A 57,785-nucleotide genomic window follows, 5' to 3' on the forward strand; every position below is an offset into this window, starting at 1 on the left:
GCATCACCTTCAAGACCTGACACCAACTGTTATCCTTGCTTCTGGCCCAAATTACCCTCTAGTCCTAACCCTAATCTGATTAGAAGGCTCTCCTCCCTTTATGAATTAATCAAAGGTTCTTGTCTTGCAGTCATTTTAAAATTTTTTAAATGTTTTTTGAAATACTTTTTCTAAGAAAATTGAGGCAAAAATAGAATAAGCGATCTGTATGGAGGCACCTTAGTGTATACTGTATACATGAAAACCCCAAACCAATTACCACTGTATTGTATTTTGTAGTTGAATATGACTATTTGGAAGAATATGAGGGTCAAATAATCTCTATCTTCAGGATGAATGTCTCCTTATGCAGTTTCTTCCCAAGCCTCTCTCCGGCTCATTTTACCTTTACCAGTTTCTTCCCTGATGTTCACTTAAGAGTCTTTCTGTTTTCTCTTTCTGATTTCACCACATGACTAAACTATGATAGTGTTTTGAGGTATCCACTTTGCCCTTTCCGGTATCTATTCAATCTCCCTTCCCTTATTCCATCTTCATTCATTGAATCTTTTTCTCATTGTTTTCTGGGCACAGCCTCCAAGAAATTGGCTAGGATTCATAAATATCGTTCTACCTTTAGAAAGAATCCTACTTTACATAGCTTTAATGTACTCTGTTTAATCTTAGAATGTTTATTTTAACAGCATCTAACTGCATAAACACCCATGTTTCCTGGAGTATAATAAAAGGTATAAAGTTAATTCTATGAGTACAGGTTTCAATTCTGTTCTTTGCTGAGTTTTATAGCTTAAAAGTACAATTCCTATAAATCCTTCTCTGTGTTCCTAACAGTCTCAAAGAAAGTATTTATCAGATTAGTTGAGATAGATTTTTATTCATCTAGTACTCTCCAAAGAGGAAAATTCAAAGGCAACTAGAATTGATCTCAAATTTCTCTACCAATTATCTACCACAGTTGCATGTTGGAAAAACTCCCAGGGAGTCTAAAACTTAGTGCCACCTGGGTTCCAACCCAGACTAGCTCACTCTGGGGAGTAGCCTGGGATCTGTTTTGAAGCTCTTTGGAAAAAGCTAGCACCCAGCCAGAATAAAGAAGTGCTGTATCTATAGACATAAGTACAAAGAAAGAATGGTGATAAGCAAAATATGTTAAGGGTCAGCACTTTGGTTGGTCTCCAACCCTACATCCTCAGAGGCGGGTGAGAGTCCTTTCTTTGGCCCAGTTCTGGATTTCTGCTTGTCCAAATATGAGATAAAAGATCAGACCAAACATGTTGACAGCAGCAGACAGGAAAAACACATTCCTCCATCCTGATTCAGAATCCTGAACACAAAAACATACGATGAATTATTAATATTATAAATTTCTTTCCTACCAATGATACAAGTCCTCTACTTTGCATATTGCATTGCTAATCACACACATACACAAATTAGGGGGCAAATACAGAACACACTTAGTATCCTGTTAGCCAAGGGAGGTCATGAAACTTTTGGGAACCAAATGACTCAAAAAGCGCATTGGGTCTTATGGTAGCTACTTTCCCTTAACAAATTAAGCAATACTGATGCTTCTCCAGAAATTTGGATTTCAACAGTTATAAATATGAAGCTTCACAATTATGCCAACAATGCATAGTTAAGGTGCATGCTTCTTGCTTTGCTTAGTTTTTTTTTAGCTATTGACTTCATTCAGTTCAGCTCCTTACGCGGACCTCTCAATGCATTGTGAGCTACACTTGACCTGTTTGATAAACTCTCCTGTCAGGCCAATTCATTGTTCCATTATCACCATAGTGAATTCTTACAAATTTACTCACAGATTAGCCCAGAATTTAGGTCATTTAGCTGTTCTAAAAGCAAAACAAAATTTTGCTTCTCAGGCTGACACTCTAGTTTCCGTCCTAGCCAGAGTCTTCCATTCCTGCCTTCCCTTTTGCCCACTTGACCACACCTAGAGGCTTGGAGCAAATCTCTCAGCCTGTGCTCTCTAAAGTCCTATAGCCACTCTCCTCTCTCCTCTGTCTACAGATTGACGTCTTTATTAACTAGGACCCTCAGATACTAGTTTTCCCTTTAGTGATGTAAAAACTGTCTACAACTAATTGAACATTTCATGACCCCCCCTCCTTCTCCCATCTTTGTCACTTACTAATTCTTGATATGACTCATTCTCTCCTGTCACAATGAAGGCCTCTCTCTTGCCTCTTTGGTTGTGAGCCTAGTCTTTAATTGCTGAGCTATCTCTCCACCCCCTCTCACTCTTTTACCTCCTGGAAGTCATAGGGGAAAAAAACTATTATTTGCACCCAAACAGCTCATGTTAACAAAATGAATACTGATTCCCTTTGACAAACTCAGCTTTTCACTGTTCTTTCCCTGGGAAGTACGGCACACCACAGTCTCATTTTCATGGACTGAGTGTTCAAACCCATGCCTCCTTCCCCTGGCCACGGGTACAATCTTTGAGAGCACAGTGTATATTTTCAATGCCTAAAACAATACCTGCTACTTGCAGATGTTCAATAACATGCCCAACCTGACTGATGAGGAATCCGGTGGTAGTGGATGAGATGATTCCTGCAGTAAGACCGAATCCCCTTGAGATGCCCATGAGGAAACTTACATATCTGTGGAGAAGATGATTTTATGTAGAATACCATCCATAGCAGAAGTTCAGCTTTTATGAAACACATTTTTAATGGCAAGGTCATTTGGCCTAGTAGTTTTTGTTGCCTAAAGACATCTAAAGAGATGTTTATTTACCAACTTTGAAATCATCCATCCACTGAATCAATAGCTAGAATAACCAGAGAAGTAGCTTCTGTGGGAATCTTTTTCACAACACTGTTCAGTACAGAGGGCAGTTTACATAACAGACAAGTATCAGTTTCCAGCTCCAAAGCCAAACTGTATGCCTTTAGATCCTGGCTCTGCCCTTATGTGACCACAGGCAGGCCTCATATACCTATGTGCTTGGGCTCCTCTCACAGAATTAGGGGGGTCACAATAGGTTCTACCTAATGTATTTGTGATGATGACACATATTGATTTCTGAGACTGTGTTAGCATAGGTCTGGCTTGAGGCAAATAGTCTATGTGTGGCGACTGATATAATAAACACCCTGGAAATTTCCAAAACAGAAGTCTGTGGCCTTTTCCCAAAATACACGGTTTAATCTCTTACCAGGGAACTTGAAAAACTTTCTCTATCCAGAAATGAGACACATGGCCATGGCTGTGAACCAACATTTTTAGTTATCTGTCACTTCACCTTGATTCAGTACACATCAGCAACAGACAGGCTTCCACATTGGCACTGACACTGAGATCTACCATTACTTGAGTGGTCTGATAAAGGCAACAGACAGGTAAAAACCTTACCTGGGGGCAATGTCTAGGGTATTGATGATGAACCCTGAGTCACACAAATTGCTGGTCCCAGGAATGAGTATCAGCAAAGCAATGGTTGCTATGTAGCTGGAAGTCACAAAAGGCAGGGCCACAGCACAGATGGATGGGAGGAGGAGCCCTGGAGAATGAGGACATGTCAAGAGGCCTCTCAAAGCACATACAGAAAGGGGGTGATTACCTGAATCCACACACCTATCCTTACCCAGGGATGAAAAGAGTTTTCGAACTGCGATTAAGCTGAGAAGATTCCTGGATAGAAGGAAATCTGCCATCTGACCTCCTAAAATTGTACAGCTTGAGGCAGCAATGAAAGGCAGGGAGGACAGAACCCCACTCTGAAAGAAGGAAATGCACAGAGAACATCACAGAGCAGTGTAGGGCAGAACGACCCTAGCCTAACCTCTGACATTCCGAGTTGTTTGAGGGAAACTAGCACCCTTGCCACCTGGAAGGTTATTGCCTTAGGTCAGAGAATCGATGCCTGGGAAAAGGGATGTCAGTTTCTGGGGAAAACTTCTGGACCAGTAGGTATGGCAGAAGAACATGGCGATTAAGAACCCAGATGCACTGCAGCTCTGCCATGCAGTCGTCGCAGTAGTCACGTAACCCAAGGTAAATTATCTCACCTCTGAATGTCCCCGTTCCACTGTTGTGAAATGGGAATCATGGCAGTGCCTCTGTCACCACCATTGTGAAGGTGAAATGATTCTATACACTGGAATATAATGGGGCAGTGCAGAAGTACAGTCATTATTGTCAGAGTCACAGGAGAAGAGTGTACTCACATCTCTGATGTTAACGTGCAGCACTGTGCTGATGTACGTCGGTAGGTATGTTATGATTATGGTGCAAAGCCAGAAATGACTGAAAAAGCCCATGAAAATGGCCCACAGTGGCAGGCATCTGACCATCGCCTTGATGGGGATGGATCTTCTGGGAGAACTAGACTGAAAGAAAACATCAAACCAGCATCGACTTAGGATAGGTTACCCTAGAAACAGTGCTCTGCAGATGTCTGCATGGTCCTTGGGTGGAAGGAGAGGGTGCACTGTACCTGCTGAGCCACTGAGGATGTGATGTGTTCCTTTTCCCTCGCACTTATGCATGGGTGATGCATGGGGTCATCATAAATCACCGTGAACCACAGGACACAGCAGACACAGCCAATGCTACCTGGGAAGTAGGGATACAGTTATACTTCAGGTCGATTCATATATTGGAAGATTCTACCACACATACCAACTTTGGATCATTCTACCATATAGACCTAAATTTCCCGTTTCTCTTTTCCACCCTATAAAACTCCTTCCACTGAACCTTTTTAGATGCCAGTTCTCAAATATAAACTCGCTTTTTACCAATGTCAGAATCTTGGAGATAATGTGAGAATGAAAATGAAAACACAGCATAAGCTTAAGGATTCAGTGTTTATGTATAGCCATATATGGCCTTAACAGTAACTTTTTGGGTGCACAAGCCATTGTCATGTTTTGGTTTGTGTGGTTGAAACAGAATAAAAAGTAGTTATGTACACACAAAATCACTTGCCACAATGTCAGTCATTGTGGCACAGAAATGTTTCTGTTTGCAAGAGGTTGTTATTTGTATTCAAACTATAGATCTCTTGTGGCCTCCAAGCAGGAACAGTTTGTGCATCCCTGGTTACCATGTGTGAAACAAAATGTCACAAAATGACAGTTTCTCACACAGTTAGTGAGAAAGCTCTGCCTCCCTCTGCCTCTGGAGTGCTGGGGTTAAAGGCGTGCACTACTGGCATCATTTCAAAAATATACTATGTGAAAAGATTTTGAGAACTAGTTGTTCTTTAAAATCCCTTCCATATTATCTGGTTAATCTGTTGTTTTATTGGGAGCTAAATTTCAGATACTGTGATCGCCAAAGCAATCTGGAAAACATTATATAATGGATCCTTTGATGCAAGCATTTCACAGTTTAGTGAAACAAGAAACATAACATGTCCTGAACAGGAAGTGCCAATAAAAGATCCGAGAGGGGAGAATGGCTGGACCCCTGCAGGAAGGCTGCAGGAAGGGACATTGAAGTAAGCTTTGCATGATTAACTTGATAGAGAGCAGGCTAAAGGCACATTGGATAAATGTAACAATTATTACAAAATGTGTAGATATATTGAAGGTGCCCTCAATCAGCTTTGATGTCTTAACTGCACAACGGCAGGAGACCAGGCACTAGAGATGCGATGGTGGAGGTGCTGGGAGGTGTGTGTGGCAGACAGAAAAGACTTTGTAACTGATTTCTCAAAAGCTTCTCAGAAAGCTGTGGAGCGTGATCTCGTTTACCTCTCGCATGTGGATTGTTCAAACTTCTGGGAAGGTGTGAGACCAAGATTCACGAACTATACTAAGAAAGCTACCCCTCGGTCCTCAACATTCTCTATCGTTTTCCATTTAACAAAGAATATGGGGAAAGGCTGGATGTTTTCTATCATAAAACAAATGCCCGAGAAGTGGAAGTGATACAGTTTACCAGACAGTGACTCACCAAAGATGTAGAAGATAAAAGGCCAGCCCAGTGCCTGTGAGATTAGTCCTCCCACACAGAGGATGATGAAGGACCCAAATGCGGCCCCTACAGGGAAGACAGGGGGAGAATCTTATGGAGATAGCAGTGGCTAAAATGTGAACAGTGTCTCTATGCTGATTTGGAATTATTCGGTGATGAGAGGATTTATTCCTGTTCACAGGACTTTCCCAACATCATGAGAAATAATTAGCACTGTACTAAACAACAGTCTACTTCAGTAGCCCTGTAACAGCAATGTGGCCAACTCTAACTTCTCAGTTTATCATAGCAATCCCTACAAGTATAGCTCACCATGGTGGAATGTGAAACTGGGCGCAGAAATATAAAGACTTCCCCAAATTTCAGAGGGACTGTCCCTATGTACAAGGAAATTTAGCTCTAATTAGTAAAAGAATAATGAGCAAAATGTACTATCACAAATGTATTCCCACTGGACTACACTTGGTTCTTGGGATCTACAATGACAAAAGCAACAGTTGGGTACGATGGCCTGTCTCTGCAGTCCCAGCACTCAGGAGTCTCAGGAAAGAGGATGGACATGAATTTGAGGCCTCTATGGATTACATCAATAGAACCAGACCAGCTATGACTATCTAGTAAAACTGTGTCTCAGATGAGGAACTAATAAACAAAGCTGAACAAAAATTACAGCTATGCATTTTATAGATTCACAGTAGGAAATGCTTTTTACATAACAATATTACACATACTTGGTGTGCACAAACACTTGCACATACAACCACATACACAAACCTCAGAAAGGTTTCATGAGTTCACAGTCATTTGTACAATGTGAAAGGAGTCTATTCTCTTCTCTTCCCTTCTATTTCTATTCTATTCTATATATTCTATTTTATTCCCTTCCCTTCCCTTCCCTTCCCTTTCCCTCCCTTCCCTTCCCTTCCCTTCTCTTCCCTTCCCTTTTCTCCTACCCTGTCCTATTTTCTCTGTTCATCTTCATGTTTTAAATCCTAGATTTTTTGCTTCCACTGAATTGGTATCACAACATAGTTCTATTCTTCTATTTGAGAAGTGATATTATAATTGTAAAGGCAATGATAAAATTATAAACAGTTAAAATTAAATTAACTTTAATAGGAAGACTAGAAAATTGTATGAAGAAGCCAGTAAATGTCTGTGGTTTTAACAAAACCAGGGGTATGGAATCTTTTAAAGATATGAACCTGTGATATGGCTGAGAGCCATGGGGAAGTGACAACAGCTGTGGACAACTCAGGCTACCAGATCCTCACCGGCAGAGGAAGCTGAGTAGTCAGCACATTGTAACAAAGTGCCTGACCGTCTGGTAGTATAATAAGGAGGTGAGTATTCCGTAGTTGTAAGGGGGCAGGCACATGGAAGATACTCAAGCTGATAAGCAAAACGGCCTCAGCAGTACAAAAAAAATTATCATTGATGGAAAGAGGAAATCCAGCCAGAGAACAAAGACCAGCTGGGAGCATTTGGAGACAGAGGAAGCCATGACAGTGGCGGTAGAGAAGCAAGCAGGAAGGTTTCTATGACGCAACAGACTGCAGGGCGTGGCTTGTGCTGGACCCATGAGCAAGCACCCAGATGTGTCCATTACATATGTGTTCTCAGGTCTACAAGCTGCTGTGCAGTCACCCCCTGAGGGGGTCTTGGTGAGACCACACATTATGAGGGTCCTTCTTATATTATGACCAAGAATGTGTACTCTGACAACAAAGAGCCTGGGGTTAAATCTTGGTTCTACTACTTACTGTTTATCTGTAGTTGGGTCATTTACTTAATCTCTACATACACTAACTACCTTCTCTGGGAGATAAAAGCACAAAAATAGCATGCACATAGAGAGTTCTGTGAGTTACCTAACTCAGAGTAGTAGAATGATGTGGCTATTTTACCTTCCAGTCGGTTTTACTCTTGGCCTCCCTGAGTCCTTATTTTGCCCTCCAATATTTTCTTGAAATGTGAGCGTAACACGTTTTTCACTTATGCATTTCTCTTTTTTTCTTTCTTGAAACAGAGTCTCAGGAAAATGTAATTTTCTATAATATAAGCTGAGTTTAAACTCACAATCCTCCTGCCTCTGCCTCCTCAATATTAGGATGACAGGCAATAGCTACGATGACAAATTCCATTTCTACCTTTCATAAAGCTCAGCATTTTTTTCCCCTTCAGACCTTAGCCTTTGACGGATGTAGGTCACAATGCTTGGCCCTACTCCTGAGCCCGAGGCTTTATAGCACAGGTGTGTGTTTCTCCTTTGTTACGCAATTGTCTCATATTGCTCTATTTTTTTTTCTTGGTTGTTGAAATCATCTGAGTCACAGGACAGAGCAAATCACAACCCACTGACACACTTCTGCGTCCTCACCTGAACCCGCAATGCTGGTGAGCTTGCTCCGTTCAAGTGGCGGAGCCCACTTTGCCCAAATTGTGAACTGACCGGTCCATGCCATTCCCTGCAATAAAAGTCATTGAGATCTTTGTTGGTTTGCAGATGTTGGGAATCCGTATCCCACTCTGTCTGAGAAAATATCTGGATACCTGCGCCATCCCCTGGACTGTGCGAATGACGATGACCAAAATCACCCCACAGTCAGCAGCCAGCGGAGTAAACAGCGTGAGCATGGATGAGATGAGCAACCCAGCGCCAAGGATCTGCTTTGCTCCCAATATCCCCGCTAAGTATCCACTTGGAATTAACGTCAGTATGATTCCATAGCTGATGGAGCTGAAGATGATGCCCTGGGTCTCTGTGCTCCACTGATAAACAGCTGCCTGGAAAAGGAGGAAAGAGTGAGGGTTAGTAGTAGATAACAGGGCATCCTCTTCGCTAAGAAGTCCTGATTTGAAAATCTACTTTATACCCAAAGTTGTTCCATATTCAAGAGATTCTATTATAATTCTACTACAAATACTTAGTTTCATTTAGGGTTTTGTTTTCCTCAAATTTTTACCTAACTTACTTTTATTTGTTTTACAAATAACCAACTCTATCCTTAATTTATTTCCCTTAATAGGAGGGAAAATTTTAAATGTAAGAAATTAAGAAAAAAGATTAAGATACTTGATTATGGAGTTAGAGAGATATGCCTTGGCTCTTAAGGGTACCTGCTACTCTTGCAGAGGACTCAGGTTTGGTTCCCAGAACCCACGTGGTGGCTCACAACTGTCTGTAACTTTAGCTTCAGTGCATCTGTTGTCCTTTTGGCTTCTGAGAACATATGTGGAGGACACATATATGGAAGATATTAATACATAGAAAAATTAATAAATCTTCTTTGGAAAGATAAATGATCCCATAGATGAGAGTCTGAGAACAGCTGCAAGCCTCAGCAGGATGGTTCCCATGCTAAAGAGCTTCTCTGAACACTTGAGTGCCACCAACTCTCATTGAATAAAGTGACCACAGCTTTTCTGATTTCTTATCAAAATTAACCCCTGATTGAAAAATAAAAAGCACATTTAGTTGTTATGTGTGGTCTACCTGGAAGAATCAAGTTACTAAGACAGACATTATGAATGAATAACTCAGGACTTTAATAGACTCTAGAGATCTTAGATCACCAAAGGATGTAAAACAAGAAATACTTTATTGGCTGAAGATGACTTTTATTAGTCAGGCATTGGTAGAACATGCCATTAGACCCAGCACTAGGGAGTCAGAGGCAGGCAAATTTCCATGAGCCAGTCTGGTCTACATAACAAATACAGAACAGCCAGGGCTATGCATAGGGTCCCTATCTCAAAATATAAATAACAAAAAGATTATTATAACGCATAGTATATGATTCATGTTAGAATTAACATTTGAGGGTAGATATAAATAGAACAGAAAACTTGAGGAAGGAAAAACAGTTTAGGAAGATCCAAGAGAGGAGGGATTTTGAGGCATCTTTTGGGGAAAAAAAAAAAAACAAAAAACGCCTGGGATTTGTATAAAGAAAGCAAGTAAGACACTAGATAGACTTGCAGCATCTGGTGTATGAACTGCTCCTACACTAGCAGTGACAGTGTTTGGCTCTGAGCAGAGAAGTTTCTCAGCCACTGGTGGATACTGGTGGATAGGAGTGTGTGGAGGCTCTGGTGGGACGCAGCATGTCCAGACACAAGTCAGTTAACTTGAAGGTGCCTTGAGTTCCCAAGCAGGGGAGGGTGAATGAGTAGGAGAGTTATAACACCGTCCTAACTCATGGATTATAGGGATGACGTTAGACTGTGTGGTAAATGACAGGTTAAAGGATGCCTACAAAATAGGGTATCTTTATGGTTCTCATACAAATATGCAATGAACCTGTGATAAAGGTACTATTTAAACTCACTGATTACTGCGGGAACTGGTAAACAGGGTAGCTTCTGAAAAAAAGAGAGTGAGAAAAAGCACAAATATCTAAGCTGGACAGAAATGCTGGTGTGGACTTTAAACAGATGGCGAACCGCCTTCACTCAGCCACAATCAGGGAGCTGGAGAAGAGCGGGAATGGACAGATTCTCCACAGGACTACAATCATAAGCATTTCTAGTCATCCTGTATAATTTGATGAGCTATAAATAGCTTAAAAAATTATGATAGCTGTAGGGATTCAAATAGAACCAGAAAGGTTCCCTAGACAGTAACTAGTTTTCCTCTGGAGAAACTCAAGTAGTTTATTATTTTTAATTATTTTTTTTAACTTTTAAATATTTGTACATTGTTCTTTCCTTTTCCTACAACTTCTCTATAATGTTACTTCAGTGAAAGATTATTATTATCACAGACTTCAGCAATGGCTTGAAAAAAATCACTTCAGTCCTTTTCAGTTTATGGTTGAATTCTATAATCTGCAGAGTCAAGACTGAAGCCTGTCTGTCCTGTTCTCGTCTGTCATTTGGTCAGCGCAGAGCCCTCTCTCCGCCGCACTCACCCGGGTACTGAAGTCCTTGATGCCTCTGCTGAGGTTACTGAGGAGGTCAATGGATGCATTCGCTGGGTCCTGATGCTGCGTGCTGTTCACCATGGCAATGATGGCAATGCTCAGGCTCACACGTTGTGTTATCATGGTGAAGTTGGAGAAGTGCATGACGAGAGCCAGTGTGTAGCGTAACGAGCAGAAGCCTGACCCTGGGCGGGACACAGAGTTACACAATGAGCCCGAAAGGAAACTGCTGCTTTCCATTTCTGCCATGGTTAGAGATGAAAGAACTGCGGATGACACCAATCAATACTACTATCTTGTGTTTTGCTTCCTTTTGTCCTGTTTTTCATACTGGAGACTGAATCCAGGCTTAGCATGTGGTAGCAGCCTACCACTGCGCATGGTCTCCAGCCCCTCTTAGAATGCTTTTGAGACCAGTCTTGTTAAGTTGCCCAGATTGCCTTTGAGTTTACTTTGTAGTCCAGGATCTCTTCTGCCTCAGGCTTCCATGACAATGAAGCTATAAACCAGTTGTCATCAGGCCGAGCTAATCCTGATACCCCCCCTTTTAACCAACATGTTTCCTCCGAACACTGTTGCCGTATCATTTTTCTGGGTGATGAGTTTGAAATCTTGCAAATATTCCATAAAAGTGTGATGGCAGATGGTAAGGAAAGAAAAAATCTTAATGCAAGGATTTCATACTATGTTGCTCTAAAATAAGACACTGGGAAGATAACGGCAGGGCCAACCGTGTCTGCATCGCAAGGAAACAGTTCATCTCATCCAGCACACTCATTCCTCACAGAGCTTGTGAGATCTGACAAGACAGTTGCCTTTTAGAGGCAACAGTTACATGGCTGAGGATTCTCCTTTGAACTGTCAGAGAAATAACGTTCTTCTCCTTTCTCCATTCTGAACTCTCTCCCCAATTATGCCAGTTTTCTTCCCTTTCTCATTGAGACAGGGTCCTTATTTTGTGGCTCAATCTATGCTGGAACTCCTAGGCTCAACTGACCCCCACCTCCCCCCACCCCCACTCCGTCTCTTGAACGTCTGGGACTGCAGGTGTTCACCACCATGCCCAGCTGAGAGCTGATACTTCACAGTACTATGAGCGCTCCACTGACTCTCCCGCCCATCCCCGTATATTACCTGCCTCCGTGATTTTTCAGCTTTTCAAACAAATACAGAGAAATAATTTTGCTAAACTTACAGGTAAAATGATACAAAATAGTATTCAATGGAGTTGCAATACATATGTTTGTATTTATGCATTCATCATATTTTCAATATGTATATGTTTGTAAAATGGGTGTACTGATAGTCTATATCTATTCCCAATGAAATAAAGCAATGGGTTGGCATTAGAAGGATTTCCATGTGACTGATGGGTTGGGCTTTTTTTTTTCTCCTGCATATTTGGAAAATTGTGACTTGTGGGACATAAATGGAATCTGTGAAGAAAACATAAAAGTAAATGGAAGAAATCTCCAAGTAGCCTCATGGGTAGAACTAGTTACCTGCAAATGAATTATTTTGATATCAATTTAAGTTGGCAAGCTCAGAGGGAGTGTAGAGACATTTGGCAAATGTGTTCCACAGGGATCTATAAAACAGCTAAGTTGACTCTTGGCTTTTAACTCACTTGTTCAAAACCCATTGCATTCCTTGGATACAGGATTTATTGATCATTTGGTTCGATTTCTGCAAGATGAGTCCATGGTGTCTCCTAACAATGAAAAGCAAGTGACATCTTGGGATTGAGGTTGGGTTCAATGTTACACTAAGAGCATCCAGGGGAACAATATAAAGAAAAGGCAGGGAGAGGACAGCCGTCATGGATGACATACCTGGGGTCAAGCACTGAGTTGTCTATAACTACCTGCAAACAAGCACAGTGCCTTACCTTTCTTGGTGGTAGGCTTCTCATCCATTTTGATTCTCTGATGAGTGATGTGCACTTTGTGGCGGAGTTTCCCTCTGCCCCAAATCACTTTCACCACGACAGGCTTTGACCTATGAGAAGAACATCACACAAGAATGACACAGCTGCCTCCTGCCCATTCTGCCTCTAGGGATCAGGAAGAGGTGGGCATTTGCTATTGGTTTGTTTGTTCTTCATGACTTCCACACTGGCTATTATACAGTCTGACTATGCATTAAGTGGACTGTGTTTTTAGGAGGAACTCTAACTGTAAATCCTTAGAGCAAATTCTCTAACCATCCAGTGGTGCTACGAAACTGAAAGAAGGAAGCTGCAAAGGCTTTATCAAACCCCAGAGAACCATTCAATGCTAGGAAGTACCATTACTTAGAGCAATCTGAAAAATAGAACAATCATGCCCAAGAGCTGAAGAAGAGAGTTCCAGAGCAGCCCTTACTCTCACCCTGACCATTTTCTCTGTTCCCTTTGGACAAGCACAATGTTCTGTGGCATCTTCTTTGAAGATGCTACATGACCTTCATGTGCTGTGATACTCAGTGCTAATGGTCAACGTGGTAGAATCTGGAATCACCTGGGAGGTAGGCCTAGGGGTTCCCTCCTGTGAGAGTAACTTGATTATGTTAATTGAGGTGAGAAAGTTCAGTCAATGTGGGTAGCACCATTCCCTAGCAGGGGACCCCGAGCTTCATAAGAGTGGAAAAAGTGTTCAGCATGCATTAGTCACTTCTTCTGACCAAGATGAGCAGCTGATTCAAACTCCTGAAGCCTTGACTTCCTTCTTGTGATTACAATATTTTTTACTACTTATAAAATGAGCATTTTATTGAGCTGACAATATCTTTAGAACATTTATAAAATTATACTGAATGGAGGTTTTCTGCTGTAATAGTAAATCGTAATTTATTTGCTTTAAAAAGCAAATAAAATTTATGGCTCCAAATATGGACATGCGTAATTCAATATTTGCATCTCCTTAGGAGGGATATATACATTTGCTTCTATTAGGGAAAAATACACCTTCTAAGACTCTTACAAATTATATCCATTTGAAACTATATCTTCAACAACTGTTAAAATCATCTGTGTCATATTTATATTTCATAATTTGCAATCTTATACTTTGTGAATCCAAATTTAAAGAGATCTTCTCACCCTCTTAAATTATCTTAGGACAGAAGGCCATCATGGAAGATATAAAGAATTTTATCCAAAACTATCTATTGTAATGTGTGCATATGTGAAGGTGCATGTGGAGAGCAGAGGTCAGACTCCCATGTCATTTTTTCAAGAGCTGTTCATCTTGTTTATTGAATTAGTATGTGTCGCCAGGCCCTGGGTTTGCAGATTGGACTGGGCTGGCTGGTCTGGAAGCCTCAGGATTCCCTGTCCCTACCTCCCTACCACTAGGAGAACAATCAAACACCACCAAACTTTTGTTTTGTTTGTAGGTGCTGAGGTTTGAACCTAGGTCTCTTGCTTGTGTAGCAAACACTTCGCCAATAGAGCTCTCTCCCCAGCCCAGCCATGGCCTTAAAGAAAGGTTAATAGATAGCTAATACATAGGAGACAAATTAGTTTATAAATAAGTGTTAGACATCTAAGTTTGGAGATATTCTTGGTTGTTTTTGTTTATGTTTGTTTGCTGTTGTTGGGGTTTTTTGTTTTTTGTTTTTTTTGAGACAGAGTCAGAGGACCAGGCTGACCTTGAACTTCTGATCCTCCTATTTTAGCCTCCTGAAAGCTGGGGCTAATTGAAACTGCATTGTATCATAGTGGACCCACACATAGGCTCAACTGCTATCAAGAACAGATGAGCACCAGAGCAGATGTTGGCTGGTTGCTCTGACCTGAAAGATTTCCAAGTGTAGCTCATGTCTGGATGAGGCAAAGGCCCTGGTCTTCTCCTCCAGGTGCATGCTTCACTGGTGAGAAAAATGTGTGCAGAAGACTAGACAGCCACCTCATCCTTACGGTTCACAGAGTCAGCACCCAGTCTCCCAATGGCCAGACTGATTGCTTTTCTATTTATTAGAACAGCCTCCTTTTTTTTTCTCTTAACATTTTAAACTTAAGTTAACAAAACAATAAGTATCTTCATTTTGAAATAGTCTAAGTTTTTAATCATTTATTTACAAAGGAAATTTGATGTTAGACATGTAAGTTGAATTTTGATTTGAGTATTAAAGAAAAGCCCTTCAACTATCTTTTGCTTTTTTCTGTTAGTGGAACTGTATTGTAAATATATTCTGCTGATTCTGTTTGTTTTAGTCTCATGCAAAGGAATGAATGGTCTTAACAGCCTTTTGTTTCTCCCAAGGATTGGCCTTAGTACGTCATGTGTCCCAATCAAACACTTTGCCTTTGAGTTACATTTTACCACCACTGGACAGAGAGGGGTGTAGGGATGTGAAAATGTGTGTTGGGGGGCAGTAGAAGTACACAGCTTCTACTGCATTCAAGTACTTGAATTCTGTCTCAATAGCTTTCCATTGTTTTTGTTGTTGATGGCTTCTCCTTTTCATAAGACAAGCATAAAAATTGGCCATTCCAAACTTTAGTCTTTCCATAACATGATAATGAAAAAAACATGCTTCAAAACAATCACCAGGGCTCATGAAATCACAAGCCATTAGTGTCATTGATGAAGACAGTACAGTCATTCTGAGTCTAATTGTAAACCATTGAGACCATGGAAAGTTTCAAAGACCTTCCCATTCAGGAAATGATGATGAATCCTAGTGTCAAAGTTGCAAGTAGGCCTAGAAACACAGCTCAGGTGTAGCCTCACAAAGTTCAAATTAAGTCAAACAGAATTTATATTTAAAAAGTGTTAGGACAATATAAGTTTTATTGGAAGAAAAGGGAATAGACATGATGGTTATGCATGAGGCACGCATAGGTTTTATTTGAAGGGAACGGTGATATAGACATAGTTGCATAAGGGGATCATCCTATGCTTAGTCTAGAACTCATTACTTGGTTGCAATAGTGTTTCTAATACTCTTCCATTTCCCCTAACAACCTGCTTATCTTCCATAATTTTGTTAGCCCAGTCTCCTGACTTATTCAAAGCAAAGGTTGCATATTGCTCAAATATCAGGAGCCAGAAGTTCAGAGCCTGAATTCCCACTCTGTGCAAACCATAGCAAGTTTCATAAACTCTTAGAGGCTTAACTGTTTCAGAGGGAAAGAGAGGACAACATTACTTCATGGGACTGTTTGCATGAAAAGAAGTATAAGGTGTGCCTCTCGAAGGAGTTCTACATTGTCAAATGTCACTGACATCAACAGCAGCAGTGACAACCACTATGTCCCCACTCACTCAGGGTTAGAACTTCTCAGATCCATGAGCAAATACAGGCATCTAGCAAATAAAAATATTTTAATAAAATGTTTTGCTTTAAGCTTTTTTTTAAAAGTGCATTCTTCTGCCTTAGATGAGAAAGTGTTCATCTTGCCACAGACTGCAAAGACCGAGAGAAAAAGATAATCCCTGGATTGTTAGGCAACTTATTAGTTTTTTTTCTAAGGGACTGATAGGTCCTTCAGCCAGTGTATTTTTAAGTTAAATCGTGGTTAAAAAAATGTTCGAAGACCCCAAGTGGAAAATTCTAGACAGAGTTATGCTAAAAAGGCAATCGCACAGGTGTAGTCTCCCCCAGTTCCTCTTCCTAGTCGGGATTCCCTCTGGGTAGGACGAGAGAGATATCCATCCTCACTAAATTCTGTCCACTATGGCTACCAGTCATAACAGGCACCTTCCACCGTCTCCCTGGGAGACCTCTTAACTGTACAAAGGCAGCAAGCCTTCCAGAAACATTCAGATGTCTTGATTTTCATCTTACTCAGACTTCTGCCAGTCTCCTTGTCTTGAGAGGAAAGATCGAGATTGAAACCGGAAAAGACTTGTTAGGCCCATTCCCAAAGATCAACCTTCTCAGTTCTGGTTCAGTGTTTCATGCTGGAGCGAAAGCCAATTGTACACATCTACATGCCACACTCAGTACTCACAGGTTCCTTCGGCTAGGGACCACGATCCACAGTGGCCCTTGACACCAGCGGCCTCTCAGTCCTTAGAGTCTTGATTGGATAGTTATTTTGTAAGAAAGCCTCTTCTCCAGAACCAGACACCATTCCCAAATGGAGGTCCTCACACAGCAGTTGGTGTGCTTTTGAGTTCTCTTAATATTACTTCCTCCCTTGAATGCATCTCTGATAGCTTCGTAATTAACATCCTATTTAAAAGGAGAAAAACACTTACCTTCACCATTAAACTAGTATTTGAAGCTCTAAACTAGAAAGCTAGCTTGAAAAAAGAAGGCGTTCCTCTGTCTTCCTTCACAGGGAAATGTAGAGTCACGTGGGAACAGACGCCTCCAGGTTTGACCCTGCGCTCTCCGGACAGAGAGTCTGCATTTGGCGTGGCTGCTTAATTTTTAACTTCACTTTCAAGTTCTCACCGACCTAGTGAGTATGTATCTATCTCAACAATGTCACTGTGTTTTTCTGCTTTGAACTGTGCACACGGCCATTCTGTCAACAGGCCACTTCACTGAAAGTGGAAAGAGGCGTGGAATGGAAGCGGGAGCGGGACTCTTTAGCCTGAATCTCTGAGGTCATCCCTAACTTTGCTCCTAGCGCCTTCTTCAAAGCACCCCGCCTGTTAGAACTGGCTTCTACATTAAGAAACAAGAGTTGAAACGGGCACAATGCCCAGTGATTGATGGGACAAATGAGATGACATCTATCTGCTAACAGGTAGATGGCCTTAACGAGATGGTCTTGCGGAGAGATCCAGTCAATCAGCTAGACTGCCCTGCACCCTCTGGTGTCCACAGTGAACAGGTGTGAACTGTGACTCTGAGAATTCCCCTGTTCCCACCATTCATTTTCTCTGCATCTTCCTGATGTGCTTTTCCTTGGCTCCTGACTCCTGAGTTTGTTTTGTGACTTTTAAGTTTTGGAATGTGGATGGTAGTAGATCTTTCTAGTTGGTCTCTTGACTCTCCTAAAGCAAGGTGAAGACCTGCCTTCTGTGCGTTTCAGCGCCAGCTGAGCCTCTGACCCAGTCCTATCATCATGGTCCCCCCGAAAGCCTGTACTGCACAGCTCCTTAGCCAGTCTGACTGGTCTCTATTCATTTTCTTTTTTAAAAAAATTCCAAACTATATTAGCTTTCTTATTTTTATTTATGTGTCTGTGTTTGCGTGACTGTGTGGCATGTGTGTGGGTACCTAAAGAACCCTTAAAACCCCTGGAGCTGGAGTTACAGGTACCTGTGACTTACCCCTTCTGTCGGTTCAGGAAACTAACCTCAGTACTCCAGAATTGTATGTGCTTTTAAGCATTGAGCCATCTATTGTGTAACACTTTCTGGGTGAGACATGGACAAAATAATCTGCCCACTCAGATTGGGAACAAATGACAGACCAAAGTAAGGATACCCATCAAAGTCCAACATGGCAAACTCCTGAGTTTTAATTCAGTTACTTACAGGAGTAGAGGTAAGGGGTTATAAGAGGTGCGACTCTGAAAGCCAAGCCCAGTATGGGTGACAGCTCACAGAATTCAGAAACCTGGAGTGCACTGCACAGGCACCTCAGCTTCTCTGATCCTCTTTTAGGCCGCTTAGCTTGTCTCTATATATTTATAATTGGACTGGATGGGACCTAATGCCTGGTAATGTCCAGTAAATTTCAGGGATTTCCTGAAGCCTTTGAATTGTTTAAGGAGGCTCCATGCAGCATGCAATGTTTTACCTCTCTTTGAATATCTTCTGTCTTAAGGAACTTCCCTCAAGACGGATGTTCATCTGGCAGAACACTGCCATGCAACACCATCTCTCCAGCCTCCACAATTTTCTATTAGTACTATATTAAATCAGTGACAAACTCAACGTGTTTAAAGTAAATATGTGCTTATTCTCACCGTTCTAGAATACAGCAGACCAAAATGAGTTTCACTGGACCAAAGCACAAGTGCCTGATGGATTGAATTCCCTCCACAGGCATGCTGTGGTAGTTTACAGAAGCCTGAATAGAGCAAGAGTACGTTCTCAATAAACAGTAGCTTCCAGGATGGATACATTTTTGAGTTATACACACAATGAAACAAAGGCAAGGTTTTGGAGCTGGCTCAAACTCCTCACCACAGGGTGACGTTTTACACAACACGTCACTCACTGATAAGTAAAGTCAGTACAGTGCACATTTAGACCATTTAGATTTTGGGATGTTAAGGCAGGACAATTATGAGTTCATTAAGCTACGTAGTAAAACTTAGGATATATTTCAGTAGTAGAGTGTTTTGCTAGCTTGCAGAATACCTCCAGTTTAGGCCCCAGTACCAGAAAAAAAAAAGTTGAATATCTTATATCTGTACCATTCATAAACACCAAGAGTAATAGAATGGAATTTTTTTTGGTGAAGTCTTAAAAGTGTAGGTTTCTCTAGATTGCTAATTGTTTGAAATTAAGGCAGTTTAACAGCAATAATTTTAATTCTTTTTAAATTTGGTATTTTCCACACATGATGCTTCTTTTCTGAGAATGTCAATTTGTTTGATTGAATGCCTGGCCCCATCTACAGATCTCAAAGTCCACTGAGTGAGGTTGGGACACAGACAGACACCTAGGATGAAGGGTAATGAACGCAAGCTACCCAGTCTTGCACAAGGTCGTAGGAAAGAACAAACAAGGACGCCTGCCAGATCTGAAGTGTCAGAGGAAGGTTCTCGGAGGAGGCGGAGCTGTGGCTGCATGAATAAATACCACAGGCGAAAGACCATCCAAGTTTCCTCATGATTGAAGATTACAGCAAAACCACCAAGGGAATTTGGTAAGATGACTCAAAACATGATAATTCCTTTCAAGAAATTGATTGGTTTTATTCCAGTAATAGAAATAGAATCTCTGGAATAAAAATAGAAAGATGTTGTAATGTTTCCTACAACAAAAACAATAACATTTTCAAGACTTGCTTGAACAAGAACAGTATGACTCAAAAGGAAAATACAATAACGAACTATTAAAGGACACAAGGCACGCTCCGTCTACACAGAACTGTGGTGGTTGGAATGATTGATGTTCACTGTATGATCAGAGATTTGAACGTTTGGTCTCCCATTTGGTGGTGCTATTTGAGGAGGCTTAGAATGCGTGGTCTTATCGGAAGAAGTGTGCCACTGAGGGCCAGTTTGACTGTCAAAGCCTTGAGTCATTCCCAGTGAGCTCTCTGTTGGGTGCTTGAGTTTGAAATGTGGGCTCTCAGTTGTTAGCATGCAACTCCTGCTAGGCGTATCTGCAGTCCGCTGCCTTGCTGTTTCCATCATTATAGACTCTAATCCTCAGGGATGGTAAGAACAAATGAACTATTTCTTCTATATTTGCCTTGGTTGTGTGTTTCATCACAGCATAAAAATGTAGCTAAAAGAGGAATCGAATACTGTATTCTTAGATGGAAAAACTTAATATAACAAAATATTAACCCTGTCTGGATAAACAAAGCACCGAATAGAAAATTCAGTGGCTACAGAAGTAAAAGAAAGAAAATCAGAAGGACATGATAGAGACAGGATAGCCTATCGCCCCCAGAGCTGACAGAATGATTGGCACATGTCAGAGAGATGCGGTGAGGGACTCACCACAACAAAGGAGGGGCGAGCCACATCTGTCACATGGATGAGATGCTTTTCTGTACCAAAAGATAATGTGGCGGGGTTTGCTTTGTTTTATTTTGTTTTAAGTCTTGTTTGCTATGTAGCCCTTGCTTTCAAAGTTGTGATCCTCTTGCCTCAATATCTGGAGTGCTCTTATTATAAGCATGTTTCACTGTCCCAGCTGATACAATGTAGTTCTAAATAAGTAAAGCAAACAGAATGGGCATGCAAAGGGTCTAATTTTTTTTTCTAAATTCCCCCAAAGACACACACTCTCTCTCTCTCTCTGTGTGTGTGTGTATGTGTGTGTGTGTTTGTGTGTGTATATATGTGTGTGTGTTTGTGTGTATATATATGTGTGTATATGTGTGTGTGTGTGTGTGTGTGGTTACATGAGGCAGATTAACTGGTCACTTTTTTAACTAGTAATTTTTTGCCTTCAGTTAGAAGACTAAGTAATAAAGGTGAGAACAGGGGCTGGTGAGACAGCTCAGTAGGCAGCGTGCTGCCTTGGGGCAGTGCGGGGGAGGTGCAACTGGAAGCACAGACTCAGAAGCAGAGACAAAAGGGAAAATGAATCCAGGGACAGAAGGCTCTGTGCGTCAGTGATGGGTGTGTCCACAAGCACAGGAGAGAAATACTTGGAAAGTAACAGCCAACTATCATGTGGAGCCAAGCACACTTAAATCACAAGTGAATCGAGTGTCCTGGGCAGGAGACACAGGTGACTCTGGCTTCTCTTCTGTTCTATTTCACTTTGTTGTGCTGTCCTTTCATTGGTCTTTCCTTTGTCTGGACAAAAAAGCTTTTTCCTCGTGTTATTTCTCTACGACAGCTTTTAGCTGACTCTCATTACCACGGCATTCAAGTCAGAGAGCTGCTTTTTCCTTAGTAGACCTCACCTTGGCTTGTCTTTCTCTGGCTCTGGACATTTGGAAACTAAGATGTTAAGAGCAGTGCTCCAGACATGAGTCCAGGGAAAGCTGACGGAGGTTGTGCCTGGCGGATAGGATACAGTCACTTGTGGCTTCTCTGGTGCAGCGCAGGCCAGATCACAGGGATGGAAGCTCCACCCAAAGTCCTTGTGGCCTAAACTTTTGGAAACAGTGCTTTCCTGCTAAAAGAATCCCCCTGGAATATCTTTGTGCATTTGAGGTGGTTGTTGTGGTGATTTCTTAAAGCCTCAGAGATTGTAGACTATAGTTGTTATATCAATTCATTCCCCTCCTCTGATAGTTGGCAACCAAGTAACAAATTTCCTGGCTCACAGGAACAATGCCTTACTGGGAGCCCCCCCCCCCTCCAGCCCAGCAAAGGTTTCCTTGGCTTTGCCTCATCCTGTCTTGTGTGAAGCTGCCCTTGCTCAGATGCAAGGGTCAGGCTTAATTCTGTGACTCTCATTTTTAGCTCTCGGTCCTGGTTACGCTTCAGTTTGAGATGTGCTCAATTGTGTCTGTAAGACATCGTTACAGAGTTAATCAGCCCTCCCCCTGAGAAATCACGCCAGTCACAGATTAATGAAGGAAAAAAAGGCTCTTTACTAATGCATGCAACTGTTTCTGGCCAATGCACAAAAAGGAACCAGGCTCAAACTGAAAATGTTATAGCTTATATGTTATGGGCTTATATACTCCACATACGCTGTCATCCTTAAATCTCCGGGTGATCTCTGTCCCAGGTTATACTTTGTGCAATTTAAGCAGATGCAGGAGACCACAAGTCTGGTACTTGGATAGCAATGAGATTTACATAACAGAGGTATTGCCAGGGTAATTTCTGGAGTACACCAGCCTTGTTCTTTAGTTCATAGCTGTCACCCAGGTCCACCTGACCCACTTGGCGGAATTAGGCTTCTCCTGACAGGAGCACGGGGGACTTAGCCGCAGACCAGGACTTAGTGGTTCTGCACACTTGAGGTGCCCATTAGAAGCACTTTCTTTGAAATGGGGGTAGGCCTCGTGGCTGGTTGCAAGTTAGGCTTTTCTCCTTTTGTTTAAGGGAATAGAGCCTAAGTGCAGGGCAAACTTGATGAACAAGCATTAGCAGAAATGTTTTCTCAGCAACCCTAGCAACAACCCTAAACTTCAGTTATGACATAAAATTTTCTTTCCTGTAGTTTCTAACAGGCCGGGTTAGTGTACTGCTTCTTCTCCAGTCACAGCAGAGGCAGTGTCCAGTAGCTAAAGTCTACTTTATGTAACTTCCTGTATCCTAAGAGAGTTTATTGGTAAGTCTTGCATAGCGTCAGGTCTACTTCAAGTTTCTCTGCATCATTCGTTCTGCTTGGAGCTATTTAACGACAGTTCTAGTTTAATATTCTGTGACGTGGTTGAGGAAGAAAAGATAACATCCTTCATCATGAGGGAAATGCACATGTAAGAACTTCTTTAAGGTTTCCTCAATAAATGTTTTTTTTTTTTTTAATTCACCAATAACAAAAGAGACTCAAAATGACACTGTAGCCTATAAATGTTGTAACTGTAGATTAGAGCCCAGTCTCACTGGGTCTGTTAGCTGGGCCAGCTCAAAAATAAATAAATAGATAGACAGACAGACAGACAGACAGACAGACAGACAGACAGACAGACAGATAGATAGATAGATAGATAGATAGATAGATAGATAGATAGATAGATAAAATAAAAATCTGTGTAGGTAAGTGAATATTCAGGATCCTTTTATTTTACCTCTTAATAATTTGGCTCCGAGGTCATAACCATGTGTAGCTTTATGGTAGTCTCCAATTGTGAGGTAACACACTAGGTCAAACAGTTCAGAATGCATGGTCTGACTAATATTCCTAGAACGGTCAGAAAAAAATCCTGTCAGATTGTAGCCAAGTTTCCTATGTGCAGTAGCTGTTCCAAGAATAGGAGGAAATTTCTAGGCCCTCCCTTCTGTTGGTCATATATTTTTAGTTGCTTTTACTACATTTTAGATCACTTCTAATTTGTAATATCAGCATTCTTGACTCAGAATGGCACATCACATCCCAACCACCCCATCAGCAGTTAGCAATTGTAAGTATTTATTTTCAGGAAATATTTATATCATCTACAATACTCATATACATCTACTTTATTCTGATGTATAGTCGGTCATAACTCAATGAAGAAATCAGACATTTTTATTTTTGCACACCTATTATTTGCAGATACAACAGAGCTATAAAAGTGCTTTGTGCAGAGTCCAGTCCTGGGGAGCCATTACGGCTAGACCTCAGAAGCATTGTGGCTAATATTACCATGAGCCCCAAGAGAGGAGGGGAGTGGTGTCTCCAGTCTCCAAATGTCCCCAGTGGAAATCGTCAAGCTTTGCTATACACAGACTTCTAGCTTCCAGACTTGCAGTGGGAGCAAGGCTGAAGAACTAGTTCCTGTTGTCTCTGAGAGTGAGTCAGAGAGGCTGGATGGATGGACTTCCATAGTGCAGGTTTCTTCCTCCTCAGGGGCATTCCTGGTGATCCATAAGATGTCACCTCTGACCTTGTGTTTGAGTGCCCACAGTTCAGCCTGATGGGATGACTAGTCCTGTGGCAGAGCCTCTGTCTTATGCTATTTAAAAATGTTCTTGCAGTTCAACACAGTGTTCTACATATCCACAGCCAGTTTGTGTGTCTGCAGATGGAGGCAGACAACTTGAAAAGCTTAGCACGTACCCTTCTTGTAACAATATCCAATTGCAGAATAAGATGAAGATTCTAAGAGGCTCTTTGGCAGGTTAAGCTTCTAATATTATTTTTTTTCTCTTTGGCCTTTTTAAAACTTCTATTTGTAACCTGGAACCTGTTATAGAAAACTAAAAATCAAACATCTAAGGAACTCAGAAAGTGGTGCTATGAGGTTTTGTGTGTGTGTGTGTGTGTTTTCTCTTAGTTTGTCTATGTATTTATAACTGAAAACTAAAAACTACAACAAGACTGCCCTGGCCTCGTGGGGTAGAAACAAAGGCAGACCACAGATAGAAGGCAGAGGAGTCCGGAGGACAGAAGGACTATCATTTAATGATAGGCTGGTGTCAGGTCCAAAGAGAACTCTACTCGCACAGTTCTGTCACCCATTTTCTTCCATCAAAGGAGCACCCTTGACATCCTCAGAAGGGGGAAATGGCTACCTGTGGTGCGTATTAGCATGCCAAAGCCCAAGCCGTGCTCCAGGCTCACTCAGTGCCTGGGACTCACTCTGCCCAGTTATCCTAAACTTCTCCAGCTCACAGACTTTCCTCCCCCCCCCCCCAGCTTCTCATTGCTATACAACCCTGCCATTTAGGTCGTGTCCTCTTGGTACTCTGTTGGTCATCCTCTCTTGACCCCCATGCCCTCTCATGGCCCAGCCCGATCTGCTGTTCCTGTTTAGTCTTCTGCTTTCTCTTAGAACCAGGCACTCCCTGAACCTCCCTTCAGTGACTGGGCACCTGCAGCCACATCATCACCTGCAGCCAAATGCAACACATTCCCCCTGTTGCATACCCTTTATAAAGCCCTCGGTATCACACCCTGCTCTCCGTCTTTGCCTCCATCTCTCTTGTGCTCCTTGTGTCTCTGCCTCCCACTGAGAGGTGCTTCTCAATCCCAACAAATCTCTTGAGCGAGACCCATGGCATGGTATGATCTTTGTAACGTTCCTTAGCCCTGGTCTGCCAAGATACTCATCTGCTGCAAAATCCTAACACTCTCTCTCCCTGATTTGAACTCTTCCAGATGTCTCTGGTTTATGTCCTGACTTATGGGGTTGGTGTCTCTTCCTTATTCTGCAGGTTATCTGTTGAGTTCTTCCTTAATCTCTGAAAGAGATTAAGTCGATCAGAAGTCGGAACAAGTGGTTCAAAGGAAGGATCTGCAATCCTAAAGTGCTTTTGCCTCTACATGACCACCAGATTAAATGACCTAAAAACATCAAACTGGTCCTGTCCCACTCCTGCATGAATGTTCAGATGACTCTTGCTTACTTTTTGTTTTTCAGTCTGATGTCAGCTTTAACTACAGATAGCTCTAAGTGTACCTTTGGAGAAGCCTGGTATACACATGGATCCCCTTTCACAAGTTTCTCTCTTCTCCCTTTCAAAATTCACTCCAAATTCCTACAGAGAGGTAAAATTTACATTTGAGTGAGCCTACTTAACTGTTAAAAAAAATCCTCAGACTATTAAGTGGCCATGGTACTTGGAAAAAATGTTTTCATATTTGTTCATGACCTCAAAAGATGGAATGTGTCTCCATTTAGTGAGTATACCCTTGTATTCAGCAACTACTGAAAGAACGTCATGAAGGTTTTTTTTCTCCTGAACAGTCCACAAACAAAAGGCTCTTGTGGTCTGGATCACCCCTCCACCCCCTTCCCCCCTCCCCGCCCCCCCCCCCCTCCCGTTTGTGTGTGCGTGTGTGTGTGTGTGTGTGTGTGTGTGTGTGTGTGTGTGTGTGTTTACAGGTATATGTGCACTGGCAATAACCAAGCCTCTTCTGGGAACGGTGACTGAGTGTAATGCAGCTGGATCTCCTTATGGGGAGGCCTGAGAAGCTGGCTCCCCACAGGGCAAGGACCTGCAGAATCTTGTGGCCTTTCCTGAGGGAATGCTTGGTTCACTTTTGCCTCACATTTGCACTTATTTTCACTTTGGCTGTGACAGATATTTCCCCAGAATCAGAAAAAGAAAGCTTGGCCTATGATGCATTCTTGTTTTTCTCTGAGGATCCTGAGAGTGAAGTAGATCACTACTTCTCTGTTTGTTAATGATGATGATTTGGCTGAGTCAACACAAGGCTCTGGACTGGGTACATCAGCTAACACTGGGATGTTTTCTTCCAGTGAGAACTTAGTTCTGACAATAATCTGTCCACTGACTTGTTCTAAACAACAGCTAGATGATTATGAAAAGGTTAGAAAGGTCTTGCTGGATTGTTGGTTCCAAGACCTAAGAACTGACTCAGTTTACTAATTTGCTGAGAGCTCTTGAAATTAAAAGAGATGTCCTGATTAGGATTTAGGGAGATGCTAGATGCTAATAATTAAGTCAGAATTTCCTGGGTATGTTGTCTGTATGTCATCTCCACACTGTAACCGCAATTGCTACCAATCATCGTCACTCAGTTACATACTAATGTGCTGGGTTAGACGTTGACTACTTGATGAAGCTGTTTCCTCTTTCTAAACAGTCCATGGGGTAGCAGGAAACTGCAGAGATTGAGGGGAAAGGGAAGGGGGAAAGTGCAGTATTCACATTAGTGTTAAAGGTAGGAAGTTCTTAAAAGAGACTGTACATGAGGAAATGAGAAAATGAATACAAACCTTTCCAGTTGTGAAAAACAAACAGACGTATAAATAAAGGTGGCCTGAGTTGTCTCACTGCCAGAGTGTGAGCTCCGCTTCTTTGTCTAGGTCTTTTTTCTCCTATTCTATACATCCTCTTTCCAGTCTGGAACCCCGCTGGGGCAAAACTCTGGCAAGCAGTGCAGGCCTTTATATATGATCATAAGTAGGAAGGCCAGAGGTCAGCCTCAGGTTCTGTTCTTCAGGATGTCATCCACCTTGTTTTTGGAGACAAAAACATTTATCTCACTTTTATTTATTTTTTTAAAGATTTATTTATTTGTTTAGTGTGTACGTGTGGGCCATTATGAGTGCATGCACACATGTGTGTGCAGGAGGTACGGAGAGGGCATTGGATCCCCTGAAACTGGAGTTTCTGATGCTTACGAGCTGCCTCACAGCTTCTAGAAACTGAACCCGGGGTCCTCTGAATGAGCATCGTGATGGCTCATCTTGGGCCTCAGGTTGATTGCTTCTGAAGTCAATTAAAACCCAAGCAGGTGGCCACGCCTGTGAAGGATTTTCTGGATTGGATAATTTGGGGAGGGAAGACATACCCTAAACCTTGGTCAAACTTTCTGGTGGCTTGCTCTGGTGTGAGACCCTCTCTCTACTGCCTTAAAACTCGTGCCCCGTCCTGTTGGGTACCTGAATCTTTGGGCTCTATCAAGTTGCCAGAGAAATCAAAAAACCCTCCACCTGTCCTGACCCACTCTGGGAGCTTGTTTTGTTACTGGACTCCTTCTCACAGGGAGGGTTGGTCCCTACGTGGAGGTGAGGAACAGCTGGGCCTCTCATCTGGGCCCCTCTGCCATTTACGTGGAGCGCACAGGAGGAGAGGAAATAGTTGCCCCAGGTGAGCTTTTCTTCCACTCCTCACCTGCTCTAAGCAACCCTAGGGAAGGGGAGAAGATCCCCTGGGCTAATCCCAAAGTAAAAGAGAAAGTTTCATTCCTTCCTCTTTTATGATGTGTATCGCTTTAAAAACCAATGGTCCATACAATTGGAAACCTCAAAACCCACCATTCAAAAGCTGCCCATGTGCTGGGCACAGAGATCATTGCCAAGCAATGCAGCCTGGGCAGAAACGATATTCCCTTCTGTCCTACACTGACCAAGAAGTCCCTAAACAACGCTCACTAGGTACCTTTTAAAAAACTAAAAAGACCTCTTTTGTCACCCAGTTAGCCCCATGCATTAGGGGGGAAAGTTATAAACGTTAAAAAAAAAAAAAATAGAAGATGTAAGTAGGTCCCAGTTGCTCTTAGCTCAAAGGATGTTTAACAACAGAAAACTGATTGGGACAAGACCTTTTGCATAAACTGGGACCCACCATCACCTTCTCTGATGATGAGACAAAGATAGCCAGCAAAATTTTGCTGTCTCACCCTCTGTCAAAAAGAATCCCCCACCCCCTGCCCAGGACACACCCAACACCAAGCTCCTATAATTGTTCAACGAAACAGTTCAGCTACTTTCATCCAAATTAAACAATATTCAATGACCTTGTTAACAAAAGGGGGGAATTGCAGTCTATATTGCCTAGGTTAAAGAGACAGACATCCTGATAATCCTGTCAATCACCCTGGAATATGCCTCCCTTGTCTATGAACTGGAGAGAGCTGATTCTTATGAGTCTGGTTCTTCCAGAGAAAGAGGTGTACACTGTCTTGGACCTGGAAGATGCATCCTTCAGTCTTCTATTGGTAGAGGTGAGCCAACCTGTCTTTGCTTTTAAATGGACAAATCCAGTGAGAGGTTACAGAGGGTAACATCCTTGGAACAGGTTTAAAGTTACTAAACACAGACTTCCTTTGCTTCAAGAGACTGTTGCAAGAGTTGCAGACTTTGGGCAATAAAAAAGTCACCTAAGAAAGTCCAGTTTTGTAGAAGGCTACCTATTTTGGCTACCAGCTGAGGAGAGGTGAAAGACATACTCTGAGTAGGATTCCTATGAGATCCCAATTCCAAAGATCAAGAGTACATAAGTGCAGATGAATAATGCTGCCTCTGCATACCAGAGTTTGGGAAAATAGCAAAGGTATCCATATACCAGTACAGGGGTGGGGGAATCTATGTCCCTAATCTGGACTGAGACTAAACAAAGGCATTTGAGCTCCAGCCATAGAACTTCCAAAATCTTTCCATCTGTTTGCCTGTGAAACAAAAGCCAAAGGGGATCCTGTAGCCATGGGAAGGCCCACTTGTCCAAGAGCTGTGGCAGATACTGCTAGTATAATGAATGAAAGAAAGTTAAGTCTGGGACAAGATATACTCACAGAACCCCATGACAGTTGAGGGTCGAGGCCCTCCCCTGAAGAACATGGGAATTCTGAATGTCTAGTGACTGTGTGACATCTTCCAGGCTTCTAGCTCATCCCTGAGTCTGATTTGAGAAACCTGCCACCATCAGTTAAGCTACCCTCTTGCTTGATGACATAGGTGCTTGTCCATGACTGTCACAAGATAAAAGATGAAAAAAAAATCAGTACATGAGAGCCGAAATAGTTACTTTAACCAAAATTATTTGGGCCCAAGCCAGGTACTTCAGCTCTGAGAACAGAAACCAGTGATCTGACCTAGGCTCTCGGATGGGGAAAAGGAAAGTCCACCACTACAGACACGGACACTCAGTTGGTGTGCTTTTACTACAGGACAGGCCATGGTATATCTATAGAGAAAGAGGAATGCTCATTGTTGGCGAAAAGGACATTTGAAAAATCTTGGCTCTCCTAGAGACGATTTGACTTCCCCTCCAAATTGCTATTCTCCATTGTTGAACTGCTAACCTGGCCCTAAGACCAGTGGGGCCTATTAATATTCTTTTTGTTGTATCAGATCCAGTGTTGCAGTCTTGACTGAGACTCCATGGTAAAGAAATACCACAGGTTGATAGAGGAAACAACAAACAGGACTCTGGTAAAGGACCTTCACCAGCCTGCTCATTTGGAGTCCACAAAACTTTTTTAGTTGCTCAGACTAAGGTATGCTATACCTAGACTGGATAGCTTAATGTGAATCTCAGCTAGATGCTATGTTTGTGCTCAAATGAGCCCAAAATAGGGAACCCTTTCTCAGTAAGGAGGCTAACTGAGGAACCAGCATCCTGGCAAACCACAGGTACACTGACTTCACCAAGACCTGCTCTCCTGAGAGAGGATGAAAGGACTTGCTAGTTTTTATAATATCTTTTCTATGTTCCCACCCAGACTAAACCTGTTCAAATAGTAGCTTAAAAACCTCTTCCAGGAACTGGTCCCCTGATTTGGCCTTTCCCTAAGCAATCGGGTTTGACAATGGCCTTTCTTTCTTTCTTTCTTTCTTTCTTTCTTTCTTTCTTTCTTTCTTTCTTTCTTTCTTTCTTTCTTTCTTTTTTCTTTTTTAAATTATTTATTTATATATCTAAGTACACTTAGCTGTCTTCAGATACCAGAAGAGGGTGTCAGATCTCATTACGGATGGTTGTGAGCCACCATGTGGTTGCTGGGATTTGAACTCAGGACCTTCGGAAGAGCAGTTAGTGCTCTTACCCATTGAGCCACCTCTCCAGCCCATGGCCTGGCTTTTACATTAAAATCTCTCAATTAAAAGCTAAAGCTTTAGATATAAATAAAAAACTTCATTGTACATACAGACTTCAGAATTCTGTCCAAGTAAAAAGAACAAACAGGACAAAACAAAAAACTCTTTGAGTCCAGGGAAGGATGGTTGATATGTAGGTATGCCGCTCCCCCTTTTGATTTTTCTTTCTTTTTTAAAATGTATTTATTTATTTGTTTGTTTTGCTTCAGCCAACTACATCCCATATAGGAAGGGATTTATCCCCCTATAAGATTATGTTTGGAAGACTTCCCTCCTGCTTCCCAGTCTCAGAGACCTGCAGTTGGTAGAAGTCTCTAACCATTCCTTTCTCAAGTCACGATGGGCACTCCAGTCCTCCATAAAGTCTATTAATTGGGCACTCTGAGATACTTAGATGACCTCGATTCCACCACCAGTTTCCCCTTGTCCAACGGTGTTGTCTGGGTCAAGCAGGTAGCCAAAGGGTTACTGAAACCAAGTTCAAAAGGACTCTATAGGTGGATTCTTTCCACATCTATGGCTGTGGATACAGCTAGCTTCACACCAGAGATTCACCACACCCAGATCAAAAAATGAAAGCCATGGATGCTGTCAAAAGAACTGTCTCTGGACACTCTCTGCTCCTCTACCCCATCCTAACACTTGCATTCATTGTAGATACAGGGTTATGGTCCAATGTCCATGGCCCTTAGGCTTGGACCGGGGAAGCGAGGAAGACAGATACAGAGAAGGTATTAGTTAGCAGGACTGTAGACCAGTAGCCCATACTCTCCTTGACCATTTCTCACTGATGCCCACTTTAAATATCTGGCTGGATTGGGAAGCTGAGGCAGGAGGATTTCCATAAATTTGCAACCAGCCTGGGTTACATAGTGAATGTCAGGAGAGCCTAGGGTATGGAATCAGAACTTACCTAATAGGAGAGAGAGAGAGAGAGAGAGAGAGAGAGAGAGAGAGAGAGAGAGAGAGAGAGAGAGAATTTTGTTGCTCTGAATGAAAATTAATATTATTACCAAGTGTGTTGGTGCATGTCTTTAATCCCAGCACTCTGGGGGCAGAATCAGGCCAGTGGAGCTCTGAGAGTTCACACAGCCGGCTTGGTCTACAAACAGACCCAATCTCAAACAAAACCAAAAACCAACAACAAAGAAAAACACCACAAACATTGTTGGCTTAAATTGTTTAAAATCTTTTGTAAGAACAAGATGACTTTTACCTTTATTTGATCTTGGTCCAAGAAATATTTACATTTTATTAAAGCCAAAGCTGTGTTACCACAGCCACCAAAAATACAAGACTGCCATCTACTGGTCAGCATGTTAGCTAACAGCGTGGTGAACCCACACAAAGCATGCTTTCTGTTAGGGGCCTCTGGTGTAGCTGTAAACTATGGAATAAAAATGGAGAAACATGGTTATTGAATTTTCTAGGAAACTAAAAATATATTTAAAAATTCATCTAAAGTATATTTTTAATTGTATAAGAAAATGGTATTTTTTTAATCGCCATGCCTCTTTTCCAGAATAGAAATAAAGTATGTATGTATGTATGTTTGTATGTATGTATGAATGATGTATGTGTAATGTGCATACACATACACACACATATTAGTGTGGCTTATAGGCTGTGGCTCAGCTAGTCACATCATGGTCATCAAACAAGAGAAAGTCCAAAAATCCAGTATTGTTCAGTACATGATGCTGAATATCTCAGTTGGTCTTCAATATACATTGAAATCCAGAAGAAGTAGGTTCAACTGTCAGTGAAAGGATGGACATTCCAGAGAGACCTGAGGCAAGCAGGAGAGAGAGAGAGAGAGAGAGAGAGAGAGAGAAATGTCCTCTACCACATCCTTTATATAGGCTACCAGCAGGAGATGTGGCCCAAATTAAAAGTGAGTCTTTCAACTTTTAATGATTTAATTTAGAAAAATGTCCCTCACAGCTGTGCCAACTGTAAACAGAAAACAATAATTGCCTTCAAATTCTTAGTCTGAACACAGGGACTGTGCAATATGTTTTGAGTCATTCAATATTCAACACATTTGAAAGGGTTATTAATTCAATGTGCATTTATTGAAGTTCATTAAAACCATTTGGATATCGGTGAAGATAAAGTTTCTGCCTTGCTTGTGAGATTTGTGGATTTTCTATGATGCTACTTAAGGCATAGGGACTTTACTACTTCTTTCCTTGATTATTTATGGCAGGCAGGAACAAAGGAGAATATTGATAAGCCTGGAAAAAGGGCCTCAGAGTATCTGAGAAAGAAGCCTTAGGGAAGGTGAAGATGTGAGAACCAGTAGTTACACTGTAAAAAGATACAACTCCAGCCTCATAGTCCAGAAAAACTCCCACAACCTGAGGCGTTTCACTTTGATGAAGGGGAGGAGTAGGGGTAGAAGTGAGAGCTTCAAGGTCGTCCGTCCTCTTCAGACATCTTGATGGTCCAGAATCCAAACCCAGGCTCCTTCATGTTAAAGCCCCTCTGCAATTCTCTAAACAGACTCCCACATCCCAACTGGTTGCATTCTCAACAGAGACTTCAAAGTAATATCTTCCTGAAGTAAAGTCCTCACAGCCCAGGACACAGGGTAACCCATTAAACCTCGTGGCAGAAGCCTGAAGATCCCTGTGGTATCTTTAGTAAGTCACTAGTCTTCCACCTTTAGACAGAGAAAGGTCAAGATGGGCTGTGCTGGGATCCAGGATCAGACTGACTGTGAAACAACCATAACCAGTCTTTGAAGAGTTACAAATATAATACTTTACAAAGACAAATTTACAAATTCTGATCAGATCTGGGCATGATTTGAACATGTAAGCCTATGCAAAATATATATAAAGTACTTATAAAAAGAAAATCACCATGCCTATTGTAAGCCATGTGGAGAGTTAAATGAATTTATGTTTCTCTGGGATACGGTACCTACCTAGTAAACAGTGGCAATAATACCATCAATACCCTCATCTCTATCACCAGTGTCATGGGTCATTCAGAGATGCCAAGGATCACAACCATTTATAATTACTCTGGTCCCTCTTCTGCCCCAAACCATCCTGATTTAGAACTTTTAGAACTGCTGGCATTGATCATGGAGCATAAAGGAGCCTTTCCCCTCTTTGTTTATAACTACATTTACACAAACACTATCTCAAAAAAAAACCCCACAAATAAATAGAAAGCACAAACAAAACCATCACCAATGGAAAAGAGAAATGAAACAATTTCCCCAAACTGTTATTGACTAGAGGTTTTTGAATTTAGTAATCATGGGTCAGAAGCTATAGACTTTACCAAGCACCGAGTAACAGAACAGAGCATGATGCTTATTCATTGGGTAGCACTTGATTTTTTGTCTTATTTATAACATGTTCCTTCAGTAGTGAGAAAAGTCCCTAAAATTATTTACAGTATACAGCATGATGCTCAACTACTGTGGTACTTTGAGTGAGAATGGCCCCCATTTACTCATATATTTGAATGGTTGCCCCCAGTTAGTGGAACTCTTTGGGAAGGATCAGGAGGAGTGGCCTTGTTGGAGGAGCTATGCCACTGGGGACAGGCTTTGAAGTTTCAAAAGATTTTAGCCATTCCCACTCTCCCTCTCTACCTCCTACTTGTTCTCAACTCTTTCTACCACCATGCCTTTGCTCTGCCATCATGAACTCTAACCCGTGAAACCATAAGCCCTAAATTAAATGTCTTCTTTTATAATTTGCCCTGGTCATGGTGTTTTATTTAAGCAATAGACAAAGTAACTAAGACACCTGCCTTGCTAACTTTGCTCTATGAATCTGAACCCTGAATATCAGTTACTTACTGTAACTGTACAGTAAACACAGTTCCTTACTGTGACCAAATACCTGACAAAACTCCCCAACTTAAAAGGAGGTGGGGGAGTTTTGTCTTGCTCCAGAGTTCAGAGAAATGCAGTCCATTATGGTGGAAAGGCATAGCTATAGGAATAGTTTGGTTCCTTGCTCTGACCAGGGAGCAGAAGAAAGAAGGCCTGTACTGGACTTCCTTTTCTGCTTTTTCTTTGTTCCTTGTTTCTAAACTCTAGTCTATGTCATGATGCTGCCCACATTCAGAGTGTACCTTTTCTTTTCCTTATATGGAGAAACCGAGAGACTGATACTGCCTGAAGAGATATTGCCAATAACGGAAGCAGGACTTAGAAGGGTCTGTAAAGAGAACTGTGTGCATACTATGCCAAGCATGCTAAGTACTAGAAAGCGAGAGTAAGAGTCACAAAAAGTCAGTGAACTACCAGATCCTCAGGTGTGAGTACATATCCTGGAGTAAATGCAGAAACCAGGAAAAGTAAAAATGGACCATTTCCGGGATGGGGCATTAGGAAGCAATAGAGAGGGAAATGGATAATAGTATGTGAGTGATCTGGTAGAGAAATGGGAAAGGGGGCTCTTTGGGGAGGGATGAGGGATATAAATACAGAACAATAGTAAAATAACAGTAAGGAAGTCTGAACAAGTCATAAGGAACTATGATATCAACTACCTTTATATTTAAAACAGACCTATAATACAAGTAATTCTGTATATATGTATACACACATAGTTTAAGTGAACTTTGTTCATTGGGAATGACAATGCTTCTTCCAAGAGCCATAGGTAATCTAGCTAAAACACTAATACCAGACATGAGAAGTCCTCTTTGAGTTGTTGCTCAGGGTTGTCCAAGAGATTTCCAAAACACACAGCTTATTGTTCTTTGTTGTCCCCCAGATATGGGAGATAAGTCCCCATTTCTAAGGACACCATTACTTCGGACACAGGGCTCAGGATCACCTGGTCTGGAACTGACCTGACTGCCTCCTCTCTAAGAACTAGTCTTACCCGGCTATGATACCTGTGAACCAAAAATATACCAACCAATAAAGCGTGCTAACCATATGTGTGTAGTAGTGGCACACATACCTTGGTGGGTAACCAACAGTTCTCTAATTGGACTTAAGATCCACTCAACAACAGGGAAACTATTCCTGGTAGTGGAAATCTAACCAACTACTCAATGCCAGTGACATCATGAATCTTGGAGAAGAACACACAACCACTGCTTTACTAAACTGGCATAATCCATAACTACAGTCTAGACATTTGTACTGATACCAACAGACAACTGTAAAAACATAGTAAGTGAGTAAGTGTTGCAGCTGGAGATGAGCCTGGCTCCTGCTTAAGATTCTTCCAGCTGTTCACAGGATGTAGAGATCCCTGAGGTCACACCCCTACCTTGGTGACATCTTAATATTGTCTTCGCATCGAAGTAAAGCTCAGACACATTACATTTAGTATGAACCTCCAGGGGACCAGCCTTCAGTGGGGTTAGCTTCACAGCCTCACACCTAGGAGAAGCAAAGGTAGGGCCTTTCTCAATGCTGCATTCCAGTCAGCTCTCTACATAGACCCTGAGTCCTTCTTTTGGGTGTTCACGCAGGACTTACCTGCTCAAAGTGTTTTTTCACGTCCTATGGGGGAAAAAAAAACAACCAAAAGGTGATTATGTTTACCTCAGTAGCTCATGGAGTTTTCCACGTACAACTGCTCTGAATATACTCTCTCAAAGAAGAAATAAGAATCATCTTTCCATCCATGGAATAGACATCGAGGAATGTTTTACACCCCAGTCTGCCATAAAGGGGGCGCCTGTTCCTCCATTGTTGAGGCCTGTGGATCTGTGAACCCTACAATGTGGGCTGCCTAAAATAAAAACCAAGAGCTGGAACCATTCTTCCTCTCTCTGGCAAGGACTGCTTCCAGCAATTAAAGTTCCTTTGCAGAGAGTTCTTGTTAGAGATAACCTGTAACACAAATCCCTAGTGGTAAATCTACACACAACTACGGAGGCTGGGCTAAGCAGGCACCACAGAGAGGTAAAGTATATATGCCACGTGCTCAACCTTAAGCTGTAACCAGCAGCACCAGCAGAGGAAGAAGTCGGAGCTCTAGCTATTTATCTTGATGGGATGGATACATCAGACATGCAGCTGTAAGTTAGTTCTGGATTAGAGACCCTGTAAGCAAATCACTGAGTAGTTATTATTCTCTTATATGTCTACACTGTCACTATCTGTAACTTGAAATCATATTTTAAGAATAAGTCTGACGGATAACTCTAGGAATGAGCTAATGTGAGCATGGTAGCAGCGATCACGCCCCTTTTTGTGACTCCATGGCCATCCAGAGTAAGTTGTTTTCTAAAGGAGACTAGTAGACATCATCCTGATACTACTCGACCATGAACCCAAATTTTCCATACCAATACTACTGCCATTCTGAGCGGAGACAGGCCTCACCAATCCCCATGCTTCCTCACCAGCCCTGTCCTGCTATCGGAATCACCTGCCTTCTTTCCCTACTCCAGCGCACAGCCTCACCTGTAGCAGTTTCTGGGCTGAGCCCTGACATTTGGCCTCCAGTTCCTGAATTTGGCACTCAGCTCTCTCCTACGTCTGCTGTAGGTCGGCCTCGCTGCCCTTCAGCCGCATCAGCATCTGCTTTTCCTCATTCTCCAACCTCCAAAGATAAAACTTCTCTTCTTCCTGTAGAAAACTCTGGAGATTCTTGAAATCAGACTTAATCGTTTGCCTACGATCCTCTTTGGTATCCTGGAGTCAACAACAACAGCAGCAAAATGCTCAAAGCATGGGAACATGCCTGACCTTGAACTGACAAACAACTAAACAAAATACAAGGAGGAAGCTTGATGACATCCTGTTAATTGAAACAAACTCAAAACTTGGGAACTACTACTTCTATTTACACAAAGCACTAGCAGAGGTACATTTCAGAGACACAGAAATCACAGTGATTACCACTGTGGTTTCCAGCTCCTTGTTTGGCCTGAGGTTCTCTAAACTAAATGCACTACCACACAAAGGACAGCCCAACATCTTCCATCCTGTCTTTGGGCTAACATTGAGATGAGGAAAAAGAAGATGAAGATGAAGGCAGAGGATCAAAACGATATAACCTAAGCATCTAAAAATAAAAACACAGATAAGGAACATTGCCCAGGGCTCTGCAGGGACAGGACCAATCCCCGGCCAACCTCCCAACCTCCCGCCTGCTTCTCCCTTTTAGGGCTTGGGGACTCTGGGGTAGACCGAGCCCCTGTCTTGCTCTGATGACCATACCATGTGCCTTTCTACCTACCCATCAGTGAGTGACACACTTCGTCCTCCCCCAGGCCCTGGCAGGTGGACCTCTGAGGTATGTCTGTCTGTAGGAGAGAACTTGGGACAGATCACCAGAAGCCGTGCTGTTCCTTCCCCTTCTCAGGGATTCCTGAGCATTCAGCCTGAGGATTGCTGGCCGGGAGAGCCAAACCACCAGGCTCTTCCTCACCCTCCCTAGGAAGTGGTCTGCAGCACTGTTCCGACCCCATCGCTGTTACTAGCTGGCCCATGGCAGGGCAAGCGCACATGTCCACTTCCCTTCCGTGTGCTCTACAGTGCATCAGGAGGCTCAGGAATGGCTGGTGTTGACGTGTGTCAGAGAGAGGCTGAGTTCCGGTGGAAGTTGTCTAGCTTCTCTTGGAGGTCCTCGTCTTGACTGCTCCGGCAGCTGGGTAGGTCACCTGCTTAATTCAGGAATTCCTAGACCTGGAGGAACAATGAACTTAACCTTTACTTCGAGCACTCGGCCATAGGTGGAGCAGGATCCTGGCTACCTGGGAGAAGTTAACCTTGACCAAAGTCAAACTCTGACCAAGTGCATGACTGCCCCAATATGGCTCTGTACAACAGGAAATATAGGCCACCAAGAAGTGACCAAACCTTCTAATTATAGGAATAAATGAGGGAGAAGAATCTGTGGTAGATGGCATAGACCAGATATATCTTCAGTATGATCATAGAAGAAAAGTTTCCCAAACCAAGGAAAGACATAATCATATAGATGCAAGAAGCACACAGAATCCCAAAGAGACAAGATCAGAAAACAAAATCCCCACAGTGTTCTATAGTTAAAATAAAAAAGATGTATTGAAAGCTACAACAATGATACAAGTCACATATAAAAAGAACAGAAGATTTTTCAGTGAAAACTCTGAAAGCCAGGAAATCCTAGAGCAGTGTGTTCCAAGTCATAAAAGACCATATCAGCCAACCTAGATTAATATACACAAGAAACATGTCTGCTATAGTTGAAGGAGGGGGGGAACCTCCCACGATATAAATAACCTAAAATGTATCTAGCCAATACATTAAACCTAAAGAAAATATAGGAAGTGATATTTGGGGCTGAATAGAGGAAGGAGTGAGCACAGCCACAAGTCTGTACGAAGTACAAAGCACAAAGTTATGATTACTCAAACCCAAAGTATCACTAAAAATACAACACCAAAATCAGCAGAGTGACTGCAATCAATGCGTACATTCTGATAACTTTAAATATTAATGGCTTCAATTCTCTAAAGAAAAGATATAGGCTGGCCGAATGGATCAAGACACAAATCTCATTTGTTTTTTGTCTACAAGAAAACATGATAGACATAATCATATAGATAGTTTTGAAGGCAGGCTTTGCCTTAGAGTACTCCAATCAAATGGGACCAGGAAGGAAGCAGGCATCACTGTCTTACTATCTGACAAAATCGATTGCTAACTTTATGACTGTTTGGAACTCTCAGGTGGTCGTGGAAGGTTCTAGTCAGACTATCAAATTTAAATCTTTCTTAAACTTCTACCCCTAAAGAACACAAGATATCTTGACAATAAAAGATCAGTAGAGACACAAACAGAAGGATGGCAAATATAACTGAGGCAATTGAAATTGATCTGTTGGTGGGATTTCTTGTCTGTTATTTGAGACATGGCTTACCTACATAGCCCTGACTGGAAAACAAACAAACAAACAAACAAACAACAAAAACCAAACCAAACCAAACCAAAACCCTCTATGCCTATCAATCTTATTTGCTACATGCGTTAATCTGTTTGTCTGTGTCTTCTGACATTAAACAACTTTGTACCACCATGCCTCGCCAAGGATTGGTTTATCCTGGTGCCAAGAGAACTGGAAAGAGAGCTGAAGAGGGGAGAAGGGGAGCAACAGTCCTTAAGAACCCGGGGATTCATGCCTCTTCTCTAGGCTGGGACCTGTTTCCAGAAGTTCAGGTGATGTGAACTCAGGGAGTCATATCAGAGCCTAGGCTATAGAGAAAGTGGGATGGAGGCCAGACTTCAAGTAGAACTCAGTTCTGATATGCCTCAGGAGAACACAGAAAACCAAAGGGAGTAGAAGGTTGTCTTAGAAAAGCATGTTTTGCTTCCTATACTATGATGGCAGCTGCTTCTGAGACCCATCGTTGTTCTACACACACACACACACACACACACACACACACAGAGAGAGAGAGAGAGAGAGAGAGAGAGAGAGAGAGAGAGAGAGAGAGAGAATTAAAACAGAAGCTCAACTGAATTTGCCAAATAGGTTGCTTTCGTCTTAAAAGACACAGAGCCACAAAAGATTTCTTCTGAAGGGATGCTACTGGCCCCGTAGGATATAACTGGGCCTTCTTGCAAGGAGCGTCACATTCCTGGCAAAGAGGCTCCCCTGACCACTTCAAAGGCTCCAGCAGCCTTGCCTGACCTAAGTCCCACTCACCCGTATTCTGGATTTTCTGAGATTGCTTGTGTCATTCGAGAAACAAAAGCAGATGCCAATGTGAGAGTTGCCCACGTCCTGAATCTTTCTAGAGCCATAGGGGAGAGGCCTCTGTTATCAGGAGAGAGCACTTTCCACTGAGGTCCCACCGGGTGGATTGCTGTCTTTCTGCAGGGGAGGGCAGACACTAGATAAGGCTAGAGCCTGTGATTGGGCAGTGGAAAAAGATGGTGGGCGGAGAGTTAGAGAGTACAGAGAGGGAGACAGAGATCAGGAGACAAGATGGTGGAGCCTATAGGAGAGGAAGAGGAACCAGAACCACGCAGTCCTGGCAGCCATAAGTATTGGGGATCTCTTAGATGAGTAAATAGTAAGTAGGGTGCATTTGCCCCAACTAGGTGTGCAGCTTGTGTTTCTATCACTCCAGTTCTAAGTTCTTTGTGTGGGCGTTTTGTGACTTGACAGGGATTTGGGACAGCTAACCACGCGGGGCCGGTGGCTGGGAATGTGAGCAGGATCTGCAGCAAGAGAACAGAGCTGTGTGGCCACGGAATGGGGACCATGGAGACCATAGAGACCCTGATGGTGGGGAAACCGCGTTACTAGAACATAGCCAGCGCCAGCGTGGCTGCCTGTTACTTTACATATTTCACACCGCACCCCACACATTAGTCACACGTGTAACAACCTTTCCTCCAGCGTGCACAGGCCCCCATCTCCAGGAAGACAATCATGGATCCATCTGTGCTCTACTGAGCACTCGCCATTTCCAGAAGCGTAGGAATCAGGCTGAGTCATTTGATGAGTGAAAGCACTGTGGGAGGCCAAGCGATAGCTGATGAAGTTGCTCTGGTTTTTTGAAACTTTTTATCTTTAAAAAAAGGGGGGGGGGGGGGCAAAGGGAACCCAGTGTAAAGTACTTAATGCAAGGAACAAATTAGAGACCAAGTTCAAAACTCTTGTGACCCAGCCATAAGAGTGCAGAAGGGCAGGATATGCTTTTACTTCCAACCCTCTTGAGACTCCAAAGGTTTCTAAAGCTGCGTTATTTCACTGGCATTTTGAGGTGGCTTATTGGTTCCTAACTGCTTTGGTGGCAGTGGTGCAAAGGGGAGGTTGTCACAGAGGATGACTGACATCATAAAATTCCTCCAAGCCAGCCAGCCATGGTTCTCTGTCCTGCTGGGGTGTCAGCTTTTGCTCCTTACCACTCTCCTGCAGGACACACAATTACAGGACTATAGACCAGGGAACAATAGCCGCTACTGTTGAGGTAGTCGGGACACCCTCCCTGGGATACTCTACGTGCCAGTGTGCTCAGTGCTTTATGGAGAGAAGGCTGGAGGTGAGGGTGTCAGACTCAGCCTCTCTATTCCAAAATCCAAGCAAGAGTGATTTCACTAAGATAGAATTATAGAAAGGTGGGGAACGAATCATTCATTCATATTCAAACAAGACGTAGATAATGAGGCAAGTATGCAAATACCTTTCCTGCTAGCTTAGCAATAAGCTTGTACAATGGTTCAAAGGAGCTGGTAAAGGGGACTGAGGGCAGAAGATGGAATATAAGTTCCTTGTACTCTGCAGTCCCCCAGGCAATAATTGTGATAGTTACTCGTGCTCGGGGCTGGGTTCTCAGGTTGCAAAGGATACATGGAGTTCATCCCAGCCCCTGTCGTGGCTCAGACTGCAGACAAATGTTAGACAGGTTCCTCCCTTCCCACCTCAAACAGTAGACTCTTCACCACTGTGAAGTCCTGAGACCCTGTCAGTGCTGAGGCGCAATGAGAATGGAGGAGGCCCCCTGTCCTGGATTCCAAGATGACCCCTTCTGACACCCATGGCTTTTGTTGTGTATGTGTGAGACTACACTCAAATGTAGTTCATCTCAGTGGAAGAGATGGAAGTGTGTGAGTGCCCAAACCAATTACCACCACCCCACAAAACACTAGCAACACAAAAGCAAAATGGAGTCTGTCTCGTGACAGCTGACCTTGTCTCATGAGGAAACAAGTAGATATGAGTAACAGAGCATAGAAGGAGGGAGATGGTTTCAGATAAGATTTCAGAGGTAAACTGGCTCCCAAAGGTAAACCCAGAAACACACTCCTGTGTCAGCTGGACAGAGGCCAGAGTAATATGAAAGAAGAGACCCTTAATTGAGAAAATGCCTCCATAAGATCCAGTTGTAGAGCATTTTCTTAGTGATTGATGGGTAGGGCCCAGCCCACTGTGGGCGGTGCCACCCCTGGGCAGAGCGTGTTGAACAAGCTTGGGAAAGCAAGCCAGCAAGCAGCTGGTCTTCATGGCCTCTGCATCAGCTCCTGCCTCCAGGTTCCTGCCCTGTTTTCCTGTCCTGATTTCCTTCAGTGTTGAACTACAATGTAGTAGACGTAGTTAGCCAAATAAACCCATGCCTCCCCAAGTTGCTTTGATCATGGTGCTTCACACAGCAATAGTAACTTTAACATAAACACCAGTGGGAGCATCTCCAACAGGGAATTCAAGTATTCAGCGGGAAAAGCTGGATGGGGTCCTCTGAGCTCGAGATGCACTAAGTAGCACAGACACTGGGGATGGAGAAGGGTCAGAAGGAGCTCTTTAAAAGCCCCACTCAGGATTGAGTGTGCTCCCTGTGAGGAAGAGTCAGCCCCAGATAGCTTTGGTAAATTTGCCTTTGCCTGCTTGAGGATTCCTTTCTCCTTCTGTTTAAAACTGTACCTTCTGTTATTCTCAACTCTTCTCACACACACCCAACCTTTTCTTTAAATTTGGTGGCACTTTTCATTGAGTATGCAAGATGCACAAGATCCATGACTCTTTTTTATCAATAATATTTAGCGATGCATCACAAATGTCTGTAATGGTTTCTAGCGTATATTAAGTCAAACAGTAACTTTCAAACTAGCACTAACCATATACCTGAAAAGATGTGTGTGCAGAACTGAGTAACTGATGCGTATGAGAAGTGGTATGGGGTTAGTGTGCTGGTATGGTGATGTATGCTCTGCACAGCATGTTATTGGTGATAGATTAGCTACTACTCCCATTGTCTTGACAAAATACCAGACTGAAGCCACTTCAGGAAAGGATTGATTTCAGCTCATAGTTTAAGGCAGGTGTAGTCCACACTTGAGGGAAGAGTACGGCGTGCATAGCAGGAGACAAAAGACCGGTGCTCAGCTCATGTTCCTCATTTTGTTCAGTCTTGAGACTCCAGCTCAAGGAATAGTGCCACCCACACTTAGGGGGAGTCTTCTTCACTTATACTCTTGGAAAACACTCTCTTAGTAGTTTCCACAGTGATGATAAAGCCAGTCAAGTTGACAATAAAGATTAACCATCACGTGTGGATCACAGCTTAAGGTAGCAAAGAGTAGCAGAAAATGCTAGAATTAATGTCTCCTGGCTGCCATACATGTGTCATGGGCATGTGTACCCAAACATGTAATAATAATACATAGTTAGTAACAATATAATAATATCACATATTAATAACAACACATCTAAAAATCATTAACCTTTAAAAACTGAAATGATATATAAGAAAATATCTATTGGATACAGAGTAAACCAGAAATGGAAGAACATAAGAGAATTTATATATAAAAAATCAACACATCAATATATATTTACCAACGTAGCAATTTATCTACTTATATATGCATAGCAAACTGGAAGATGCAAAACTCACTTTATCAGCAACTATGCTAAATGCTAGTGCATTTTAAAGATTATAGGACTGAATAAATGGGCAATGTGGTTTTATACTGCCTACTAGGGACATGGATCGGGCTAGGAAAGAGAAAGAGGATGAATTAGTGGATGGGAAAGGCATAGTACACACAATACCCCAATGAGAGCTAGAATAGCTGTCAAAAACAGGCAACATAAACCACCAGAAAAGCTTGGTCACACAGATTATGTATAGCATTGTGTAATAAGAAAAACATCAATTCATCAAGAAAGCATACCATTATATACATACACATATATGCCCCTAACATCAAAGCCAAACATTCGTAAACAAATATGAAAGGGCTGAAATTGATAATGGGAAGCTAGACAGTAGAAGCGGGGGACTTCAATCCTCCACTTTCAATAATAGATCTAATAAGTAGATGGAAGATCAGTAATGAAATCGAAGGCAACACAGGATTCTAAGAACCAGAAGCCCTATCTAGGGAATGCCCCATCCCTATTTTCATCAACTGTACCCAGAACATTCCTCAGAATAGACCATTTGGATGACCATAGAGCAAGTATCCATAGCTATAAAAGGATTAATAGGATTCATTGTGTATTCCCAGGTCACAGTAGAATGGAAAATCAATAACAGGAGAGAAAAATTGAAAGTCTATAAACAAACATGGTAATTAAATTACATGTTCCTGGATAATTAATACCGTAAATAGTAAAATCACTAAGAAAAATAAGAAAATACCTTATGATGAATGAACATGAAAATAATATATAAAAATCTACAAGGTGCAGAGATACTACTAATAAGAAGAAAATGTTCACCAGTAAGTGCCTACAGGAACAAAGAAAAAGCTCTCCAGGAAATAACTTCTATCTAAGAAGATTTATTAAATAAATAAGTAAATAAATAAATGCAAAGAAAGTTAAAATCCAAAAACAAGAAAGGAGAAGAAAAATGCATAAATGCACCTAAGAACAACAAATGTATTTTACATACAGCAGTGGCATGGATCACATATCTTTCACAGATACAAAGCCAACAAAAAAGGTCATTACTTGCTGGTCATGAGACATGCCTTTACTCCCTCTTGGAGGCAGGCAGATCTGAGTTTGAGGCCAGCCTGGTCTACATAGTGAGTTCCAGAACACAGCTATATAGTGAGACCAGTCTAGGAAAAAAAGATCATTAAGTACTAGTAATGTTAACAATAGAAACCTAGGGGCTGGAGAGATGGCTCAGCGGTCAAGAGCACTGACAGCTCTTCCGAAGGTCCTGAGTTCAAATCCCAGCAACCACATAGTGGCTCACAACCATTTATAATGAGATCTGATGCCCTCTTCTGGTGTGTCTGAAGACAGCTACAGTGCACTTAGCTATAATAATAAATACAATCGTTGAAAAAAAATAGAAACCTACTGTAAACATGTTTAGTATTTATATTCTTAAATCAAGTTAAGGGGTTCATCCCAGGTGATTTGACTCCCTAATTGATAGCTGTTGGCCACTTCCTGAATGTCCCTGCTGTTTGAGAGGCACTCCTGTTGCTTTAGTGCAGTGCACATTCTGGGTCCATTAAAGATAAAACGTGAAAGAGAAACACTACTCTTACCCCTTTCTATGGTAGAGCCAGATTTCCTCCGATTTCTGATTATGATCAGATGGGTAAAAATGGGTTAGAGAACCCTTCTCTCTGTTCTGTTTCCTCAAGTGTGCTGGAGCTGTGATCCTGGGTTCCTATGAAGAAATTCAAAACGAAGTGCTAGGGATTTTAATAAAATTATGAACTTTATCATTAAATTATTGAGTTATTGAAAAGCAAATATCCTCTCCCCCTCTTATGCATCCCCACATACCAAGTAAGTAGTTGAGGATGGCCTTAAATATCTGCTCCTTCTACCTCCACCCCCCAAATGCTGGGATTACAGCTGCATGCCACCATGCCCAGCTAAAATAAAGCCACTCCCAAACAATCAGGAGAAGATTTGAACCCCTGCCTTCTCATACTAAATAAGATTCACTAACTAAGTAGCTACGTCAACTTCCTATAGGGAGCAATACCAGACGGGAGGCAGAGATCCAGGACCTGTGAGGCGCCCTGAATCAGTGTCTTTCCATCAGCTAGATCAGCAGTAAGGAACCAAGTCCGATTATCCAGAGAACCTTCAACTCTGGAGCCAATGAGCTGCAAGAGAATTTTACTCTCTCTCTCTCTCTCTCTCTCTCTCTCTCTCTCTCTCTCTCCCTCCCTCCCTCCCTCCCTTCCTCCCTCTCTCTCTCTTTCTCTCTCTCTCTCTCTCCCTCCCTCTCTCTCTATATATATATATATCTTATATCATCTCTCTCTCTCTCTATATATATATATATATCTCATATATATCATATATATATATATATATATATATATATGAAAACAAACCCAGAAACAAATAGTGCATGTTTTCTCATATATGAAAACTAGATTTAAATTTGTATGTGTTGGGGGTGGGGGGTAATTAAACTAGAAACGGGATCGGTAAGGAAAGGAGAGGTTGTAAGAGTAGGGATCGGGGAATGAGAGGGCAAAGAGAGCTGACCAGAAGGCAGAGGGGGCTTATTTGGAGGCAGAAGAACCAGCGAACGGCAACCAGAAAAAATTAGAGGAGATACCTTAGAATATCCCGAAGTGTTGTAAAGAAACACATTGCTTTGTCAACTTAAATATTGTGTAAATAACTAAAAAAGAAGTTTGCCATATTTGGTTCTTAAAAAAAAAAGAAAGAAAGGAATCGTTGTTATGTGAGATTTCACAGTAGAATTTCGGCTACTTATGAGATGTACAGGCGGAGACGACTCCTGGGGAGCATGCGTTCAGACTCAGGCTGGAGACCCCCCAGGGGTGGTAAACTTAGCTCCAGCGAAAGGCTTGATTTCCGACGCTTCTGATTGGTCCGCTCAGACCCAGCGTCCAATCATCTGGTAGGTCACTGAGCGCCAAACGCCTGAGGCTAGACTATGTCTGACTACACTGCGAGGTCGGGGTTGGAGCTGATGGCTGGGAGTGAAGAAGGCAATAGAATAAAACAAGCTGTGAGCGGGTCCCGAGATTGAGGCGAGTGGAGGAGGGGCGGAGCCTAAATGTGGTTCGCCCTTTCTGCCTTGGTAGACTTAACTGACCTTCTTTGTGAAAGTCTGAGTGGAATTCCAATTTCAGCCCCCAAATAATGTAACAGAACTATGCACGCTGGATGTTCCCGCTTTTAAATATGTCTATGTAGTGAGACTTTTGGTTTCTTTAAAAACTTAGTTATGATATGCAAAGATGCTTTTGTTTTGATTCCAGCAGTGGAATATGGGATACGGGTTATGGGATATGGGGCTGCCCAGATTATCCGCAGCTGCAGACTTTTGACTTGGGCATGCTCTGGCAGGGGTTTGATTCTGCCAGCTGCAAATAGTTTCATTCTGGAGCCTATGAGGAGGGTATAAATGCCAGAGGCCAGCGAGAGCTCTGAAGAATAGAGGGGGTGCTCTGAAGAAGACAGCGTTGTTCCTCCTGATGGCTCCTGCTCCGGCTCCTGTGCCTGCTCCTGCTTATGGTCTAGAGAAATGAAACAAGAAATTGGAGATACTGATTACACTTGCCCCTAGGAACTCTATGCCCCTATTCAGCAGGAAGTAGTTTAAAGAGACCAACAGCTCGTTTCGCCTCTAACCTTTTCCCCCTTCCTGGTGTTGCTGGAATGAATAAGGGTGGGAAGAGAGGTATAGAAAAACCCAAATAAAATAGCTAAAACAAATGTGCCAACGTGACTGTATCTGCCTCAGGGTGTTTAAAGAAATAAAAGGTGAAGTGAAATAAAAGGAAGAAAGGCTGTGTCTCTCTGGGCCTGCTTGTATTAAGATGTTTAAAAGTTGGGCTTGGAAACGCAGGCTTTCTTGTTGCTATCGAGGCTGCGGCAGCAGGATCGGAAGTTCACAGACAACGTAAGCAATTTAGGGAAGCCTATCTCAAAATAAAATGTCGACACAAATGCACTTTTACTGCTGCTATCTTTGGAGTGTATTGGACTATAGCTCAGCAGTAAGTTCAGAGTTCAATGCCCAATACTGCAAAGAAAGAACTGCATATTAAAGTTTTCTACGTGTCAGATTCCATGCTACATTATTAAATGACTTTTTAAAAGGAAAGGCAAATTAGTATCTATCAAATGCTCTCTCCTGCCAACCTTCCTGACATAACCTTTAGACTTAAATAGAGGGTAATAGTTAAATACATATAATTACACTATTCTGGTCAAGGTATGGCTCTGCCATGCTTTAATCTCTGATCTGTGTGGTCCAGTAAATTCTCAGAACCATTTGAAATCTTCTGGAAGGCAGCTTTTGGACTTCAGCCTTTTTCTAGCTTGGGACTTCTGGGGGGGGGGGATTTTTATTCTTTGGTATCCATCATTTCAATAGTCTAGTAGGCTAAGGAGTTGCACAGTCTCCCCTTAGTGCATCTCCACTCCTGCCTAGCATTCACAACACGGCTACTTCAATCTACAGAGCGCTAGATTGCAGGTACTTTCTACCTCATCAGGCTTAATTTCTTTGACAATGATCTTGCTGATTTCTAAAAGATGTTGTTTTTATATTTCAATTCTTCCAGATAAGTGATTTGTCTCACTACTGGTTTATGCCTTAAACTTGATCCATTCCTTCCTCCTTCTCCTGCTTTCTGCATCAACTTAAATTGGATCACTAGCCACTTAACCCTCTTGTCTCTGTGACTTCTATTGCTGTGAAGAGACCATGGCAAAGGCAACTTGTAGAAGAGGGTGTGTATTGTGGGCTTACAGTTTTAAAAGTTATTAGAATTCATGATCATCATGAGAGGGAGTATGGCAGCAGGCATGCATGATTCTGCAGCAATCGTTGAAACCTATATGCTTAGCTGCAAGTAGGAGGCAGGGATGGGTGGGAAGACACATTAACTAGGAAAGATGCGCTTTCAAAACCCTCAGAGGCTGCCCCAGTGGCACATCCAACAAGGCTACACCCTCTAATCCTTCTCAAATAGTTCCTTCAATTGGGGACCAAGTGTTCAAGTTTGTCCCATTGTGAAGTTTGTCCCCTATGTGAACCATTTTCTTCCAAACCACCAAACCGTCTACATCTCCAGAATAATCTATTGGCTTTCTCACATATCATTTCTGATTTAATGGGTTAAATTGCAGCAAAATCTTACACACACACACACCACACACACTCCTGCTTATAGAAAGCTAGTTTTATACTTATTTTGCAATTATTTTCTGGTGTAGGAAAGCATAGACTTTCTTAAACTTTCTGATTGGGCCTAAGAACATTTGACAGAAGTTTGTTAGAGAAACACATGGGGATGCAAAGTTGCCTCTGCCCTCTGAGGGCTCCATCACTCAGTCTATGAAATAAGCTGACATCAGGCACATTAAAGGGAACAGTTACTTAAAGTTGGCTTATATGTAGAGTATTACATGAAAGAAAAGAGAATATCCTAAATCCTAGTGAAATCTACAAGCTTATACCCTCTTCATGAGGAGGGAAGAAGGAGGACTCAGGTAACTACCTCCAGGGAAAGAAGAGGAAATGATTACAAGTGTGGCCATAGACATTTCTGTGCCTGAGTATTGGAAACTTGGTTCCTCACGCTTTCCTGTCCAACACTTTACAAACTGAGCTATCTCACCAGATCCCTCATACACCATTATTGGCATGATTATCTCAATATGACAAGGTCCCAGTTCAGAGATAATGCTGGACTTTGTATCATGACAGGAAAGGGCAACAACATTTGGCAGGCAAAGTGACAGCAGTACATTTGTTTCCAATGCCATTGCATGCCTGGTTGGCACAGCTTCTTTCCTCTTCCTTCTTGTGCTGGTTATGGCTTCTATTCCTGTAATGAAGCACCATGACCAAAATGCAAGTTGGGGAGAAAGGGTTTATTTTGCTTACACCTCCAAATTGCTGTTCATCATGGAAAGAAGTCTGGACAGGATCTCACGCAGGGCAGAGACATGGAGGCGAGAACGGTGCAGCAGCCATGGAGGAGTGCTGCTTCCTGGCTTTCTCATAGTTTGCTGGCCCCGCTTTCTTATAGAACCCAGGACCACAGGGGTAGGGATGGCACCACCTCCCTCCCTCCATCAATCACTAATTAGAAAAATGCCTTACAACCAGATCTTATGAATTTTCTATTGGATACCTACAAGTCATTAAAGACATGCATATTTAGAACATTAAAATATTTACATCATGCATGAAAATTAAATATGCCACACAGACAATAGAGCTAATCTCGACTCAAGTGGTGGAAGAGAACCAATTTCAAGTTTCTCTTCAACTTCCAGACCCCCCCCCCCCCGATCCCGCCCAGTAATTAAAAAAAAAAAACTAAACTCACAGAATAAAGGAGCTCAGCAAATCAGTGTGTGGAGAGTAGAGGGGCCGCTAACCCTAGCACTTGGAAGGATTAGTTCAGGGACAAAAGTGGCTACCTAGCAAAATCTACAAAAGCTTCAAGAGCTGCCAGTGAACATTGTTTACAGTGAAGCACCACGCACTTCACAAGACCAAACCTCCAAGCACCCAGCATTCCTGTTAAGACAAGTCTTGGTGGGCTTGAATTAAAAAACCTATTGCATTTGAACCTTGTCTTGACCACACCCTAAGCCGAGTGCTAAAGCCCATAGGGAGCACTGCTTAAGAACCTGAGCTCTCTTCCTCATATTGGCAACATACCTGGGAGAGGAACCCAGGCCGTTCATTACACACCACACCTGGAGAGAGTAGTGTCTCCCTGGGTTATCGATTCGAAATTCACCCAGGTAAAGGATATTTTTACGACCTCGGGGAAAAGCTAGGCGGGTCCAAATTTTGTCAGTTTACTGGGTAAAGGGGATGTTTTAAACTGCCGAGGCGTCCTAACGCCATTAAATTTGTACCAATCGCATGAGTGTCAGGCTCTTTGAGCTGTGTAGGTGGCTCTGAAAAGAGCCGTTGGGTTGGTTATTGAAGAGGCCTCCAATTTACTTTTTCTTGGGCGCCGCCTTCTTGGGCTTAGCTGGGGTCTTCGGCTTTGTCACCTTTGCCTTAGCAGCCTTAGGCTTCACTGCCTTCGCCTTGGCAGGGCTCTTGGCTACCTTCTTGGCCTTCACCACTTTCGGCTTCTTTGGGCTCTTGGAAGTCTTCTTGGAAACTGCAGGCTTCTTGGGTTTCTTGGGAGTCTTGGCAGTCTTCTTAGCTGCAGCCCCAGCAGTCTTCTTGGGTTTCTTTGCGGCGCCGGGTGCTTTCGCCTTCACGGACACCTTGGTGGTGCTGGCCTTGGACTCAGCCTTCTTGTTCAGCTTAAAGGAACCAGCAGCACCGGTGCCTTTGGTCTGCACCAGGGTGCCCTTATTGACCAGGCTTTTCAGCCCCAGCTTGATGCGGCCGTTGTTCTTCTCCACATCGTATCCCGCGGCAGCCAGAGCCTTCTTGAGCGCCGCCAGGGACACGCCGCTGCGCTCCTTGGAGGAAGACACCGCCTGCACGATGAGCTCAGACACCGAAGGTCCCGCGGGCTTCTTCCGAGGAGCGGCAGCTTTCGCTGGCTTCTTAGTCTTCTTGGCAGCGGCAGGTTTCTCGGGAGCTGCAGGAGAAGGCTGAGCGACTGGCGCTGTCTCCGACATGGTTGCTGGTGAGTAAACAACAGCTAAGACCAAGACGAAGAAAAGAAGTAGAAAGTCAAGGCCCCTGCGCGGCGTATTTATAGAGCAGGGCTGCGCTGTGATTGGTGCATGCTAACGCCCGCCCCCTGGACCCGAAAGCTCCGCCCCCTTGTGCCCCTGGCTGCCTGCAAGATTTCAGAGACAAAACTCTTTTGCGGTTCTGGGTACCTATCGTACTTTGATTTTGGGCGCGTAGGGGCGGTTTCAAAACTTCCCTGGCTGACTGCTTGAGGTGGAATTTCAACCACAGCAGGGACACTTGTACTCTTCTGTTTTATCATCAGAAGGTGGTAGATGCCTATAAAACAGTAGCTTAACTAGTCAAGGGTGTTTGTAAATTAGGCAATCAAAACCTAGAAAGCCAGCCTGTAGGCCTTCTGTGCGGGTTTCAGTACTGATTCTTGGCAGTACTGAGAGCTACGTAACGTTACGTTTTATATTCTAGTTACAAATGGGACTTAGTGTTCTAAGGAGTATCAGCTTGATTTTATATTGCGAGCCAGTAGCTCTAATGAGAGAAAAGCCATGAAGATGACTTATTCCGGGATATACAAATATGCAGTACCTCTGAGAAAGTCTTGCCCAGTTTTTAAGAAAGAGTTTAAAAGTGTAATCCTAAGTTATTGTGACGATTTCCATTGCTTTTATTAAAAGACAGTTTTCGAACGTATCGAGTGATCTCTAGCCAAGAATGCATGAAAATATTTTAGGAGTCCAATCCCCAAATGCAAGTCTTCACAGCATCCATACAAGTTCAGCCATTTAATGAAGAAATTCTCAAAATAACCAGAGTTCTGTACTTTAATTCCCATGTTTCCGTTGCTTACAATGTGGGTTGCAACAAAATGGAGACTTCCCACGCAAATGAAGAATTCTAAATCTGTTGTTTTAGTGGCTACTTACGAAAGGCAGTAAACCAATCAAAAGGTAGAATCTGGCCTACCTTGCCTTCAATGTAAAAGTCACAATCTATATTTCAATACTGGAGACATCAAGATTGTTCTCTACTCTCCAATGGCACCAGGTGCAAGCTACAATGTGCTGGGAGGCAGAAGTGCTGTAGAAGATGATAGTCCCTGGAATTTTATTCCAGTTTTATTAAAACTCACACAAACACATACAAAAGGACTGCCGCACACTACCTTGGCCCGGATAAGCAGCAACTGCAGTTCTTAAACATAAACCAATCAGAGTCTTAAGCGTCACAGATGACCGGCATTTTCATCCAATCAGTATTCTTTGTATACTATAAATAGTAGCTCTGCGCGCACCATTTCCACGTTCCAAGTACTCAGTTGCTTGCTTGCTCTCTTTCGCCATGGCTCGCACCAAGCAGACAGCCCGCAAGTCCACCGGCGGCAAGGCCCCGCGTAAGCAGCTGGCCACCAAGGCCGCCCGTAAGAGCGCCCCGGCCACGGGCGGCGTGAAGAAGCCCCACCGCTACCGGCCCGGCACCGTGGCGCTGCGCGAGATCCGGCGCTACCAGAAGTCGACCGAGCTGCTGATCCGCAAGCTGCCGTTCCAGCGCCTGGTGCGCGAGATCGCGCAGGACTTCAAGACCGACCTGCGCTTCCAGAGCTCGGCCGTCATGGCCCTGCAGGAAGCTTGCGAGGCCTACCTGGTGGGTCTGTTTGAGGACACCAACCTGTGCGCCATCCACGCCAAGCGTGTCACCATCATGCCCAAGGACATCCAGCTGGCCCGCCGCATCCGCGGGGAGAGGGCGTAATCAATCGTACGGTTCTAAGGCGTTAATCAAAGGCTCTTTTCAGAGCCACACACGATTTCAAGTAAAATGGCTGTGATATTTAGTCCACCCTTAGGTGAACCTACATTTTTTCCAAGTACATTTTTATCAACTCTAGATCCAAGCCCATGAATTTTCCCACACTTGGTTCCTAAATCCAGGAGTTAGTAGAAATAACAGGTTAGTTACGCGACTGCTGGTGTAAGCGATTACAAAATGTGTCATTTGAGTATTTAGTTGTGCCTGACATTGTTGTCTTTACAGATTTTATGAGGAAAGTTCCCGTGGATACGTGTATTTGAAGAGTACGTTGAGATTCTGAAACCTGAGACAAGGTTTAGGGTCGGGTCTCCCAACAAGACTTGCAGGCTTTCAGACCTAGGGCGCAGATCCAGAGGCGGGTCGGTGACGTCACTTTTCCCGCCGGCGGGCTCTGTTCGTTCGGGGGAGGTCTTTGGGGCGGCGTTTGTGACGTCAATTTCCCGCCGGCGGGCTTTGGGTTCCTTCGCGGCAGGTCTTAAGGGAGGGGTTTGTGACGTCACTTTCCCGCCGGCGGGCTTTCGGTTCTGTGATTCTGTTGGGGGTGGGAGATCAAGGCAAAGCAGCTATATAAAGGACCGACTCTCAGCTCTGAGCTTATTTCCTCTTCTTTGCAAAACATGTCTGGTCGCGGCAAGGGCGGTAAGGGCCTAGGCAAAGGCGGCGCCAAGCGCCACCGCAAAGTCCTGCGCGATAACATCCAGGGCATCACCAAGCCCGCCATCCGCCGCCTGGCCCGGCGCGGGGGAGTGAAGCGCATCTCCGGCCTCATCTACGAGGAGACCCGCGGCGTGCTGAAGGTGTTCCTGGAGAACGTGATCCGCGACGCCGTCACCTACACGGAGCACGCCAAGCGCAAGACCGTCACCGCCATGGACGTGGTCTACGCGCTCAAGCGCCAGGGCCGCACCCTCTACGGCTTCGGCGGTTAAATCTTTTTATTTGTATTTTCTTAACCAAAGGCCCTTCTCAGGGCCGCCCACATTCTCTGTAAAAGCGTTGTAGTACTGAACCACCCAATATTCTAACCTAAGAATCCCAGCGAATATGGAGGAATTGAGAAAATAAAACTTAAAATTGTTCACAATAGCGTCAAAGCACATTTAGCTTAAGTTTGCCTCTTGGAGCGTTGTAAACTGAAGCTTGCACCAGTTTCTTGGGACAAATGCTGCCTTCTCAAGTGTGCGCTGCTAAACTCGCTAGGAAGCCTGAGAGATTGGAAAGCAGCTATGCATTGTTTTCATCGAACAGCATATGAAAACGTAGGTAAGTCCGGGCAGGGTTCAAGTATAGTCATTGGTTCTAAAGTAGAATTAGTCATTCCACATAATCATTTGCCACGAAATAGTGCTTTTTTTGCCACCAATACGATGGGGAAAAGTAATTTATTATCCTCAGAGCAGACGGAACCCAGGCGGATTCAAATCTGGTGTAGTAGAGAAGAAAGGCTTCTCAGAGTCAGTGCTCTGAATGGAAAGTCGCCCATAGCTTTTGATTTCCTCATTTTTTTTTTTTTTAAAGAATTGATATGTTTTAAATTTAGCCATGGCGGTTGCACAACTAAGATAAATAGAAAAATTTTATGCCGTGTAAATATAGTAGCTCCCATTTCATGACCCACCCTCCCCCTTTACACCTTCACCATGTGGTCAAGGTTGGTAAAGGCAGGTGTGTTCTTTGGCCTGCTCTAGGTTTGTTTTTTGGTGTGTGTGTGTGTGTGTGTGTGTGTGTGTGTGCATTAGACAGTGTAGGCAGTTTGAGGAATATCTGCTACAATTTTGGGTTCAAGCACAGTAAGTGAGAGCACAGATGAAGGGGATGTGAACTCACTTCATAACTGTCTACTAGGGAAATAACTTCCTGGGATGGCCTAGACAATGTGGTCCTTCTGCCTCCCAAGTTCTCCCATTGCTGTTCACCCCCACCTCCACCCCAGTCTGGTGGCACGTTTTTTTTGCTTTTTTGTTGTTGTCTATGTATTTTTTTTCTCTTTCGATTGTCCTTATTTTAGGCATCACGTCTATGGGAGAGATTTGAACCTCAGCCTGTCACTGTTAGCTAGGCTGAGTGTCTCTCCCTGATTTGGGATTCCTGTTTTCCAACTGTGAATTTCTGGGAGAATAATGAACTATTTAGCATCACTTCATTTTAAACTAATTGAGTGTAATTCATAGATACATCCTGGAAATTTTCAGGATTTGAGAATCCTGAAAGTAATGACAACTGTCATTACTTACTCTGGGAATTGAGCAGACAGAGGAACAAGAAAATGTGTTCTTTCTTTTTTCTTTCTTTCTTTCTTTCTTTCTTTCTTTCTTTCTTTCTTTCTTTCTTTCTTTCTTCTCTCTCTCTCTCTCTCTCTCTCTCTCTCTCTCTCTCTCTCTCTCTCTCTCTTTCTTTTTTTTCTGTCCTGGAACTCATTCTAAAGACCAAGCTGGCCTCAGACTCAGAAATCCGCCTTCCTCCCCTCCCAAGTGCTGGGATTACCACTGCCTGGCTGTGTTCTTTCTTATGACTGTAAGCCTAGCCTATAGCAGCTGAGCCATCTATCTCTCCAGCCCGCCTGGTGGCTGTGTTCTTTCTTCAGGGTCATCATTTTATCCCTCCTTCAGGACATATTTGTTTGTTACTATGTAATGTGCCTGCTGTTCCCTTAGACCAGCAGAAAACACTGAATTCTCATGAGCAGTAAACATAGTCATGTAGATGCAGACCTCCTATCTGGGATATCAGTAACCACATTGGCCTTTAAGGTAGGCTTGGCCTTTTTTTTTTTTTTTTTAACATTTCCAACATATATTCTCCTTGGTGGTGCCCACTTCTACTGTGGATAGGAATCTCTCACTTTTCCTTACATTGCCAACTGTCATTACTTACTGAGGGATTAATTATGGCAGCACCATAGTGTGGATTTAGCCTGGGGACATGCATAAAAGGATTCATGATGTATTCATGTTAAAAACCTTCGTAAAGATCATGAATTTAAATGAGAGTGGGCTACATAGTAATTTCCAGGCTTGCTGATTTGTATATCGAGACGGAAGAAGTCAGTGACATGATTTATCTGGTAAAGTTGCTGCCGAGCTTGAAGACCGGAATTTAAGCTCTTGGAACAACATGGTGGAAGGAGAGATCCAATTTCCATCCAAATTTGTGGATATCTCTGATATCCACAAGGGTGCTTTGGTATGTGTACACCAACACACACACACACACACACACACGGTCACAAAATAATTTTTAAAATGTAAATTTTAAAAGACAATAGAGTGAACATATAGATCCATGGTTAATAGCGCTGGCTGATCTAACAGAGAACCTACATTTGATTTCCAGCACCCACATGGTGTCTCAAAATTTCTTGTAACTGCAGTCCCAGGAGATCCAATAGCCAATGCTGGTCTCGGGGTTCCAAGCATAAAAATGGTGCACAGACATACATGCAGGGAAACCATCAAACAATAAAATAAGAGTAACATTTTTTTAAAAAGTCAACCAAAAGAGTGAGTGGGCACGTAGCATGTGAGGCCAGTAGCTGAGCTTTCTCTGCTTGCTTGGGGCTGTTTCATGTTACCACTAATATATTTGAAAAGTACGTTAATTAGTGGTTTTCTTTGTTCTGTTACTATAAAAATTTCACGAACCTGCTTCCATACTGGAACACAGGATTAAGGGTCACCTAGATCTGTGTTTTTGTGTCAGTTCTTACTTGAAGGAAATGAGGTTGAAAGTCATCCATCTATGTGGGATAATAGACTTTTAAGTAGAACAATAATAAGCATAAGGCTTTGATGCTGGGACTGTTTGATTCATTCTAGAAATAGTTACAACCCAACCAAACCAAATGAGGAAAAACCATCACGGAGAAAGAAGAGTGGTGGGGAGTGGCTGTGTAAGGCCCTCTCTTACGGCCTGTCATCTAACTTTGCCTGGGATTTGTCATGCAAGGCAAACTAGTCCGCTGTAGGTTCTGATGGTTTCCTGACCTGAAGTTCCAGGAAGGAAAGAAGGAATGGAGAGAAGGCAAGAGGGAGGAAAGACTGGCCAATGTTAAAGATTGTTGGAATTGGCAATTCTGAGATTACAGAGGGTTAAAACATAAATCAGAAACCAAAATAACTAAACTAACTTTATTCCCTTTAAAGTCCATCCATTCTGCCTAGTGATGGTGGTGATGCAGGTCTTTTTAATCCCAGCACTTGGGAGGCAGAGGCAGGAAGATCTCTGTGAGGTGGAGTCCAGCTTGATTTACAGAGTAAGACCAGGGCAGCCAAGAAAAACCCTGTCTCAAAAAAATCAAAACAAAATGAGAAGAATGAGAAGAGAAAAAGAAAGAAGGAAAGTGAAGGAGGGAAGGAGGGAAGGAAGGAAGGAGCCATTCGTTGTTCATACCTTATGTCTTTGTTTATTTTTCTGTTTGTTGTCCAATCACTTACTATGGGTGAGAACTTTGCCTTAGACCCTTATTTGTTCTATAATTAGTAAAATGTCATGGAACACACCCAAAGTAAGTTATAGTACTTGGAAGGACCTGCATTTGTGTTCCTGGGCCATGGGGACTCATAGATAGGTCTCAAGTAAACCATCTCTTAATTCTATTTG

At 42.8% G+C, this 57,785-nt stretch overlaps 4 protein-coding genes across 4 annotated transcripts; 1 reads left to right on the forward strand and 3 right to left on the reverse strand.

The window, feature by feature from the left end:
• Positions 1-1,005: 1,005 nt before the first annotated feature.
• Positions 1,006-12,796, reverse strand: Slc17a2 (solute carrier family 17 member 2). The gene is made up of 11 exons (XM_052156396.1): positions 12,769-12,796; positions 10,869-11,065; positions 8,509-8,742; positions 8,336-8,423; positions 5,935-6,021; positions 4,469-4,587; positions 4,200-4,361; positions 3,617-3,749; positions 3,385-3,532; positions 2,540-2,630; positions 1,006-1,324 (listed from the first exon to the last, which is right to left on the reverse strand). The coding sequence occupies exons 1-11, from the start codon at positions 12,794-12,796 to the stop codon at positions 1,190-1,192; spliced, it is 1,422 nt and encodes a 473-aa protein (XP_052012356.1). The 3' UTR covers positions 1,006-1,189.
• A 19,666-nt stretch (positions 12,797-32,462) lies between these two features.
• Positions 32,463-49,393, reverse strand: Trim38 (tripartite motif containing 38). The gene is given in 10 exon segments (XM_052156614.1): positions 32,463-32,767; positions 32,769-32,842; positions 32,845-33,069; positions 35,606-35,718; positions 35,818-35,841; positions 36,743-36,981; positions 37,180-37,300; positions 38,881-38,902; positions 47,023-47,262; positions 49,375-49,393. Coding segments are annotated over 10 exon segments (1,314 nt in total). The 3' UTR covers positions 32,463-32,530.
• Positions 49,394-50,111: 718 nt separating this feature from the next.
• On the reverse strand, positions 50,112-51,387 carry H1-1 (H1.1 linker histone, cluster member). Its single transcript, XM_052156419.1, has one exon. It carries the CDS (start codon positions 51,356-51,358, stop codon positions 50,717-50,719), a length of 642 nt encoding a protein of 213 aa, XP_052012379.1. The 5' UTR covers positions 51,359-51,387; the 3' UTR covers positions 50,112-50,716.
• Positions 51,388-52,688: 1,301 nt separating this feature from the next.
• LOC127664452 (histone H3.1) lies at positions 52,689-53,405 on the forward strand. Its single transcript, XM_052156430.1, has one exon. The coding sequence runs from the start codon at positions 52,716-52,718 to the stop codon at positions 53,124-53,126; it is 411 nt and encodes a 136-aa protein (XP_052012390.1). The 5' UTR covers positions 52,689-52,715; the 3' UTR covers positions 53,127-53,405.
• The last annotated feature ends 4,380 nt before the right edge of the window (positions 53,406-57,785 follow it).

The sequence above is a fragment of the Apodemus sylvaticus genome, chromosome 14 (genome assembly GCF_947179515.1).
Source record: "Apodemus sylvaticus chromosome 14, mApoSyl1.1, whole genome shotgun sequence".
Lineage (NCBI taxonomy): Eukaryota > Metazoa > Chordata > Mammalia > Rodentia > Muridae > Apodemus > Apodemus sylvaticus.

Coding starts and splice junctions, on each gene's coding strand:
- H1-1 (XM_052156419.1), bottom strand. CDS start 51,358: ATGTCGGAGACAGCGCCAGTCGCTCAGCCTTCTCCTGCAGCTCCCGAG.
- Slc17a2 (XM_052156396.1), bottom strand. CDS start 12,796: ATGGATGAGAAGCCTACCACCAAGAAAG. Junction 3,750..4,199: donor TGCACGTTAACATCAGAGAT/GTGAGTACACTC, acceptor TCCTTCTTTCAG/AGTGGGGTTCTGTCCTCCCT. Junction 3,533..3,616: donor AAAACTCTTTTCATCCCTGG/GTAAGGATAGGT, acceptor CTCATTCTCCAG/GGCTCCTCCTCCCATCCATC.
- LOC127664452 (XM_052156430.1), top strand. CDS start 52,716: ATGGCTCGCACCAAGCAGACAGCCCGCAAGTCCACCGGCGGCAAGGCC.